Raw genomic sequence first — 72089 nt, forward strand, 5'->3', positions numbered from 1 at the left:
CTCAAAATCTCTTAAAGCCGGATTTATAGACCTAATAATTAGGACCTATACATCATATACAAATATAATACAATAACATTAGTGTATTGTCTCTGACATGACGGACAGCTATAATGATACCTTGAATTTGGTTCTTTGACAACAGACTTATCTGCTAGAAATCTTTAAAAACCCTTTTTATTTCTTTTGTTTTCTTTAAGGCTGCACTCTTACAGATTAACAGTTTTGATAATATTTTATCTTTTGTCCAGGAATGAGCCAATTTTGTGTAAACATCTGAAAACCAGCGATACAAGAATGCTGACAAATTTTTTTATCGCAGTTTTTCATATTTCTGTCGCAAATTAATGTTTTTGAAAAATGCATAAAACATCAATTTTTGAAAATAAATATGAAAACTTGCAATGTGATTTATTTCAGCAGTCTTATATCACTTGTTGCTATGCATTTTCACTTGCAATGTTACATATATACAGTATTCAGTGATGTGGATCATTCCATATATTTGCTGCACATCTTTAATATTATAATTATAGAATGTGCATCAAACTATATGCATGATAAGCTTAAAAGTTTGTATTAAATTGAGATTTGGTAAAAAAAATGCTACAAACTGACTGTAAATACATACATAATGCGCGATTTTCACTTGATTTGCTCTTGTGGTGTATTAACTTTTATCTTGCTTATAAATAACACAAGTAAACCGGAAATATGGAAATTTAGTTACCCATCCAGAAACCTGCAGTTCTGTGAAACAATCCGTCCCGCCTAGTTACCAGCATCTTGGATCCATGTCAAGATCTGAAATAAAAAATGAATAATCTATTTATTTATAAACAGGCTGTTTTCTTTCTGAAGCTTAAAATATGGTTGACATTTTTCTTTAAATGCAAGGTGGTTTCTGTTTTAATAAAGCCATTGCTTGAGCTCAAGTATTCATCAGTCGTGGGGTTCAAGATCTGAACCTGTCCCGCTTTTGCACCCAGGTTTACCGTACTAATATTATACGGTTCATGAGTGTGTCCCAGTACTAACCCACACAGGTCAGATTGTTTGCAAATTAAGTTATCAGGAACAGTTTGTAGAGCTGGGTGAACAATTCAACTGCAAGCTTTAAGTTATTTTAAGTTCTAAGGGCATTGAGCCAAGTTGATAGAGCACAAACTTGCACTGTTTTCAGAACCGCAAGAAAATTGAAAAAAATGTAGTTTGGGACAAACAAGTCTCCCAACTTTGACCAACAGAGCTTATGCTTACCTTCTGGCTGCTCTGGATATTTTAAAAATACTTTTTGACTAGCTACAATAATGAGCAACCAACGATACTTTTTTTTTATTATTTTGACATTTCTTATGTATCCTTGTAACGCTAAAACTCTCTAGCATTTAACACTGAGCGAAAGAATAAATAGTTATATTATGCATCGATGTTGAATAATAATGACAAAGTTGTTCAATATATACCTGACAGTGATCTAAACTGGATTTAATTTGTCATTAGAGTCGTTAATTTCACATAAATATATTCTTGGTCACGAATACCGTTATACATGTACACAACCTGTCAGATTTGTCCCAGATTTACAGATATCGGGACACTTGATAAAAAATCGACACATGTATACCTGAACATGTTTTTTGGCATAGTGACATAAATAAATATGTGTTTAAAAGTAGGCAATAATATTTTCGTAGAAATTTGAATTTATAACGGAGATACTTTCAAAATTGTGGCCGCGAAGATTCTCTGCGCAAGGACCGTTCGGTACTTTTTGTTGGGATGGTGGACGTCACGAATCTGCCATAGTATAACAACATCTTCAAAAGACTCGTTGACGGCCATTTAGGTGGACTAACTTTTTGACCCCCCCTACCCCCCCCCCCCGCATCCCCACCCCAGGCAACTATTAAATTTATAAGCTTCAATGTTGATTTAGAATTTCTGAACACTATTCGAGACATGATAATCTTGTAAATATAAGTCAAAGCAAGTTATAGAAAAATGATAAAAACTTTGACAGATGAAAACACTGTCATTAAATCAGTCTGTTTTTAGCTTGTTTGTTTTACTTAAAACACCGTAAAATTCATATACCATGAGTCTAATGGTTTCAGTCTATATTCCAATGTTTTTATCACAACAGAACTCTTGAAATGCATCGAAATAAGAGCATTTTGTTTTTCAAAACATTTTGACAGTTGGCGCGAGTTTGCGTCCCCTGAAAATTTAGTCAAAACGGGGTCGTAACGATTTGTTAATTTACTCACCGGGTTGCAGATTCCACAGAGTCGTCTTCTGTCTTGAAATTTGGCAGTTGGTTTTGTTAAAATACGCCATAATATAAATGAAAGATCGCCAATATAGAATATTTCTGTTGTTGTGGCGGCCATTTTTTAGTCTACGAAGTTCGTACGCCACCCTAAGAGCTTTCGTAGAAATTTTCGTAGATCGACGAAGAAACAGCTAGGTTCTTGTTCGTACGAAAATCTTAATAAAACGGCTAAACAGCCTGAGATACATATCGTACGAAGTTCGTACGCAAAACAGACTTCGTACGAAGTTTAACAAAACTGGCCCTTATTCTAGTAAAGCTTGGAGTCCGGATTTATTCTAGCAAGTAATTTGGTTGGTGCCAAAAAAAAGGAAAAAGTCCAATGTCATTAAATGTAACGGTCAGCTCGCGCAGGAAAAAATCAAGATAAATAAATCATGCATTCTTAAGTAATGTATTTTAAACATATCCTTTATGCTTTAGAATTATAGATTAATTGCATAATTATTAATGTTCTTGTAAGCTATTGAATATTACTGGTGTTTTAAGCATTGAAAAACCGCACTCTTTCTTCGACCGAGACAGGCGGTAAATCGGTTTGTAACTTTTCAGCCGATTGCCCCTACTATGAACGCTGCCCTGAGCGGGCACCGTCCTAAAACCCGCCTTGCGTGAACGAACTGCTGGTAAAATCCCGGCCAAATGCCTCTCACCCAAGGGACCTTAGGTAAGGCCAATTCCCCCGCTATTATTGGTGCGAAGAGACAAAACCACCGCATTCAGCCGGCACTGCGGGGCCACCTGTAGGATAAAAGCACGGCCCATTTCCCCGGCTATACCCGGACCTTGAGGGTCGAGGTTACAACTGGTGCATTATTACAAACAAATTTTAATGATTGAGCAGGGTCACTGCCACCGGATTTTCAAACTCAATCATTTTTTTAAAAAATCAAAAAAAATCTTACAATTTCTCACTATAAATTATAATACCGAATATGTAAAAAAATATTTTTATTTTTTTTTAAATATGCACTTTGTACTGTATAATATACTAACATGGTATTGAACGTTTCTCTACCCGGGTCACGTAATCATCTTATTACTCAGTTCAAAAGATCTTCTGCAGATTGACAGTCATCGCAATCTAAGGACATGATATCCATCTTCAAAATACTCAACCTTAACCCGCGAAGAAATTCGCCGGTCATACGATTTTTTTGACTTTATTCCCATTTTTCTGTTTTCCTAGATTTTCTACCACCCTTGACTTCCGGTTTGTTGTTGTTTTTCGCTCAGTTTGTAACATGTGATTTGATTGGTCGAATGAAAAGGCGGCGTATTTAAATCTCAAATCGTTAACAAATTGAAACTCTAACATTTTGGCCCTTCTACTCCGTTATCAAGCAAATCATGAATGAAAGTCCACATGAAATATGAATTTGCAATGATTCAATGCAATGGTTATACAGATTAAGGCATATTTACAACAGAAAACAACGGTCACTCTGCACTCAACATAACAATACATTTCTTATTTACGAGTTCACTGTATTGCTAAATTCTTATTGTTCGAAACGAAGGAAAATCGATAAATATAATGAAGAAACTTTGTTGTTCTTGGTATTTGGCTTACTAACCACTAACAGCTATAGGGGAACGCACCTGGCGCACACACCCCCGACCAAAAAAAAAAAAAAAAAAAAAATTAAAAGAAAAATATATATATTATTTTTTTTTAAACTATAATAAATAAAATTAAAATAAATACATATTCCTATAATTTTTCTAGAGATTCATCTTCTGATAACGTTTCCAATGTACTAGTCAAGAAGGGTGAGAGACTGGTTTGCTGGATTAAGATGTCTGCCTCCAATCCAAGAGTTATTTGGTTATATCCAACCTGGTGACAAATGGAACATTGTGATGAGGCTCTTGAATGTACACAGTACTGATTTCCAGGGGCGTATCTAGCCCTCTATTCATGTGCATTCATGATTGTGCTGGGGGGGGGGGGGGGTATGAACATTTTGAAAACAATGGAGCAATCTGGTGTATTCTTGGCGTTCTTAGATGCTTTAGTACATGTAAATTGACAGTTTAAGGATAATAAACCAACAAATTTATTTTATCGGCAGATCTTTTCTACAAAATAGCAAACAAATAAGGTTTGATAATGTGAACAACACTCAGATTGTCTTACAGAAGTCTAATTGTCTGTCCTTTTAGCCATTGAACTGTATAATTACATACTCGATGACAATGTCCATGTGTCTGTTACATCATGTACTCAAAAAAACATAGCGATTCTGTAGCTTTGGCTAAACTGTTTTATTTTTTTTATCAGAATCATGTGGATTCAGCCGTGTATTTCGCTTATAGGCAGCTACGCGCCTGGTTTCTACCTACCAAACAGACTTGGCTGTTAAGTTATCAACTTTCATCACAATCAAGCAATTTATTCTATATATATGTTTTATTAGACAAATCTTGCAATATAAGTTTAAGCAATATTACAACACAACTACATTAACAACAAACATGAAATGGTTATAGTGACTTCTGACTTGGTCACAATTTATAGAGAGAGCAAAATAATTAAATTCCTTATTGATAAATATAGTAAAGTTAGTTTAATATACAGTACAAAGTGCATATTTAAAAAAAATATATATTTTTCAATATTTTTTCACATATTCGGTATTATAATTTTTAGTGAGGAATTATAAGATTTTTTTTTATTTTAAAAAAAATGTTTGAGTTTGAAAATCCGGTGCCAGTGAGCAGGGCGGAGCAATCGAGCCTTTCTACGTCATTACAACTTCCCTCCTACGTCATTACGCCATCTTATGAACGCCCGGATCGTGCGATCGATTTTTCGAATTAACATATCTGGTAAGTTATACCCTCCTTTTAGGAAAGTAAACCTTCAATTGCCAGTTAAAGCAAAGTGGCTCGAATTCCTCGTTGGCTCGAACTGAATGTTAAGGACCGATTTATTTATTCTGAAGCTTTTCATTCACGCTTGGCTCGAATATACGGGGTCGAGGTATTTTTGCCGGTCCCTTTGAGTTCGTGGACTCGACTGTAAATTGTGTCACTCAAGAACTATTATATTGAAAGACTCGATCTTACGAATACTTCGTATTAATTCTATTAAGCTCTTATTGACACTGTTTTAAGTCTTATTTAGAATACAACCTACATTTTCAGGTTAATAAATAAATTAAGTGCTAGACTTAATACTTAAAGCTGCACTCTCACAGATTTGCCGTTTTTGCAACTTTTTTTATTTTTTTGTCTTGGAAAGAGCTTATCTTTGCGTAAATATCTGCAAACCAATGATAAAAGTCTGCTGACAAAAGATCAGATCACAAATGTTCATATTTCCGTTCGAAAATTAATGTATTATGGCTTACTAACGGTTTAAGAAAAATGCATAAAACATCAATTTTCGAAGTTAAATATAAAAATCTGTGATCTATTTTTTTTGTCAGCAGTCTTATATAACTGGTTTCCATGGATTTTCGCAGTTTTGCTCGTTCCAATACAAAAAAATAAAAAAAAGTTGTCAAAACGCTCGATCTGTCGCTCATCCGATACACACTTTTTGTGTCGGATTTTGCATTGACAATGTATCAGCCAACAACAAGGTTGTGTTTTAAGTCAGTTAGATGACTTGAAGTAATAATCTTTATGATTAAGAATGGACTCGTTCCTCATGCTAACTCCGCCGAATCTTAATCATTAAGAATTTACTTCATGTCATTTAACTATTCCTTATCCTCATGTTGTCGTGTATGTATGACCCGAGTGTAACAAGGACGTTTGTACTGCATTGCATTGACTTTAATTGATAACATGGCCGCAAAATGTTCTATCTGACTAAATAAGAGAACGCTTTAAGCCGGCAGGGAACCCAATGATGATATCATGTCTATAAAGTTGCTAAACAGTGTTTTCTTAATGATTAGGTTTTGTACTTGTTGCGGACCGATACACTTGTTCATGCAAGTTCTTATCTTATATGTATTAGGTCGATTTAACAGAACTTTGTTAATAGCATCTTCGTTATTTTTTTAAACATGATTTTTTTATAATGGGTCGATATGAATCCTTTGTCTCAATATTTGTGAAACGTATTTTTGATTTGAAAGAAACACCTAACAACAAGCCCTTTAACCTATTAAATATTACAAAATGTTTCCATTTGCTTACGAAATTCTTGCGGCGTGTGGGCGAAGTTGTTTATCCATTCCAATGTCATCTTGTTTACGTGATGGGGAAACCAAGCGCGGTTGAATAAGTAGTTCGTAACAAATATCAATACAGGTTTTTGACATTTTATTCACAGTTTAATATCATTTGTCATCAATAAATAAAATAAATAATAGAATGTACAAAAATGACATGAGATAATTCAGTTGAATACACGCATTGGAAGTACATTCAAATCGTCACAATTATCACTTGACCACGACAACATACACTATCAATACAACAAAAATGCCCACTGAAATAATACATCCAACAAATTTCTTAAATATATGTGACGTATGTCTATCAAACATTATAATGTATCGTGGTATATATAACGCCGTTCGGTATAATTTAATGACTGACTTAAGTAGCTGGATACCAAGGTCTGCTGTTCCAGTTCAAGGACTACATATTGATTGTCCGTGGTGTACATGCGCGCAGCAGAAGACAAATTACAATCATTCAGCAGACGACAGGCGGTAATGATATATCCATAGAACCTTCGCGAGCCCTCACTCGACTGTACTGGCTTTTACTTAATCAACTCGCTGCACCTAGTTCACATTTATTCTATAGGTCATTTCAATGTTATCTTTCGTAATCAATAATGTTAGATTTCTTCCACCGAATTTAAATGTTTACTTTCATGTTATCGACATCTGTATTGGTCGAGGAGTTCATTGACCCTCCCACATTGCGCGCGCATATTGACGTTAACTTGGTCACCAATCACGCATGAGAACACACTAAACACGGCTATTGCTACAATTCTTGCAACATTTCCTTCAATAAAACCTCCATGTCCGTGTTTATACGTTTACAAAACAAGTTTTCCACCATTTTGCAGTTGATTCCATACAACGATGGCAGAAGCATGAGAATTTTGGAATGTCGCATGACGTCATTAGGTCTCGTGACGCTCACGTGCTGCTGCAGAAGTTGCTGCACGGCGGAGTTCAGTTTCTCCACAAGGTTCATGTCCTCGAGGCCGGGAGTGGCTGAAAACAGAAAACAAGTCAAATTTAATACTTTGTATAATTCATGTTTGCTCTACATATAATTATAGCTCAAGTTGTCCTAAGGTCATTTTAAGAAAACGAGGTTGCATTAACCGCGCCATATTAATACTAAGACTCCCGGGGAAGGCACCCAATTCAATTCATTAACATTTGTACATTGCAAACCAGGTTTGATATTGGCCAAAAAAGGATTTGTTCAGGGTTTCACCGAAAGTTATTGTCATCATCGGGGAATGGGGTTAAGTTAATCTTCTGTATTAAGCTTTAAATATTTGAAACTTTATATATTAAAACACTCCCTTTGTTATACCAACGGAATTTGAAAACGTTAGGGTCGGCGCCTATAACGCAGGCAGGTTCGGGTTATCCAAAAAAAAGTTTTTTTGGGCCCTATCCAAACTAAAGGGTGACCTTTAAGTATTTTCGAGAGAGTCCTTTATGAACAGCCATAAACATATACATATATTGTTATTTAATATAGTGTGGGATGTTCGCTTAGCAGCCGTGGCACAGTGTAGATGAACTCATTCATATAAGATATTGACTTGCGCATTCACGGCCACATCTGCTTCAACTATTGAATATCAAGTATGCCCTTGGTAGAGTATATAGGTAATCAATTTGCTTAGAGAAGCACTCTTACTCCCAAATAAGATGTACCACAGTCAATACTATTGTTTTAATATACCGAAAAGGGTGAATAATTATCAAACAAGTGGTTCTTATGAATGATACTGTGTATAATTTGAAAAAAAAATGAGCAGAAAACATGGTATTTCTACCTTATGAGACCATAGTTGATCACTATAAATCTTAGAGCACTCACCGATTATTTAATATTTGCGCGTTTACAGCTATTAAGTTTATCACTCAAAAGGTATGTTTGTTTTTCATGTGTATGTATTGGATTTAAATAAGAGTGTCACTTTAAATTTCCATATATAGGTTATCTATTTGCTATAAATATATATACTGAAATTTTATTGTTTTAACAACTACTATGAGAGTACGAATTATGTGATAAAAATATATAGCTACATTAACTAGGAAGATCTCGTGACAGCTCGAGGTCGGTCAGTTAACATGTAGATTAAACCATTGTGAATGACTTTTTGATAACCCACGCACGCTCTTGACCAACTGACAAATGTACAATAATTTGACCAACTGACCAATGTCCGCTATGCAACTGACCATCCAGTGGCCTTACATGACATGACCTTCACGTAGGTTCATTCCCGGGCCACGATCGGGTAATCTCAAGCTACAAGAGGCCTTCAACTGACCAGGCTAATTGTTTGACTCATTGACCATCGATGATGACCTTGCGGCCAAGGTGGCTGACCGATCTATCTTAATTTTGAAACAGTGTTTATTATGGTGCCAAGGTTTTGATTTGAGAACATATCAGTGTATTTAAGCTGAAAAACTCTGTTGCCACGTGATGATAAAATCAACCTTGTATATCAATGAAATAATTTACATAGCTAATTTGCTCATCAAACTCACCAGTATTGAACAGAACGGCCATTCTGAGTAGGGCATACTCCTTTTGGTCCATGGCAAGGTTTCTACATTTCCGCATGAAGTTCTGGACTCCATCCACGGATTTCATGGTCGGCTCATCCGGGGATGGCTTTGACGGCGCCGCCCCGGGGTCGCTGTCGGCGCGTAAGGGCGTCACCGCGAACACAGAGTCATTCTCTGCCATCAGGAATAGTAACATGCGCGTCCAAGCGTTAATCAATAAAGTCAATTTGTCGTTTTGTGACATAGTAGCAAATTCCGGTATAGATTTAGAGAATTGAACTATTTTTAAGAGCCAGTCCGAAACTCTTGAGGTAATTGGGTAAACCATTTTCTTAGCGAGAGTCACTCGAGTGGAACCGGTGATTGGCACTTCCGGTTTATAACACTCTGAATCCGGTGTGTCCCGGCCTGAATCCTGTTTATCAAAGGAGGTCATACCACGGGCACCGGGGGTCAATAAATTACGTAAAAGAGATCCTTTAGAAACGTTCATAACTTCCAAAATGCATGGACGCGATTCGCTTGATTGCTTTGCAGGTTTCTTTGAGAGATCAATTGGTTGGTCGGCGGCGTCGGCGTCGTCATGAATTGGCGATGAGATGCTTGTGTCTGAAGAGTGCCGGACGGGGGGCGTCGTCATATCCCTGGGGTTTGAGTATGGCGATCCCTGAGAGTTATGTGGGGAGGGCGTGGCGGCGGCCCTCTGATGGGGCGAGTATGGCGACAATGAGTGTCTCTGGTAAAGGTACGGGGATCCGCTCTCCCGTCCCGATCCGTACCCGCTGTTGGGGGAGTTGGGGTCGTAGTATGGCGATGGGTGGTGACCAATGAAGGGCGATCCGGATTCCTGGAATGGTGAGTATCTACTCTCTAACACTGGAGATTCACGCTCCATTGGGTATGCGTCAACTTCGTAGGATTGCGGTGACATGTGACTGTATATACTGGTGTTAGCGGCTTGGTTGTGCACCGGTTGTGAGTCAAAACGTCCCGGGTGGGACGGTGCCAGGTCGTTGACCTGACCGCGCTGGTGCACAGACATTGGCGCGCGATTCGGTGACGAACTCGGGTACGGTCGGAACCCGTTTCCCGACTTGATATAAGAGTGTCTGACCACACGATTCCCAGCGGTCACATTGTCCGAGTTCCGGTAGTAACACACGTTAGCAGGAACGGCAAGATGCATGTAAGCCGTTGGAACCTCCCCGCGTAGTACACTCTGTAATGTCTTGGCAGTTTTAACGTCACTTCGTTCTGTACGTTCCACGTTCGCGTTGTTAGCATTCATTGTCTGGATGTATTCGTACGCTCTTTCACTCATGTGACTGTCTCCATTCATTGCAGTCATATTCTGCGTTGGAGCCATTTAAAAATCCGAGCTTCTTTGAATAATAGTCTTTTGTTTAACGTCCTTGAAATTATTCTAGATCAGCAGCACATCTCGTTTATGATATCTGAAATCAGACAAAAATGAAAATTATTATTCACCTACTGAACGAGTTACGTAAGGCCGAACACAGCCAATCGCTGGTGGTTTTCCGATATTATAGAACGGTCACTATGTAGAACAGCGACTCCTAGTTCACGCACTAGGCAAAAGTACAGAGGCGTTCCGTGTATATTGATGGCAGACGAACATATTTGCGAACTAGGTCACTGGAGTAAGCATCGACCTTCAGCTATTAATAGTTTCATGTACAATTCGGTGACCTAGTGGCGGTGTAATTCATGTTACGCAAGATTACCACCTCCATATCGCGTGGTACGGTAATGCATAATGACTTTTTGTGTTTCACAAATTCCGAAAAAGTTTTTCAATACCTGAAGCAGAAATATTCCCTCACCCAACAAATAGCGACTGTGTATCGAGAGACCAAAATCAGTAAAAAATGTTCTCGAATAAAATGCTATAATTTTAGTTACTATAATACCTTAGTAATTTCTTTTTCGAAAAAGGGACACCAATTTATTAAAATAAAACACGCTTAATGATATCATTATTAACATAAAGGTGGAAGTATCGTTCGTTTAAATGTTATGATTGTGTATAGTTGTATAATTTATGTTTGTTTCCGAACAGTCACTTATGATGACGGATCGAGTGGCTTCTAGCTAATCGAAATAATTAATTAAGCGTGTAATTTTCTTTTCTTTAAGTTTAATATATTTCAAAATAATCAAATTATAAAATACCGTTTAATTTAAACATCTGCAATGATAATAATATAATAATAATAATAATAATAATAATAATAATAATAATAATAATAATAATAATAAAAAATAGTAATAATTAAAATTAAAAATAATAAAAGTAATAATAATGAATAAAAAATAATATAAAAAATAAATAAAAATAGTAATTATAACAACAACAATATTACAAAAAAAAATAATAATATAATAATAAAATTTTAACACTAATAAAAATACAAAATAATAAATATTTAAAAAAAACTATTAAATTAGATAATCATTTGAATTCATTTAAATAAACATAAATATTATATTTAATATCAAAATTACGGATGATGCGCTGGTTAAAATAAATATATATGAAAAGAGTATATAGCTTAACATTTAGAATTGTTTATTATGAAAAGAGTATTCCCAATAAGTTTATACTTAAATGTTAATTCAATGAACTTTTGATTAAACACTTCAACTCACCATTTATCACAATGTATATATTCCAAATATTTCTTTATTTCGATATCATGTGTTCACTATTGAATATCTCGATCACTTATGAAACAGAGTTAACATAGTGAGTAAAGATGTGACCTTACAAACAGTTTTTGGCCAATCAGATAGCGCGTTACAAAATGAATGAAACATTGCTTCGCATGACCTGCTGCAAAATACCACGTGCCTTCGCAAAATGGATAATCTCTAAACCCAATCGTGAATCTTTTAGTTTCCTTTTTACCAATATTTTCCTGAAATGATAAAATTCATGAATTAAACAAGGCCAGAAACTCACCATTGAATATTTTAAGACCAAATTTTAACCAATATACCCTCATTTGTTAAAGAAATTAAGGAAATATCGAAGCGTTTCCTTTGTTTACAAGGTCGATTTGATATAATACCACCGTGACTAAAAATAGATGGAAGCATTGACGTCACTGATTATAGTACGTGCGACCTTGAACAGTACAGCCACAGTTTAATGCGTAGATGTGTACTTCTCCGACGGTATATGATAGTTTTCATTCAATTCATGAATGTTCGTGAACGACCTATTAGACTGTCAAGGTTTTATTCAAATAGTTTGCGTAAAACAATAGGATGTTGTTGGCTAATTTCATTTGTTGGTCCTGATGGTCATTGAACTATATATACTAGTGGATAATGATGGTATTTTTTAGTAAAAAGTTTACTGACCACTTCACTTTTTCGATTATTGACTTAAATTCCCCATTAACCATTTAATAAACTGATTTATTTATGTGATGTGATATGCAATGGCGGTTCTAGCGGGTGGACACAAGGGCGCGTACCCCAACCCATCCAGTTAGTCGACAAAGTACGCTTAACCTTAAATCGATACCTTTAAACTAAAATGCTGATATAGATAAACATAGGTATTTTCCATAAGTATGTTCATTAAATGATAAGATGTATATGTGTTGTTGAATCATGGACTTTATCATCTATTTTGTACGTACATGTATAAGTTCAATACCTCGGTGAATTAAAAACGTTTTGAGAGGGATTGACGTTTCACCCCCCCCCCCACCCCACCCCATTTCTGTATCCTTGAACCGCCACTGATATGCCTCGTATAAAAAGGAATCACCATAATGTCCTTGAACAGCTAGCGAAATGTAGATCATTTTCAAGTGAAGACATTCGGTCGAATTCCGATATTTGCGACGCATGCGAAGTATTAAGTCGGTGACTGAACGTAAACACTTCTGCCGAGAAAACAACGGAAAATGCTCGTGTGGTTTTTCTGTTTACAAAAACCGAGTTCATGTACGTCAAGGCTAGAAGTGTATATACAAGGGCGTTCAGAGTGGGGAGCAACTGAGGGGCGCACCCATTTGAATGTTCAACGCCTCCCGAGAATATATATGAAAACGGTTTGAATGTGGTTAAAGGGAATTGTAATGGTGTAATATATACATATTAATTTCCGAAAATTTCATGTTAAAGTAAACTTCCCCCCGGTCACGCACAGGCTGTCTTGATACGCATATAGTTAACTTGCTTCCCCCCGAGTACAAAATCCACACTTCAAATGTCTTGTTTTCAGGGGCTAGACCCAGACTTTGTCCGGGTTTATTATTAAATGCCTTATCATTTAACATAACTAACTGTTTTGCTTAATACTCTATGTGCAAGGCTTATTCGGTGAGTCTGTCGGGGCACATTTATGGCCAACTTTTGTTATCTTGTAAACTTTAATGTGCCCGTATTTTGTTGACAATAGCGCCGTATAGAATGTTAGTAATCGGGGCATCGAGTACAGTGAGAGAGATATAGTCAGATGTTAACAAGTGCATAGAGAGCATTTAGACTAAAAGTGCACTTATTTGGCCTCTACTTAATAAAAGAAAACTAGATTCATGTTTCATCCCATTTTAGTATGTTTCAAGTTCGAGTATCTATATCAAGTAAAAGTTAGATGACATGAATTAAAATCTCAATGATTAAAAATGGGCGGAATGAGCGAAACGGCCAAGCCCTTCTTAATCATTAAGATTTTAATTCATGTCATCTTACTGACTTTAAATATAACTTCATTGGCTAACACACTGTCAACGCAAAATCTGACGCAGTTGTATCGAAGGGGTAGCAGTAGGCGGACGTTTAAACTCCCGCGGATGTTGAAATTCTTAATGATAAAGATACATGTACAGTAGTACTTAATAATTGCCATTTCATTGGCTGTAAATGAAGGTTGTATTGTAGGAGTTATTTAGAAACAATCGAAAAAAGGACAATAATACACGTTAAAATAATATACAAATATCACGTAAAGCGTACTTCATTCTTCGGCTTTAAGCCATATCGACTGATAAAGTTCAATCGATTACGAGCGGGTAGAAATGACGATGTCCAGTATGACTGACTATATACGGCATTGGCAGGTCAAACTTGTGTATTGAATCGCCGTCAGCGGACACGAAGAACCATATATAAACAAGTTTGACCGCCGGTCAAGGTGACGCGATTGTTTACCTAAATACTTTCATTACAACAGGATTAGAGTCTAGAGGTCAAATATTTTATCGGTTAGGCTTTGATGGCCTTGAATCGATCCGGAATCAAAATGTAGAAGTATCCACTATCGGTTTAAAATGTCAAACACGTGTCGACGCTGAACTATACTTAGATGCTACGGCCACGCACTAAGTTAACTAGGTAATAATAAAAAAAACTACTAATAAAAAAAAATAATGTAAAAATGTATCACAGAACCCTATGTTAATTCCAAATCTTGTTTGGTTTCCAAATAAAATGAATATTTACGTAGGATGAGCAATATTTTAATTTTTTTGTAAAGACACAAGATCGTGTATGTTATTTTTGTAATATTTTGTAGTGGTAAACAACCTGAGGGACAGATTAAATACTTAAAAATATTTGTTGATCGTATTTTATTTGTAGACATACGTAATAGATCTGTAGGTGTTGTTTTTTTTTGTTGTTTTTTTTTGCTTCTATATAAAGGGAAACAACTTCAATTTGAAAAACACTCTTTTTGTTTTAAGACTTATCTTTCTTTCAATTCTGAAAAAGGTTACATACTACTTATTGTTTTTTGTAAATATTTGCTGTCAAAAATGTTTAAGTACTTGTTGAACAAAATGAGTATTTGTTTTCTTTTATTTAAGCGATCTGTGTTGTCTGTTTATTTTTTTTCATCAGATACTGGAGTCTTTGTGAAAGATAAGAAAACAATGTTCGAACATATAACAGTTATGGTTTTGAGAAGTACAGAATTACCATTCTTCAATCACTTATTTTATTATGTTAATTCTGATAAATAGCAGGCATTTGATAAGCAAGTAATGTTTAAAAAAATTGGTCACAAAATGACCGTATAGTTATGAATTTTGCAAAGCTAAATATCAATAGTTCAATTTCAATTAACTCTGTTTCAATATCTTAAAGATTCTCTCTTACTCCCAAATAAGATTGACCACTATTTATAAGACAATTGCTTTAATTTATCAAAAAGGATGAATAAATGTCGAAAACAATGTAGCTTATGAAGGATACCGAGTTTAATTTGAAAAAAAAGTGCAGAAAACAAAGTATTTCTACTTTTATGAGACGATAGTAGATCACAGTAAATCTTTTAGCACTCACCAATCATTTAACATTTTTGCGTTTTCAGCTATTAAGTAAACGGTTACAATCTTGTTATCATTATTTAATATTTTCCATAAATGCATTATTTAGTTAGTAGTTAAAGGTTTTATCACTCAAAATGTATGTGTGTTATACATGTGTATGTAATGATTGTAAATAAGTGTTTCACTTTAAAAATAAATGTAGGCAATGAGTTATTGTTTCTGTATAACTCTGAGGTTTTCATTACCAAATATTGATGATTCAAATTTAATTTAATTCCTTTCCAACACATAAAGTTCTGAAAAGAAGTGCTGATACAAATGACCATACATCTTATAATATTCAGTTTTGAAATAAATTTAGTTTACCCCTAACAGAGCATATAAACGATGAAAAACACACAATTACATGTTAACAGACGGGCGAACGGACATACAGAAGTGCCCCTCATAAATGTTTAATTAAAATCTTAAAAGATTATCACGTTTTGAATAAAGACAACCCTGTCATCTAAAAGAGGGGAGTTGAAAGAAGATATTTGAACGTATGTCCTAAAAACAAAGTTTCTATTTCTGTTTCTCTGTTACATTTTCTTTGCATTGCCTTTACGTATACCTTCGCATATTGGTTAGACCGCGTGCATATTAATCCTTGTGCGGTTAGCGGAAAATACATAATTATTAATGATAAAAAAAACACTCTTACCTGCCAATCAACTCTAAAATGTCGTTTAATATCTCACTGTTTGCACACACAGCGACGTTATAGATGGGCATACACTAAATGCGAATATAGAAATGGTCAGTCTTCGGTGAGGTTGGCGCTAAATAGCCACAAGAACGCCGCCCCATGCCAACGCAGGCGCAAGTTTGTTGCTTCCCTGACAACCGTTGAAGCCAGTTTGGACTGGTTTAGAACCTACGAGACTGAAAATTCTACGGAATGCTAAGAAACTGTTGTCGGTGTATTAACATGATCATGATCTATTTCTACAACTATGAAATATGTGAAAAAAACAGCCTTCGAATGGAAATTTCGAGATATAGTCAACAATTCTGTCTTTGTTTCACTGAATTAGGAGAATGACATTAAGAACTCCTCGGCCATTTTTAACGAAAACAACCTCGGACGTATGTAGTCGGTTTACAATGTTAGACATCGGTACACTTTAACTACGCTACAAATAGATCGCGTAGTAATTTCAATTGAGCAGTAAAACTGAATGACTTAACTCTTGGGAATCTTAATTATGTTTGCAATAAAACACTTCACTGGCAACCAATTTAAACTAATTTCTACAGATACAAGCTTAAACAATACATTTAATTAATAATATAATTCAAAATTTTACGGACTACTTCTACTGATGTACCGGCATACATCCGAGGTTGTTTTCGATAAAAATGGCCGTGGAGCTCCGAATGAGGAGACAGAGTTTTAAGATTAAATCGTCATTGTTTCAGGAGCTTTATGGAAACACTTGTTATCTGCAGTATTCCTAACAAGAGAATATACAACTGTATCAGATGTATTAAATACATGAGCATATTATTAAACAGTTAACAAAGATGTCGTTAATCACAGTGCAAACATTGTTGCTTCACCGTTTAGCCGCTGGAACTATTTTACTGAGATTGTAAAGTTTAAGTTTATTTTTTCAGTTTTTCATTTATGACTCAGGGGTTTATGGGGCGTCCGGATAAACAAGTCACGTAGTTCAGAATCCGCTATAAAACGGGCGGGTACATACCAACAACATGGGTTCGACGATAACTTATGACCTTAACGCTATTGTTCCCCACGGTGTTGATGTTGAAATATTGTTAGCGGATGAACGCATATAACACACTGCATTAGTAACTAAAATATGGCGTTAATTGATATCTCAGCACTACACTTGGTCCTTGGCATACGAGACAAGCTGTTGTCAAAAAGAGTCAAGTTTTTAATATACTCTTTACGCAACTGATCATCAACATAGCATGAGTAAGTAAACAGGGATAACTGTGATACAAAGTATCACAGCGGGTCCACAAACAGATCTACCATGTAAATATTTTGAAGTTGGTGATGGCTGATGTCGAGTCAAGGCTATGGAGGAATTAAAAGAGACCTATTTTGGTTAAACATTAGTCTATGCACAACTACAGTTTATATTAAACACTCCTTCCAGGTTTCAGTACAACTATAAGTTTTACAGGGGACAAAGTTCTGTGACAGACAGACAGCACTAAATCAATATGTCTCTTGCTTACTCGGGAAAAGACATAAATAAGGCAAACCAAAGTTACAGTTCTTGCACAAGCACAGCTGTAACAATACTTTTTTTTTATTTTGGTACCCATTTTTATATTCAGTAACAATTCTCGGGACATTTAGCTACTTATATTGAAAATAAGTTTCAATAACATATTAGTTAAATCACTATGTAAATTGACACTAACTTTACAATGCATCAGAGTCAAGTTTTCATATATGTTACATTGGTCAGCTGAGGAATTGGTCAGTAACATCAATACGGCAGTATCGAGTTTCCCTAAAGCATACATTGGTCAGCTAAGAAATTGGTCATTAAATTCTGAATGAGGCAGTAATTGGTCATCTATATGCACTGGACCATGAAATGTAATGACCATACAATAATTCAACACCCCGAGGGGCTTTGTGCGAAATGTGACAACACGCCTTTGAGGCTTAATGGACTGTACAAGTTAATGAACAAATAATAAATAAAATGAAAGGATTACACTTATTTCGCCATTAATGATTCATGCTTTATTTTTTACATCATATGAACATTTCATTAGCAACAGTTTGCCTTGTTTTCCACAAAACAACTTCGAAAATACAACAGATTAAAGAGAAATCTGTTTCATTTAAAATGATCAATAATGGATTGGCAAACAACATTCTTTTGATCGTTCTTTGATGTAGTTTTCCACAAGTTGTGAGGCTAACATTTAAAGCTACATTTACAATTAAAATAATTGGTTCAAACAATTGTAAATGAAACACCTAAAAAAGTAATTGACTCCGTGATATCTTCTCATCTTTTCACCAAACCAGCATTTTTTTTAAAATAAGTCAATTCATTTCAATTAACTGCCATTTTCAAGAAAAATACACAATCATTCGTCTTTACGTACACTTTAAGGATTATATAAAATAAATTAAACAAAATAAGTCTTAAAAATCTTTAATTTCATTTTTTTCCTTCTTTGTCTATATGGTCAGCAATTGGTCAGCAACTCTACTCTATTTCTATATCGTCAGCTAACTCGTCAGCACTTTAGTACGTGCCCAGAAACGTTCCGAAAACAAACGTACGAAACACAACTCTGTAAAAAAATAGACTGTGTCTTCATTATTAATGTCAAAAGTAACACCGTTTATTTAATGACGAGACAATCATTATGGTAAGAACAACAACTCATGTAGTCAAGGTAAAAATTGACTGTGTCTACATTTTCAGCTCAAAAGTACTTGAATATTTAAGGAAAAAGAGACGCATATTTTCAACCAAGTTCTTAAGTCTCCATAAACCTTTTACTCACCACGTATTAAATAAAGCGGGCCGCTGCAGCGGCCCGCAATGAGGGATCACGCGTGTTGTTGTTTGTAAGGTGTACATGTTTGTTGAACACACCCCATGTGGGGCGGGCGGCTAAGCATTAAAATTTACACTTTGGGTTAAAAACGTGTAACTTAATAGCACTCACATACACCTACTGATTATTTCAAGATATGGACCCATGTCAGCAGCACTCACTGGTGACCAGGGGACTCATTTTTCAAAATGGCCGCCAAAATGACAGACCATTTCTTCAAATGCTTATATCTTTGTAACTATATGCAAATAGAGTCATATTTTTGGTGTCTAAATATACAGATTTTAAGCCTACGAAGCCATTGGGAAAATAAAAAATTGATATATAGAGTATTTTGTTTTAGAAATATCTTTTATATAATTTAAAATGGCCTTTTTTTGGGACAAACTCACCACCGAATATTAAACGATCATGATGCTGGTATGCTGAAAAGTTCCTAAAATATATAATAAACGGTCTTTTTGTGATAAAATATTATGAGGTTTTTTTTATTTCAAACAGTGAAGGTTTCTACCACAACGCATGAATTCAAGTATGCTTTCTTACTTTAAGATCGACATCCAACATGGGTCAAGAGGCTGCAACGATATTTTCTCATCGAGTCCTGTTTGAAGAATTCAATGCGCCTGTTTCAAGAAAAAACCCATGTCGTATAGCTCTGCCACCACTGTTCTTCGTCATCTTGTTTTGTTCATCTTATATTTTGCTTTCAAGATAGTGTCCAGCTAATGATCTGACCAGATTTAGTTGTTTCTAAATTAAATGGACCAGTCAAGTCGAATAAACCTATTGCAGCAGTTGCAATGTCTGGTTGTAGCAAATGAGGGGACTGCAGACAGGAGCTTACCACGGAATAATTTGTTTCATGGTCTGCATGCCATGCTTCCATAGTATGGAATCCATACAGTTCGGCACTCGTGCCGCTGTTCCTGAAATGCGCACAGTCGGTTACCATGATTAAACACTCAATGAATATAGCTAAGGCTGCATAAAAATACCGCAATCCTGGCCAAATTTAATTTCTTGTAATGGATCAACCACTGTTTGCAGTTGCAAAAAACAAAACAGTGAAACTTCATTGCAACATATGAAGGACATAAATATCTTACCATGGCTGGCGGACAACAGCTTTCCTTGGCGATTGGCTTGATGGAAGTTGTTGGACAACTTAACCAGGTTAAGGCATGCCCAACAATCAATAGCTGCTGCCATCTCCATCCTGCAACATGATGCTTACGACAGATCCAAAGAAACTCTTCTAGCGGGAGAGAATTTATTTATTTTCACAGACTGGTGTGACTGAAGACAGCATAACAACTAACGTTTAAATATTGTTATGTTGTGCTTGAAATGCAACTTTGAATATTTCGGATCATCGAATCAATCAGGACAGGAAACTGTCTGAGCTTCCGATACTCACTTGTATTCGATGGGTATTTAGCTTTGACCATATCAATTCTGCTAGATTGACTAGGTGCATATCAGAGACTTTTACTCTCTGTTAGAAATGCACACTGACATTTACCAAGAGTTTATCACAGGGAGGTTCGTTGCACACAATACAAATCGTCCATTCTCTGCCACGCCACTCGATCAAGCACACGAACAGGCAAATGCCAATGTGAAGGTGACAGTGGATCTTGGGGCATGACTGATAACCCAAATGCGCTACAACGCTGTACGGAAGTGTGCCTCTTGGGGACAGAACATTTGACGACTATTTCAAAAAACGTAGTTATGTCATTAATTGAGCAACAGCTAAAATATGCCGATAGGATTGATACAGTGTGTGATAAAATATGTCAATGAAAACTTGGTTGATAAAACAAAGTCAATTAAAGACCCTATAATGAAGAACAAACTCAGAGGTAGCAACAATGAAGGGAGACTGTTTCCCTTTTTCCAGATTAAACATTGCATGGCAATTCTGGGAAGGAAATCTTGAAGACTTTTTTCACACACGAAACTCAGCCATGGCCTCCAGCACTCTTGATTGGTGGGGCAATGAGGTCTGGAAAACAGGCAGGTTTACATGAAAAAGATTAACATCTGGCGCGATTAGTGGACGCAAACCCATAAGTAACTGCAAAGATACTGGATGGTGCAGTTTTAGTTCAAATTCTGTTCCGAAGAAACTCACAAACATTAAAAAGACTATTCCATAACAGTATTTTCATAAATACTAAAATGAAAAATACAGGCACAACCCTGGTAGTAAAAAATATACCATACATTGGGCATGCCGATATGAATGATACATGGTGTGGGATGTTTACACCTAAGGCTGCCTGGAGGCAGCAACTAGAGAACAGAGAGGTAAGAAGGAAAGTGGAGCTTTCATCAAAGATGCCAAGTAACTGAAAAAGGCTTTTCTTCCTGTTAATGAGGACAAGCCAGATTTCTTACACCTGTTGACAGAGGAGGCTACAGGCAGAAACCTCCAAGGAAAACAAATCTTCAACTTATACGGGGTCAAAGTGCCGTTCAGCAACAAAGTGAGGAGATAAAGTGCCGATTGAACCATGCTCGCATGAAGAAACCGCCAGATTGATACATCATCTTCTTGATGCAGTACATGCTGGCCATGATTAGGTTATGACAAGGACATGCTACACTTGTAGTAGTCGTGATCATTCTGTTCCAACTAGCAAGCATTCCAATGGTACATGAAGTCTGAATATCACAGGTGTAAGGAGGTACCATAGGTACATTACAGCACATGCAATTGCAACTACTTTAGCCTGACCTGAAGCACCAGCATTGGCAAGATTCCATGCGTTGACGTGAGGTGACACAACGTCCTTCTTTGCAGGTTTCGGCAAGAGGACAACATTGAACACGTAATATGTATTTCCGGTTGTCATTTAAGCATTCTCGTTACTCGCTGATGCCACTCCAAGTTTACCTGGCAGCACATTTGAAGTTCTGGGAGAAGTATGTCGTTCTCTTGTACGACAAAACAGGTCAACTGACGTAAAAGAGCAAGGCAGCATCTCTTTACACGTCGACCTTGAGGCTTGAAAAATATTCCTCCAACACAGGCAACTCTGAAACAGCATATACTACGAACAGCCTACCAAGCACAATATGTTTAGGAGCAATCACTACAAAACCCATATTAAGAAGACCTGCAAACTGGGGATAGCGCCAAAGTGATGGTTCATGGAAACCAAAATGGTCCACCATTGGTCAGAAACAAAAAATGTGTTATGAACTGATACACTGTAACTACCACAAGGCATGTAGGGGTGTGTGCAAATGCAGCTAACCTCCAGTGTAGATTTGATAGCAATATGTACCTCAATCCATGACACTTATGTGCGATGTACAATAAGCGACAAATGGCGTGTGTACGAAAAGCCGTAGTATTCTATGTTTTCATACAATTACTTGTAATGTGGCTCGTATTTTGACGTGTATAGTATTAAAGCAACACTGTTATTTGCTTAGGCAATACAGATCCTTTAATAGAGTGTTACTTTTAATTTGTTACATAGCATGCATATGTGGGTTGATTGGTTGATTGGCATAATTCAAACAGTCGTCACTATTTTTACTACTAACAATGATTCACTGGTTTTATATAAATGGCCATTTTAAATGATATAAAAGTTATTTATAAAACATATATCATTTTATGTGTGGCATTCTTGGCCATAATCTGTATTTGTAAACACCAAGAATTTGAGTGTACTACATATAGCTACAAAGATAAAAACATTTGAAGATATTGTCATTTAAAAAAATGGCCGCCACGGTCACTAGGGGACGCTGCTAACTTAGGTCAATATCTAATCATTATACGTAGGGAATGTTTTATATGTGTGCTAAGTGTCATGCTATTAGCCCAAAGTGCACGATTCTACCCCAAATGGCCCTTAACAGCATGGTTTTGTTGATTTATTTCTACGTTGTGAATCTATTGTGATATTTTTGAAATAATATTCAAGATATACCTGGAATAAACATGCGTTCATGGTATGTTTAGTAATAACGGAGACCGATTTTTTACCTTGAAATAGGGTAGGTTTTATTGCAGACCTTATTTCCTACATAAGTTCGTATTTGTTATGTAGTAGAGGGTAATATTAGTCGAGGTGTTTTATTAGGCAGGACAGTCATTGTGATTATCTTTCAGGACAGTTATGGTGGTGTTATTTTAGGCAGGACAGTTATGGTGGTGTAATTTTCAGGCAGAACAGATATGGTAGTGTTTTTAAGGCAGGGCAGTAATGATGGTGTTCTTTCAGACGAGACAGTTATGTTACGATGCTTTCAGGCAGGACAGTAATGGTGGTGTTATTTCAGGCAGGACAGTAATGGTGGTGTTATTTCAGGCAGGACAGTAATGGTGGTGTTATTTCAGGCAGGACAGTAATGGTGGTGTTATTTCTGGCAGGACAGTAATGGTGGTGTTATTTCAGGCAGGACAGTAATGGTGGTGTTATTTCAGGCAGGACAGTTATGATGGTGTTATTTCAGGCAGGACAGTTATGGTGGTGTTCTTTCAGGAAGGACAGTTATGGTGGTGTTATTTCTGGCAGGACAGTTATGGTGGTGTTATTTCAGGCAGGACAGTAATGGTGGTGTTATTTCAGGCAGGACAGATATGGTAGCATGATTTCAGGAAGGATAGGTATAGTTCTCTTCTAGGAAGGACAGGTATAGTGTTCTTTCAGGCAGGGCAGTGATGGCGTTCTCACAGGCTGGACAGGTATAGTGTTCTATCAGGCTGGACAGGTATAGTGTTCTATCAGGCTGGACAGGTATAGTGTTCTTTCAGGCTGGACAGGTATAGTGTTCTTTCAGTCAGAACATTAATAGGGTTCTTTCCGACATGACAGTGATGGTGTTCTTTCCGACAGAACTGTTTTGTGTTCTTTCAGGCTTGACAGTTATGGTGTTCTATCAGGCATGACAGTTATGGTGTTCTTTTTGGCAGGACATGTATGGAGTTCTTTCAGGCAGGACTGATATCGTGTTCTTTCAGGCAGGATAGATATGGTGTTCTTCAGGCAGGACATGTATGGTTTTCTTTCAGGCAGGACATATATGGTGTTATTTCAGGCAGAACATGTATGGTGTTCTTTCAGTCAGGACATTTATGGTGTTATTTCAGTCAGGACAGATATGGTGTTCTTTCAGTCAGAACAGATATGGTGTTCTTAAGGCAGGACATATATGGTGTTCTTTCAGGCAGGGCAGATATGGTGTTATTTCAGGCAGGACATGTATGGTGTTAATTTAGGAAGGACATGTATGGTGTTATTTCAGGCAGGCAGGTCAGGTATGATGTTCTTTCAAGCAGGACATTTATGGTGTTCTTTCAGGCAGGACAGATATGTTGCAATTTCAGGCAGAATATGTATGGTGTTATTTCAGGCAGGACATGAATGGTGTTATTACAGGCAGGCAGGCCAGGTATGATTTTCTTTCAAGCAGGACATTTATGGTGTTCTTTCAGGCAGAACAGTTATGGTGTTCTTTCAGGAAGGACAGTTATGGGGCTCTTTCAGGCAGTACAGTTATGGTGTTCTTTCAGGCATGGTGTACCGCCAGGCAGGCCAGGTATGATGTTCTTTCAGGCAGGACAGTTATGGTGTTCATTCAGGCAGGACAGTTCTGGTAGCATGATTTCAGGAAGGATAGGTATGGTGTTCTTTCAGGCAGGACAGGTATATAGTGTTCTTTCAGGAAGGACAGTGATGGTGTTTTTTTCAGGCAGGAAAGGTATATAGTGCTCTTTCAGGAAGGACAGTGATGGTGTTCTTTCAGGCAGGACAGGTATGGTGTACCGTCAGGCAGGCCAGGTATGGTGTTCTTTCAGGCAGGACAGGTATATAGTGTTTTTTTCAGGAATGACAGTGATGGTGTTCTTTCATGCAGGACAGTGATGGTGTTGATTCAGGCAGGACAGTTCTGGTAGCATGATTTCAGGAAGGATAGGCATGGTGTACCGTCAGGCAGGCCAGGTATGGTGTTTATTTCAGGCAGGACAGGTATAGTGTTCTTTCAGGAATGACAGTGATGGTGTTCTTTCAGGCAAGACAGTGATGGTGTTCTTTCAGGAAGGACAGTGATGGTGTTCTTTCAGACATGACAGTGATGGTGTTCTTTCAGGAAGGACAGGTATAGTGTTATTTCAGTCAGGACAGGTATAGTGTTCTTTCAGGCAGGACAGGTAAAGTGTTCTTTTAGGCAGGCCAGTGATGATGTTCTTTCAGGTTGGACAGGTATAGTGTTCTTTCAGGCAGGATAGATATGGTATTCTTTCAGGAAGGAGAGTGATTGTGTTCTTTCAGGCAGGACAGTAATAGTGTTCTTTCAGGCTGGACAGGTAAAGTGTTATTTCAGACTGGACAGGTATAGTGTTCTTTCAGGCAGAACAGTGATAGTGTTCTTTCCGACATGACAGTGGTGGTGTTCTTTCCGACATGACAGTGGTGGTGTTCTTTCAGGCTTGACAGTGATGGTGTTCTTTCAGGCATGACAGTGATGGTGTTATTTCAGGCATGACAGTGATGGTGTTCTTTCAGGCATGACAGTGATGGTGTTCTTTCAGGCATGACAGTGATAGTGTTTTTTCAGTCAGGACATGTATGGTGTTCTTTCAGGCAGGACATATATGGTGCTATTTCGAACAGGACAGTTATGGTTTATCCTTTAGGTAGGACAGGTATGGATGGTATTATTACCGACAAATTTATAATTGAACCATTTTTTTATACAAATTCTTTTGACAAAATATATGATTTTTAAATGAATCTGTATTTGACATTTTCACTCATTCTGTACATGACTTTTTAAATGAATCTGTATTTGACATTTTCAATCATTCTGTACATGACTTTTTAAATGAATCAGTATTTGACATTTTCAATCATTTTGGATATGAATTTTTCAACAAATATGTACATGACATTCTCAATCAAGTTGTACATGACATCTTCAATCAATCCCTACATGACATTCTCAATCAATTTGTACATGACATTTTCAATCAATCCCTTCATGACATTTTCATTCAATCTGTTTATGACATTTTCAATCAACCCCTATATGACATTTACAATTAATCTGGCTATGACTTTTTCAATCAATCTATATATGACATTTTCATTCAATCTGACTATGACATTTTCATTCAATGTCTATATATGACATTTTCATTCAATCTGACTATGACTTTTTCAATCAATCTTTATATGACATTTTCTATCAATTTGACTATGGCATTTCCAATCAATCTATACATGCCATTTTCCATCTATCAGGATATGACATTTTCAATCAAAACGGATGTGTCATGTTCATTCAATTTGATATAATTTCAATCAAACTGTATATAATACGTTTTTGTCATACTGACTATGACTTTTTCAATCAATCTTGATATGACAACTTCAATCAAACCTGATGTGACCTTTGTCATCAAACCTGATATTACATTTCCAATAAAACTAGATATGACTTCCTTAATAAAACAGGATATGTCATTTTCAATATTACATTTTAAAGCTAACTGGATATTACATTTTTTAATAAAAGTGGATAGACATTTTTAATATGACATTTTCAATCAAACTGGATATGACATTTTGGATTAAATTGATAAAACATTTTCAAATAAACTTGTATGACAAAACTGTATATTATATTTTTAATCATACTTGATTTGAAAGTTCATATGTTATAATTAAGCATGAAATAATGATGGCTTTGTAAGAACGTTGTTGTAAGATTGTAGTAAATTAACTTAAACGGGTATGTCTTTAAATGCTTGTTCTTACACCAATCGTAACAACTCGGCCATCTCCGGCAAGTTTCGGGATAGACTGTTGGATGATAGCCGAAGTGTTCCGACTGGTTCTCACATTTGTTTTAACGCCAATACTCCAACAGATTAACCCCTTTAATAACTTCTTAAATCCTCGACTAGCTTTAAAACATAAATTAGGAAGTAATTAAAACTTAACTATGTATATCTTATCCTAAATACATTTCAATAAACCTTTTCTTTCAACGTTGTTGATTATAATTGTTATTTTGTTGTCGGGATAATGGTATAGTATGAATAAAATTGATTGTTTAAAATGACAATCAGCTCATTGTTTAAAGCCTCGTACGCATTATTTCATTTATTGAATGGTGAATAACTTCGTGCATGATAAAACATGTACCTATTAAGGATTTATTTAAACGGGTAATTTATGGAATAAATAAAATTTGAACGCCTGCTATTAAATAATCGATTATACATTGATGAATCAAATAATAGATCGGTCATAGTGCTTTGAGCATATTACAGATGTTGTATACATGTAACTTTATAGTTCGTTGTTCTATTAAAAGCACCTGCAATAAAGCAGTAACGTTATCTTAACCGTTGATAAAATAATAGGAAGCTTGAAACACAATATGACGCTCAGTGTATTGATTGTTTGATCTTGTTTGTACGCGTATTTAAGAAAAAAGTCGGTTTCAAATAGGAAGTTATAACACTTAAGACATTTATTGAGTAATTCATAATAGCGTGTGGTATGAGAGTGTGTTTGTGATATACTGGAGTAAAGTGTTACAAGAGACAGCGGTGTTCTTGTTTGTCATTACATCGCCGGGATAAACAAATATGGGAGGAGGCGCTTCCAAACCCCCACCCTCGGTAAGTTTCTTTGGATGCCGCTGAGGCAGTGTACATAACTAGTCTTGGGATTTTAATCATACAGGGCCCGTGATACCGAAATCACTTAGTCCATTGTCTAACTTGCGTGAATATCTTTACTTTTTGTCTTTTTTTAATTAAGTTATTTCAAGAATGCACTTTCTCTTTTCCTAATTGTTTTACCTTTTAACAAAATATTCTTGCAGAACATAAAAGTGTGGGTTTTTAATAAGAACCATTTTTATTAATAATGAAATGTCTTTATATGTTTTATGAATATACCGGCGCTGGGCGTATTCTTTTTTGAAAAAGTGTTAATCGATTTTAATATAAAAGTTTAACCACCTCATTGATGTTATGTTTCATGTTACACCGCTAAATTTTATTATTTGCTAAATGTAATTAAAAGCACAATGTGTCTGGTTTACCTGGTATTTTTTAACAAATAAGAGTACACCAAACATGAGATTTCAATTCGATAAGTTACGAAACATACACTGATTTTAATTATGATAATATACAGTGAATAACATTTCACATAATATCGAATTAACCAAACTCCATTTTTCTCAATACATCGTATGTGCCCCTTAATTCGGTTTGAGTAAAAACGAAGCACTTTGGTAAAAGTGCAAGCACAGTCCTATCATCCATGTTAAGAACAGAACAGAATAAAACAGAACAGAACAGAACAATTATTTAACGGATGGTCATAGACCCGTGTGTCCAAATGTCATTAAGTATGTGACATTATATGATAATATGTATCTATTAGGTACGTTTTTCTATCAAATACTTTCTATTTTTATTCCATGCTGTATGTATGTGTAAATTTTATAAATTACTCATTTGTATATGAAGGCAATCTGCACATATATGCCTATTCTTAATTTGTTGTACTATGATAGGGAAACACATTTTGGACATTCTTATTAATGTGAAACAACTGCATTTGAAGAGACAAATTAGCATTATATCCTAATATATCGGTTACATAGAGGTGACGAACGTGTATACTTGTTATCTCGTTAAAACGACTTACGTATCAAATTAAACAACTAAGCGTTAAAACGATATAATTGGCCAATCAGAATCATCAAATAATCGCGCATACATACACATGGATGAAGAACGGCGGATCTAAGGAAAAGTTATATTTTCACCACAGCCGCCAATATGTCATTTAAATGAGATACCAAGTCCTTTCAACGAGTTACACAGATTTTAAACGAGATGCGTAAGTCGCTTTAACGAGATAAATTAAAAATCACACGTATGCCCCATCTATGCCACCGTACACGTGTCGACAGTCCATGACTCGCCAAAATACTGGTCGGTAAGTATTAGCCGTAGATGATCCGTAGCAAATATATGACTTTAGGTGCAAACACTCATCAGAGTTCGATCTAATGGTTTGTGCTTTGTATGAAATCGTCGTAATCATTGATCATTGATTATTACCACGTCGATGATCTTCTCACATTTGCATATTGAATGTATGCGCACGTACCTGTAATGCATTTCTTTATCAAGATCATGACTACAATATACGTTTACCTTAATTGTGATCTTAGAAACTATAACGCCAAACGTATCTATTTATAATTGAATGCAAACACAGGCTTAGATGTTTGGTGTGATATTTAAAACCAATATGCTTAAATTATTTTCATAGCCTAAAATTATTACAGTGATCTTTGATTCCATATAACAATATTTTCTTTTGAATTAACCTTTTTCAATTAAAGGACTGGTAATATTGACATTGTTTGTTTGGTTAATGTTAAGTTAGAGGAGAAAATGTTCATTAAAATAAATCTCTATAAATCTTATTAGTTTTGCGTAGGATTTATTAAATCAATGTTGAGTTCATTTAAAAGACCGTGCGTCATTTAACAAAATGTACAATCGAAAAACAACAAGCTGAGCGTTGAACATGTCACCCTTGACAATACAATGTGATAAGGATGATGATGATTATGATGATGATGATGATGATGATGATGATGTTTTTGTTGTTGTTGTTGTTTTTGTTGTTGATGATGATGATGATGATGATGATGATGATGATGATGATGATGATGATGATGTTTTTGTTGTTGTTGGTGTTGTTGTTGTTGTTGTTGTTGTTGTTGTTGTTGATGATGATGATGATGATGATGATGATGATGATGATGATGATGATGATGATGATGATGATGATGATACTCTTACCATTGCTCCTGATGATTATAATGATGATGACGCAGCCTTTTGTTGCAAAAACGTTATATTTATTGAAAGCAATTCTTTCATAGTAGATAAAGAAAGTGAAAATTCGAATTGTCATCATCTCACTTGTTAAGATCGATGTCTTCACGAAATTTGAAACTTATGAACATAATAACAATACTTGAATGTTTACCTCATTGAAACGAAATATCTATTACGAACTCTCATTGTCAATCTTATTCATTGACACCTGAATGAAATGAATACATGGACCATTTTCCCCTCAAGACCCACGGACAAACAAAACATTTGAATACAATATAAAAAATGCGCTTTTGTCCAAGCTAGGGATTTGAGTATAATTTAATGAATACATGAACACTTTTCTTCCCAATACCATCGGAAAAACAGAACATTTGAATAATATAAAAAGACACTTTTGTTCAGGCATAACTTGCTAGGGTTTGAAAAACAGTTTAGACGTTCACGATCGGACATGATACTTATTGATGTGAAAGTCGTTTATTGTCATATCTATATCTGTTTTTTTTAATAAGAATAACTTGAAGGTCATATTATTATCGTCCAAGCTTGGTTTCATCAGGGGCGTTAAAGCTGCACTCTCACAGATTGATCGTTTTGGCAACTTTTTTTTTCTTTAGTGTACTTGGAATGAGACAATTTTTGCGAAAATGGATGGAAACCAGTGATATAAGACTGTTGGCAAATGTCAGATCGCAGGTTTTCATTATTATGATAAAAAAGGATGTTTTATGCATTTTCTTTAAGCGTTACTAACGCGTTTAGCCTTAAATCATTAATTTTCAAACGTAAATATGAAAAAAAGCGATCTGATATTTTGTCAGTAGTCTTATATCACTGGTTTGCAGATATTTACGCAAAATTGGTTCATTCCAAAAAAAACCCCAACAAAAACGTTTTGTCAAAACGCTTTAACCTCTGAATAAAGATGACACAGGGGACCAGGATGTGTTTTGAAAATGTAATGTATTGTACTTTTAATCATTTTAGTTCAGGGTTTTCTTCAGAAATTCATCACTTAATCAGTTATCACATTTAAGGCAACGACCACTAACGATCCGTATAGCGTGGTAGACAAACCCACAACAGAGCAAAAACCTTCGGACAAAGTGAACACAACAGAAAACAGGACAAAACCCACCAACGCCAACGCTAGCTCTAATAATGTCCAAAGTGGGTCTTCGTCAAATCGTCCAAAATCAAACCAGCCGAAAAGCCGTACCAAGTTAAAAGACGGGGTAATTTTACGGCACTGGTGTACGGGTTTTAAGGGTTTTTTTCATTGCAGTGAGATGGGTTTTTTTTCTCGCTTACCACGGATATGGTGAAAGAGGCACGTTCTTTTGCAATGGATTTTTGAATTAAATTGTTACACCCTACGTTGTGTGTCTGCAGCGTTCATGCGTTCAGCGTTCAAAGCATATTTCTTTCAATGAAAAAGTAACGATTAATGCAAATATCGAACGCTTAGTAAAAATCTTATTTCTGTGACAAAAATAACTTTAAATATCTTAGTGAAAATGTTCGTCTGGCATAGCAATAAATTTACTGTATCATTGTTTTAGCCTTATAAACTAACATTTTAAGATATATGAACTATAATTATCTCTTTCATATGTTGCATTTGTTTACCTATGTCTTAATCTAGATTCGGGTTTTTCACTTTTCGTGCACCTGGTCGCTGGTTAGATAGGGAATAGCTTCAACTGTTTTCTTGATTTATATTTTGACATATAGCAACTATATATCTATAAATATGATTATGAGTTTTTAAGTGTTAAATATTTATAGATAAAGATAAAACACATTTGAACACAAAGAAAAAAAATCAAATTCGTTTTGTTTAAATTCCCGTCCAAGGTTAAATTCGATGATATCATCAAGAAAACGCATGTCATCATAGATAACATATCAATTGAATCAAGCAGAGATATATTTTATGAAAACACTGATTTGTTATGTGTCTTAGGGTAACTAATGCACAATTATGACCACCTAGTGTTGTTATCATTTTAAACGGTTTTAATGTGTAACAAACGGAGATTTAAACCTTTAAACAAACACTTGAAATTAAGATCACAAAAGAGCGATAATGGTCTAGTGGTATAGGTGTCCAACGATGACTCAAGAGGTTGTGGGTGCGATCAGCACCATGGTTCATGTATCATGGCCTCCCTTAATGGACACTAGTACTGATTTCTACCAATTATGAGACGGAATCGAGAACCCACTCAGCTTTCGCCATAAATAGAGCTAAAATATTAGTATAAACAAATATAACTTTAGCTAAAATGTTTCTGGTGCGTGTGGACGTACTTTACATCGGGGGATAGAAAAAAGTGAAATTTATTTAATTTAAAAGGCTGAGAACTGGACATAATGTGTGCAAGTGTTTGTGGATCGTGCATAATATGGAATAATGCATAAATCGAAAAATAAGAAAAGAAAGGAAAGAAATAGTAGTGATAATGATAAATCGTGTAATAAAGTAAGAAAACAAAGAGGCCCGTCCGGGGGTTCGACCAGCGAAACTCAAGTAAGTGACATTCTGAACGTTACGAATTCTGTGCTCTATGGTGATGTTGATAATTTAGACTCTAGTGTATTCGGGAATTTATTCGAGAGCGCCGACATTGATAATACTAAGGCCTGTGCAGCCATGGCGGACACTAACTCAGAACCTACAAACCTAGACTTAATGAACTTGTTAAAGAACATGAGTGGTAGATTAGAAACCGTGGAGAAAAAGTTGGGCGGTATAGAGACCATAGAAAAGAGAATGGTGTCCTTAGAGAAAGACATTAACAAGTTGTGGGGGGCGCTCGATGCCCGAGTGAAAAAGGTGGACGAGCGAGTTATCCGACTAGAGGACAAGGTAGACGGTGCCGACATACACACGGCGGAGCTGGCGGAGAGGACGCGGGTGCTGGAGAAAGAGCGAGATGCCCTACGAGACGACGTCTCGTACCTACAATCGCAGTCCATGCGAAATAATCTGGTCTTCTTTGGGGTACCCGAGGACAACACTAACGGAAGCGAGCCGGCGGAAGCGACGGAACGCAAGCTACGTCTGCATCTCCATGATGCTTTCAAGATCGCCAAGGAGACGGCCGAGAGTATCCGATTCGAGAGGGTGCACCGCTCACCAGGCTCACCGATAACAGGAAAAATAAGAAACATCATCGCAAAATTCACCTACTTTAAAGATAGAGAAATGATACGGAAGTCATGGAAACAGCTTGATGGGTCAACGTTCCGTGTATTCGAGCAGTTCCCACCGGATGTGATCCAGAAGAGGCGGAAGTTGGTGCCACAGTTGAAGGAGGCGAGGCGGCAGAACAAGAAGGCGTATCTGGCCTACGACACCCTCTACATCGATGGGACCGCTGTTCGAGCCTAGGGTCACGACGGCGGTGAGATATCCATTCTGTCGTGGAACTTACATGGTTTTTCCGATTCCAAAAAGAACGATTCCGATTTTATCAACTTGATTACTGAAAATGACATTTGCTTATTATATGAAACTTGGGCCAATTCATCTAGTAATATTAATTTAAATGGTTATATTTCCTACAACTTTTATAGAAAATTCCAAAACAGGAAAGCCCGTAGAAGCAGTGGTGGTATTGCTATTTACTTTAAGGATCATCTAAAAAACGGTATTCAAATTGTTAAAAATCATTACGATAGTCTTATCTGGTTAAAACTAGACCATGATTTTTTTCATACTGAGGAAGATATTTATATATGTGCGTCTTATATATGGGGAGATGGTTCACCTGTCTATAACACATTAAATGTAGATCTTTTTGAACTATTAGAAAACGACATTTCATTTTATTCTGAATTTGGTAAGATATTCGTATCTGGCGATCTAAACAGCAGGGTCGGTCATAAGTGTGATTTTATTGTCCATGACAATATTAATACTGTGTATGACGATACCGACTATGTTCCCGACCATACCTCTGTCAGGGCCTCAGTAGACGCTGTACATAATAGTCACGGGATTAAACTTCTTGATATGTGTAAGTCTACAAATTTGCGCATTTTAAATGGTCGAATAGGTAACAGTCGTAAACACACATTTTATGCTCATAACGGATCATCCGTAATCGACTACTTACTGACTCGTGAATGTAACTTTTCATTGTTATCCAACTTTACGGTTGGCGATTTCAATCAGTGGAGCGATCACGCACCGCTGCATTTTGTATTGTATTGTAACAATTTCACGCCTCAGTATGAAACATACAACGATGTTAAATATAAATGGAACAGTTCGCTACGCGAACAATTTCGCTCAGGTATAATCACAAAACTACCTGTTTTCAATGACATTGTTGAGAATATAGACTGTTTAAATAGAGTATCAATAAATGACACATTAGATAGATTTACCGCTACAATCCGTTGTGTCGCGGATCCGTTGTTTTCAAAGCAATGCAATTACAGTAATAAACCGTGTTTTGAAACGGAAAGTTGCATTAAAAGTGCTGATTGGTTTGATAATGATTGTGTTAATGCAAGGAATTTGTACCAAGAATCTTTATGTAATTTTAATACAAATAAGACTGAGGTAAATAGGTCTGCACTGTGTTCACGAAAGAAATATTACAAAGATTTAATTCGTAAAAAGAAAAGTTGTGCCTTTCGAATCAAAATGAAAGAAATTGAAAACTTAAGAAGAAGTAAGCCTAAAGAATTTTGGAAATTCTTTAAATCAAAAAATAAATTAAATACTTGTAATATTTCTCTGGAAGATTTCAAGATTTTTTTTGAAAATCTTAGTAACAATACGTCTGATTGTAATAATGCTGAGGCTGAACATTTTTGTTCGAATCACGACTTTGACGAAAGTAACTTAACATTTCCAGAGTTAGATGAACCTATTTCAGTCAACGAAGTAAATTGCGCAATTAAACATTTGAAACGTAATAAATCGACTGGTAGCGATTGTATTTTAAATGAGTATTTTATTGAATGTGTTGATATATTATCTAGCCACTGTTGTGACATATTTAATAGCATTTTATCATCGGGTTTCTATCCGGAAAAGTGGACAGAAGGTGTAATCATTCCTTTACATAAAAAAGGATCTATTGATGACGTTAACAATTATAGAGGAATTACACTTGTAAGCTGTTTTTCAAAAGTATTTACAACAATTTTAAACAAACGCATCGAATCATTTTGCGAAGCTAATGCCACTATTTCGGATGCGCAATTCGGATTTCGAAAAGGTTGCTCAACTGTTGATGCTATTTATATTCTTATTTCTATTGTGCAAAAGTATATTAATGAAAATAAACGACTATATGTAATTTATGTTGATTTGCTTAAATGCTTTGATAGTATTTATCGCAATGCATTATGGCTAAAACTATATAATACTGGTATAAAAGGTAAACTACTTAGAGTAGTTAAAGATATGTACGAAAATGTTAAGTCAGGTGTTAAATCATGTGCATCTTACTCTGACTATTTTAGTTACGCTGTAGGCCTGCGTCAAGGGGAGGTTATGTCCCCGATACTTTTTTCTTTGTTCGTGGAGGACCTAGAACTATTCATGCAGGATAACAATAATTCTGGTTTAAATATTGATGATATTGTATTGATTATGTTGCTATTTGCAGATGATATGGCCATTTTAGGCAAGTCTCCACAGGAAGTCCAATCCCATTTAGATAACCTCTATTTGTATTGCAATGCATGGGGTCTAAAAGTAAATACATCTAAGACTAAGATAATGGTTTTTCGTAAACGCGGTGGACTACGTCAAGATGAGAATTGGTTATATAATGGTCATACTATCGAAGTAGTTGATAACTTTAACTATTTAGGAACTGTAATAAATTATACTGGAAGTTATACATTTAACCAAGAGCATTTGGTTGGGAAAGCCCTTAAAGCTATGAATATATTATTACATAAATGCAAAGAATATGACCTAAGTCCTAAACTGTTTTGTCAATTATTTGATGCTTTTGTTGGTTCGATATTGAATTATGCATGTGAAATATGGGGTTATACTAAGTCAAAAGAAATAGAACGTATACATTTAAAATTCTGTAAGCGATTGATGCAAGTTAAAATAAACACATGTAATGCTACAGTATATGGAGAACTCGGGAGATATCCCTTATATATCAATAGGTATGTCAGAATTATAAAATACTTTTTCAAACTTAATCGTAGTACTAATATTATTATCCAATATGTTTACACCCAGGCTATTAATGATTGTAATAAAGGGTGTGTAAACTGGGTCTCTAATGTTAAAAAATTGTTAAACGATTATGGATTTGCATATGTATTTGATAACCCAAGTGCTATATGTGTTAACACATTCATATGCGAATTTAAGTGTAGAGTGATAGATACTTTTAAACAAGAGTGGTACGGAAATATTAGTAAGAGTACTGTTTTAGACATGTATAGACTATTTAAAACCTCTTTCGAGTATGAAAAATATCTAGATTTAGCGCCTAAAAATTTACGTTTATACTTTGTCAAGCTTAGAGTTTCTGTACATCCGTTGAGAATACAAACCGGAAGATATGCACGCAACAATATATCTCGCAATGAACGTTATTGCCTATGTTGTAATGACTTAGATATTGAAGATGAATTTCATTTCATTTGTGTTTGTAGGTGCTATTCGCAAATACGTAAACTTTTTATAAAACCACTGTATTATGTAAATCCATCTGTTTTTAAGTTTCATAAATTACTGACTTCGTATGACAAGACTGAAATTATGAATGTCTGCAAATATATGAAACAAGCATTTGTTATACGCAACTCAATAATTAATAACATGACATAAGTACACTACTAAAGATAATTGTCCTCACTGCCAATGTTATCAAGTAATACATACTATAAGGTTAGTTACTTAGAAATCAATTCTTGACTTTTGCTTGACAACATGCCTTAAATTTGTTAAAAAATCCTCTTAGTTTGTTTAGTTTGTTTAGAGAAATGACATGAACTTATGTATAACTATATGTATTAAGACGATGTACAATTGTATAAGTCTAATAAAATATCTGTTCTGTTCTGTTCTGTTCTGTCATTTGTTTTACATACCACTTGTAGTAACCACCCTTAACAGTAAAAGATACTATATACTGGAATGAAACTTTGTACGTACCATGCCAGAGTATTTACACACATGTTTAGCAAATAATATAACTGTGCATGTGCCATAATATGGGTAAGAAAAGTGAGCAAAAACTTATTTTTTTCCGACCTCAATAATACTTAAAGGGACTCGCTCATTAATTGTATAATGCACTTTTTTTGTATGACGAAATGTTAAAAATAAGATACTGACGGCCGGAACCATTTAACAAATGTTGATGTAAGCTCAAATATTGTCTTTGAAGTCTACGATTTTGAATAGCTTTTAAACTTTTTCTGCAATTTTGGTATTAAAGAGTACACTAGTTATAATAGAAGTGTTTTCAGTGTATGGGGAAAAAGCGAGCCACTTTAAGTTAAAAATTGACGTTATGTGTCGATTTTGAGTACTGTTAGATAATGACTACCTTTCCTGTATCGGATGCGTGGCAAGAGGCGGACTTTATTGCACCCGCGCGGTTGATTATCTAAATGATAAAGCCAGGTACTTAACGATTGCCTATCTGCAGTTCCATTGATTGAAAATGTTGGTTGTTTCCTGAAGTACAGTAAATGGCAACGTTAAACGGAAATTTAATTCTGAAACTTTTTACGTTATAATAACACATTCCTTTGTCTCATTGGGGGGGGGGTGTGGGGGGGGGGGGTCATTGATATGTAAAATGATTCAGTGCATACCTATTGTTATTTCAGCAAATCATTTATGGATTCTTTCGCGTTTTATTTCGCATAGATTAGTAGACTTATTTTTTTCTGATGTTTAGTTGATGTAAACTTAATCTGTTACATATATGCATGCATTATAATGAAAAACGAATAATTTTTATACGACCTTAATATGATTCTTTATTTATATACTAATTTGCGACTACTTAATATGATGTTTACACGTACTAACATATATTTATTATATACACGTGTATATTGTTGACATATAGACTAACTCCAAACATAAACATGTATGTACCATTTCTTTTATAAATAAATGCTTGTAAATTATATGATTAAGCGTTTCTTTCATACTTTTCGATGAAATATGGGGTTTTAACAGTGAAATAACAACAGTGAAAATATCAATATGATATTTTCACTGCAAAATAAGGAGTGGAAATATCAACTTTCAGAACTGCTTTTAAATAACTAAAACTAACTATACTAAATCTATGAACTATAACATTAACCCGCCTCTTTATACCTGTGTTTACATGCAGTTATATTGAGTTTTCACATGCTTTTACTTAAATGTAAACTGTGGTATAATAAAAGAATATTGAGTTGAGTTGAGTTGATCAGACCACTGAGGTAATCCTGATCTTGTTGTGACCGACCAGACAGCCCATACTTCAGTAAATATATATAATCAGCATACAATACTTTTACAAATGTAACAAAACTATGTGGAGTTACCTGGCATCAACATGTGTTGATTTCACCAATACATCAATGAAAAAAACACTATTTATACAAATGATACCTACAAATATCCGAATAACATTTGGAGATATCTGACGCACTGATTACGAACAGTATCAAGTCTGAGATCAGACTCAAGATTCAAAATTGCAAGTCTTCATTGTATTGTAACTGTTCTTCCAGCAAAGCATTAATTGTGAACGTTGCCCTATTATATTACAGTTTGAATGTTCTACTAATAATAACATATTTTTTTGTCAAAGAATTGAAACATTCGTGTTCCTTCATAACAATACTTTCTTGAGACTGAGTTTGAACTCAAACTTGAGAATGTTTGTAATCATGGCTCCAGAACATTATTATAATACAATGAACATTTTACCTGCAGGACGAGCCGCAGGCCTGGGAGCTGCTCACCTATCTGCCGACGTACGGGAAGGAGTTCGAGTTCTCCCACACCCACTATCTGTATTCGAACGACGTCGCGCGACTCGAGGACTTTGCGCCGCCTCACACAGCACCCACGAGAAAACATGAGATCTTCGACCCTGACCAGTACCAGCACGTAGACGAACGCACGGACGCGGTGAGTAGACCCCATTTGTGTAAAGGAACGCTTGAAAAGTTAATCATATTGGCTAGACTTGATCGCCTATAATGTTATAAATACATTTTAGTATTCATAGCCAAAACGAGAATTCAGGCCCTACAATTTTTACAAGAAGTTTAATATTCGTAGCATATAACAATATTTACATAAACAATCATCCAACGCTACTGGCAGTACAAATGTTTTTGTCTAAGCATGATAATACCAGTTTTGTCAAGTATTGTTTATGTAGATGGTTAATAAATACCCTTGGAACAACCTTGCTAGGAATCGTAAAGGCGCTCGTATAGGATTGTTTGATGGGTAATTGTTAGCAATGATTTCCAGATAACGTAAAAGTGATAATTAAACTTATTGCTTCATCCTCAAAGGTGAAGGACTCTGCCCTGGAGAAACCATTGTCCGAGCTCATCCGACTGCTGTGTGGGGACTATGACGACGACATCTCCAAGGTAACCAATATACCCTGTCAAAATATGTAGTTTTTTCTCTCGATGTGAATATTTTAAAGATCTGTCAAAAATGAAAAATTTACGACAGTAATTACATTTTTGCCATAGTGAGAATGCGTAGAGTACCACAACAATAGTTACTTTTTGCTAATCATGAGATTGAGAATGCCTAGAGTACAAGTAGCAGGTGCTTGTGACATCAACAATCAACTTGCATTTTCGGTCTTTTTACAAAGAAATGTTAGTTATTCCAAAGAAAATCATTTTTTTCCATATACATTCAAAGTTCTTCATGCAATACAGAAAACATAAGCAGATGAAATAAACAATGAAAAATAGTTTTTATTTTTAACAACAGTTTAGGAGTTACTTAATGCTAAGAACATATTGTGTAAATATCCCCTACCTTCTTTCGCCATACATTTTATATAATTTATCCCACAGGTGTTAGTCGAAGCAGATTGCATATTGAAAGGTCTCCAAACCAGACTTCATTCTACAATTGAATACTATTTCTATGAATTATTTTAAACATATTTAAGTGTAAGAATATCTCCCACAGGTTCGCGCCCTGTATCGATGGTTTACGTCCCAGCCAGTAGAGACAACGGCCTACAAGAAGGGTAGCAAGCCGAACACCGCCATGTACCAACTCTGGCACCTCAAAAACAAGCGAAACACATACGCTGGCCTCTTCAGTCTCCTTTGCTGGTATGAGTTACGAGCTACGACAATGTTTTGTTGTAACATGGATTTGAATGTTGTAACACTACTAGTCGACCTCGTTGCTGGTTTCTTCTTGGTTTTACCATAAAATTTATTATTTACAAAAACAATAAGAAATTAAAAGAAATGTAATTTGATCTCGTAAAATAACTCTTGAGTTTACACTATACAATGAGGGTAACGGAATGGATAACTGCAAATGTGCACTCTTGGTGTACCAAATCAAATCGAGCCACATATAGTTTAGGGTATGACTAACACAAACGGTATTGTTATGGAAACAAAACATATCGTCTTCTAAAGTACATTAAACAAAACATCATTTTATATAATATTTTTCCTTGTTTTTTTGTTTAACACTGTTGAACTCGCGAAAGTACTTTATAAAATCATAAACATCTTTTGCGTGGTGTTTTTACGAGAGAGTGACCAAAGGTCAAGGATATCAGAGCAGTATACACTATTATGGATGGCGTTTTCAATAAGTTCTTAACCTCCATCCTAATTCTATGTCTTTCGGAACACCTCGGCCATTTTAAATCGAAAACGTCCTCGGATGTAGGCATTACAATACAGTTTAAAACAAACAAGCCATATTTTAAACCACAAACAGTAATGAAACTTATCCTAATATCGATGTTCCGGTTATATATTCACGGAGTGCTGGTGACAGAATTATCCAACAATTAACTTAAACTTGGCATATATCTGGTTTAAGTACCAAAAACTAAGCCACAAGTAAGGAAGTAAAAATATAATTTAGTCATATTCCTTTACTAGCGAGTCAACAAGATTAAAATGTGGATCAAATTCAAGTATATTTTGCAAACTCAAGTCAAACATAATAAACATGTCACTGAATGCGGACTTACGATACGGGGCTATCTCAAGGGGTCCACATATTAAAGTTGACAATGCTTTATATGAATCACATGACCCTCTTACTTTCAGGTACGCTGACTTACCGTGCGCTATCATACGGGGCTATCTGAAGGGGTCCACGTACGAGGTTGGTCAGAAGATTAACAAGAACACGCACCAAGGGGAATGGAACGCTGTACTGGTGGATGGAAACTGGCGTTTCATCAACGCTTTCTGGGGCGCATGCGTGCTGTCGGGTGATGAGGACGAAGACTCGAAAAGTACGAACACTTTGAAGGGGTCGGAGTTGGCTTTAATGTTGGGGGAGGGGAGGGGATTGTGAGGAGCTGCGTTTTTTAAGTGACACATTTGCCCAAACTCACATCAACAAATGCAAACATGTGAACTTTCCTTTTACGTTGTTCCCAATACAGTGACCATAAGTTAGCGTTTGTTAAGCAATAAGAGAGCAAAACATTAATAGGTAATTTTAAAACATTTTTCAATTATTTAAAACTTTCAATATCTTAAAGGTTCTCCGTTCACCATAGCGATGGCAAGTAAATCCATATGTAATTGTTAACATTTGATAACAAACTCCAAACTATCTATAGTCAATAGTTAAAATCCTTCAGATACATTAAACATATAAACACATGTGTGAAAGATAAACGATATATATGTACTTAAATGCGTATTGGTAATTTATAAAGATTCATCAGTGAAATACAAATGATATTTCACTGTTTCAAAACTATCGGCATAAAACAATACACTGTAAAATATTCATGACGTATTGTTAGCAATTTAAATAAAAACAAAATTGGTATAAATGAGATTTCGGAACTCTTGAATACGCTAACACCGTTATATGAGGAAACCAGGCTTCACTTAAATTGAACATAATAGTCGCCGGACGAACCTGGAGACGGACGAGATCGCGGTGCTTTTCACAAGATTCTGCGGCCCGATTGGACGCGTGTCACTTCCATTAAGATTATGAGCTGAAATGCGATGTATCTACTTTATTGTTGTTTAAAAACCTCACTTCAGAATATGAGCTGAACCGCGATACACGTATATCGAGGATGTTTAACCTCGCTTCAAATCGTGACCTCAAAGGCGATGTTATGTACATTGTTATTGATACTAACTGATTAAAGATTTCTGTGAGTTTACACCTAGTTTTCAGTGACCGTACGTTTTCTTAAACAATTACTGATACCGATGGTTTTTTTTGTATTTATTGAATGTACACCATTTGACACTAAATTATTTCATATCTTCAAGGTTTGAAGAGTTCCTGTTCTTGTTATGAGATAAAAAAAAATTGTAAAAACTATATCATATGTCAAAGAACGTGGTATGATAAACACCTTTTTAAAGCTTTCTAGCATGTTTTTATCTTGGTTGAGCTCTGCATCCTGCTTTGAGATGTTTGGTGTCTTCCGTTAAGTGTTTGTTGTCATTGCTGTTTGTGCTTTTAAACCGGGTCTTTGTTGATTTTGTTGTCTTACTGACTACATTGAAGCGTTTGACGTGTAATTCAGACAGCATATGTATTTATACATGTGTGACGAGTTATACAGACTACATTTACACATGGTGTAATATTTCCGACTACATCTTCACATGTTACGTGTATTTCCGACTGTTTGTACACGTTTTACTTGTACGTATGTTTCAGACAACTTTTTCAGACATGTACTAGTGCTACACATATGGCATCTCTTATTCAAACTATATCTACACATATGACAAGTTTTGAAACTAAATCATCACATATGACATGCTTGTAGACTACGTTTACACATAATTATGTCATGTTTGCAGAATTTGTACATACATATGTCATATACAGGTTTTAGGCTATATCTTCACATATGGCATACTTTTCATACCATTTCTACACATATGTTAAGACTACTTCCACACATGTGCATATTCTGAAGACTACATTTACACATATGGCATCATCTTAAGACTAACTATACACATATGACATATGGCTTGATTAATCCATTCCATGTGGCGTATATTTCAGACTACTTCTACACATGTGACGAGAACTTCTTCCTGACGGACCCCCAGCAGCTCATCTACACACACTTCCCCGAGGAGCCTAACTGGCAGCTCATCGACACGAAAAAAACGATAGAGGAGTTCGAAACCATGGTTTGTGGACCGTATTTTGACCTTACATTTTACACCATGATTTAGACATGTTATATACTTTCCTATATACCCATCATAGATCCACATATCGTAAAATACTGTAGTCAATATTCCACTCCAGTGCAATACGGTCGTATTACATTGTGTTGAATGTCACATCATTCGTGATTTTAAAATGGCGTCATTAAACAAAATAGTGCTTCATTCAAATGCCATTCAATAAAAGTACTGCGTTTTTATTCGGAATGTCGCATTCGTCTCTAGTATATGTTTGCAGGTGTGTTCACTTTCACTCGGCGTGCGTTTTGTGATTTCCGAATCTGCAAAAACAAAATGCAGTTAATAGAGCCCTATTATACTTCGGTCAAGTTTCAAATATAAAACTTGTCACACTCGGCATAGCAGTTATATTATATGAAAGGGTTTCACTTTATCGCTTTTCCACGAATATTCTGATAATATCGGCTCGGGCTTAGTCTATTAAATTGTTTTCCAAACCATGACCGATATGATATAAATATCAGCCACAAACGCCCTGCTTAAACACCTTGAACTAGAATAATCGAACATTTTTCGGATGTTCTTTAGACGATATTTATACCATTTTTTTTTTACAGCGCACTATCAAGATATTTTCAATAATCTAATTTCCATATACTAGTATCAATGTACTTTTTCTTGTTGCCTAGGTATTCTTAAAAGACCGGTTTTTTAACCTGGAGATGAGGGTCCTGTCTCATCCATACTGCAACACGGAGGCCAAGGACGGCGAAATAGATATCGTGTTTGGTCTTCACCCAGAGAAATCCAGCAACCACACATTTCTGTGTATCCCAACTTTCTTCGTCGACAAAGACAAACACAGAACCAAACCTGTTGAACTTCCGCAGAAAAACGTCCAGTTGGACTTTATCCACAGATCGAATGAAAATGTTCTGTCAGTGAAAGTGCGGTTTCCAAAAATCGGCACATACAAACTTGAGATAGTCGGAAAGGACTTGGCAGTGAATCAGCCGGACTATGACTATGACTGGGTCGCTATCTACAAGGTGACAGTCAACAGTATTCCGGAGCGGCAGGTGTTTTTCCCTATCCTGGAGGAAGCTGGCTGGGGACCGGGCAAAATCATAGCGGAACTTGGGTTGGAGGCCATCACACACAAAACAGGGGTTATTAAAATGCAGCCAGGCCAGCTGGATGTCAAATTTAAAATCATTGACCACGCAAAATTCAAGGAAGCTAATGTCACATACAAGGTACTTGGGTGTACACTTACCTTAACATTCTGTTATCTATATCATACTAAGTTGAATTTTATTTTTAATCATGGGCCATTTGGTATACACCTTGTGAATCATAATATATACGTAATGTGGATAATAACAAAAACCGGTTTCATAGGTCGCAATATTAAAATAGGGGGTCAATATCATTAAACATATTTCTTACACTTTTTTCCCAAACTAAAACTAGAACATACGTATTTATATTATTCGGATATATGTAGTAATAAGATGGACAATGTCACTTAAATATTGATATCATATAACTGATTACTTGTATATGCTTTTATTAATACTTAAGTTTAAAGGAGATAAGACATAGACGTTTAAATACATATTTTACAATTTATAATTTATGGGATGAATGCATAAACCTAGATGCTTACAATATTCAATGTGTCAATTCTCATAAATTGTTGAATCGACCCCCTTGCACCAACGCCTTCCCACATATTGTTCCCAAAAAATATTCGAGGTTCTCTTTTCTCTTTCCCCGCCAGGTGTCGCCAATCGGAAGTGAGGACGAGGCCCGCCTTGAGAATCACCCCTTCCAGCAGACTGGAGACATCCTTGAAGCCTCATTCAATGTCACAGAAGGCGAATTCAAAATGAAGATATCACACAACCTTGGAGGAGGTAGGATACTTTCTCTTCATTTCCTTGTGAATTTAATTATTTTGAAAATAGATAACCAATTCCTTATGAGTTGCAATTACTACTTCAATTTACGCGTAGTCTAAGTAACGTATTGATGTGCAGTTTAACAAATTCGTTCCCTGTTAATGAATGTGTTGCATTATCCAGATGTTGCTTGTAACACTAGCGGGTCCAAGGGGGGGGGGGGCAACCGGCGCCCCCCCCCCCCCTCTAAAATCGTCAAAGTTCTTTTTTTTGTCAATTTAGGAGAAAAAAAAGTAATAAAATACGCCCAAAATGCACATTTTTGGACTTCAGTCTGTTAAAATGTTCTTAGGGGAATACCACCGCCCCCCCCCCACCCACCCCCCTCCAAACACGTTTAACCAACAAATTTCGGTTCTGAGTGAGGGGCAGAAGTCAAAATGTTTTGCCTCTAAGTAGCTCACCCTCTAACATCGAATCCTGTGGATACGCCCCTGTGTTATAATAAATGATGATGCCGGGTGACAAGATGATTTTACTGAAAGTATTTGGAAAGATTTTCGTTGTTGTTGATCACAAATATTGGACATTAACGTCCAAAAATACATGAAAGGCATTGCCTGTTTTAGTTTTTAAGAATAGGTATATATTTCCGTAAACCAGTGTAAATGGATGCACCAGGTGGCCAAAGGATGTGTGAAATATGCGATAACTTTAACATCCTTATAGTAACATTCATAAAAAATAACAACATGTTTTAATTTTCGGGTGCAAACCGATGAATGTGTAGGACGGTGATACAGCATAATATGAGCCCATCGTGACTGTAACCTTGTGTTGCTATCGAAACATCGCACAAACTGCCAAGCCGAAGTTTTCTTATAGTAATCGCGGTTTTTCATATTACGATGTTATTACTATAAGCGTGTCTACTTGTGTTATAAACTGAGTTGAGTTTTACACAGAACCAAATACAACATTTTCGTTCTCTACGGTTATGCAGCAGTCAGTTGTAACCACGGCCCCCAGGTCCGAGGGTATACAGGGGATAGAGGGGGAAATGTGCCGTGTTGTTACCTTCAAGGTGGCCCCGCAGTGCCGAATGAATGCGATGGTTTTGTATTCGCGTCGAAAATAGCGGGGAATGGGCCTTACCTAGGATACCCCCGGGGTGCGGGGGCATTTGGGGGGATTTTGCCAGCAGTTTGTGCCCACAGGGCGGAGATTTTACCCGGAATTGGCTGGACCGAAAGTCGAAGTTCCCGCTATTCCCCGGACCTGGCGGGAGGGGGGGGGGGGGTACAATTAACTGGTGCATTATGCACTTTCGGTGAATTAGCCATGTTTGGATATCCTAGCTCGCACACATTCTACCTGAGGGCAGATTTGTCGATCTGAACCTGAAAAACATGATATATATTATTAATAAAAAATAAGTTTGAACCAATTTTCGAAACCGTGAACAAGAAAACATCATCAGATACAATAAAGTCGCTTTTTCATGTATATTGCAGGTAACGAGCGGAATATCTGTAACTACCACATTATAAGCGCTGTACCACCGGTCGTCGTACAGCAGGTCGGAAGCGAGAAAGCACCGGAACCGGAACACGATGAGCTAGGAGAACTTAGAGACAGTAGGAGATTGTCCATGCTTTATGATAATTTCATTATTTTGAATGTGTTAGTTATGTGCAATTTTCCGTAGCTTATATCTTTAGAAGGACTAAGAGACTAAACTTAGTATATCTAAATAATATTATCAAGCCACTAAGATTTATCATACACACATGAACATATTTACATGCGTGTCCGCAGAGTTGTCGTCTGCGATTGACAGTCAGAACCTCGAGGACTTAGAGCGTGCAGTGGATCTAGTGGAGAGCAAGGGTTATGCCACCAAGCTGCACAACGAGCTGAGAGAAGCTAAGGACCTTATTGCCCGTCTGAAGAGGCTCCAAAAGTTGATACATGAGGTAATGTATTAATAGAAATAACAATGGAATAAGTAAGTGTTTAGTCACCAGGCTTCGTAAAGGCCCATATTGGTCGCTCTAAAGGCCTAGTTTAAGCCTTCTATAAGTGACCCCCCCCCCAAAAAAAAAAACGTGTGTAGTAAACAACCTCTGTGTATTAATCTTAATCTAATTGCCTAATTGTCTTATCAGATCTCCAATCTGAGTATCATGCAGTGCAGTTTCTGAGGTTTCATTATAAAAATGGACCCTAAATGGCCCTGAGCCAATAAACGAATACACAGGAAATTGGCCTCTACTGTGACACCAGTGCAATTAGCAGGAGATGCACAGCAGGGGATTATCATGCCAAACATTCCTTAAACTAGGCCTTTAAACTAGGCCTTTAAGAGGATTTAAACACTGGTACAAGTAATGACCACATTGTCCTTCATCGTCACACTAGACCTAAATGTGTTATCCGTCCGTCGTTATTACACTAGACCTGTGACCTCAATATCAATACGATAAGGGGTGTATAGTGTATGTCAACAACGTGTGCTCCCGGTTGCGAGAGGCTAAGATCCTTATTATTTGACTTGCATAATTTCCTTGCCTCGTCACACTAATTTGGCATGCGTTTTCAATTAGAAAACTGCGAACTGCCACCTAAGGACACTCCGAGTTTCATGTGGCTATGTGCTAGACTGCCCGATTGAAAACGCTTGAATCTAAGTTGATTATCTAACCATTGAGTTCCTTCAATGTCACGCTAGATATGTACGAGTTATCATTTAGATAAAGTTGAAAAGGGTTTCAAATCATTTCCCTCGTCTGAACATTGCCAGTGTAGTAAGCACCTCGATATTTGTCTTACGACACAATACGATAAGTTTATTTGTTTGCTTATGAAAGTCGCTGTTTTCTCTTCCCCAGTGTAGAAAAGATGTAAACGATATTGTTCTAGTCCTTTATGCGCGAGTAAATACGCCTGGACTGTAACGCCGCATAACAGCATCGCCGCATAAACGTGTTTTTTCTTTTATGCGGTTTTTCAACGCATAAACAGGGCGACCACGTTTATGCGGCGACGCTCAGCGCATAAACCAGAAATTGCTTATATGGGGCGCAACTGTGCCTTTGTGCCACATAAAGAAGATTAACTTAACCATATATTATAAAGCTAAAAATAGAGTTCTAATATTTCAACAAAAACGATGGTGATGACGTTGATGATGATGATGATGTGATGTCCGTCCGTCCGTCCCGATATCTTGTGACATGGGAGTCTCCAGAGTCACTTACATTTATTCATTGGCTTATGAAGCTGTGTACCTGTGTACCTGCTTTAATTATTTTTATTATTTATTTATTTATATTGTTCCAGTAACGAAATATGTTCCTTGATTTAGTCAAAATTAAGATTCAGAATAATATTCAAAAGGGATTGGTTCAAAAGCCCCAATATTCCCCGGGGTGTGGGCAGTTGTTACAAATCGCATGTGCATAAGTAATATCTATTGCAATGGACATTGGAACAAGTAAAGTTTGAAAAATATTTTTATCAGTCGGGCCAAACGTCATTTCAAACGTTTTCGCAGAAAGATCAATTGGTTTGGTTCATATTTAAACCGATCTTACTAAATCTTTGTTAGAATTTACGCCTCTAAAAGTTTAGTTCAAAGTCCGATATTGATGAAACGTTATCAACCACTTTTGTTATAGTATGTGTTTTAATTGTTTTTATGCAATAAAGTGTGCCTTTTTGCCACATAGGAAAGTCCTGTTAATGCGTTGAAAATCACCGCATAAACGTGGTCAATTTTGTTTATGCGGCGATGCTGTTATGCGGCGTTACACTGGACCAGTATTCAATACAGTTTTTATCATTTTCCTTAGTCACGCCTCAGTGATTCAATTCAGTCTATTGGCCAGTTATTTTTACAGTCCATTAAAACACTCAGATTCTACTCTTAAATTTAAATTAGATCTAAGTTGGTTATTGAATAAGGACCCTGATCGAATCTTGAATCAAACATCCCTTTAGTCGTTGACAGTGTAGTCGCCGCCATTGATTTTGCCCCAATCCTCGACTTTATCACCTAGGCATTGACCAAGTCCATGTGTAAATTTGCTACATCTATAACGCCCATATAAAATAAAGGTGGTAATCTAGTCCAAGCCTAAACGTTTTTCGATGAAAACTCCCTGTTAGGATATATTTCATTGTTATATCTAGATTTTCGTTGCGCATTCATAGTTCCAACTTATTTATTTTACAACGCTTGTGAAATAAAAAATTTCAACACAATATTAATAACTATCGTTGGCATGATGTTACGCGAGAATGTGTTTTTTTTTTTGTGGAGAAAACCGGTGTACACTTGTCCGGCTTTGTGACCACAAACCAAACTCACAGGCCGGGAATCGTATTTATCGTGAAAGCATTGTCTTTAACATATAAGCACAGCCTGCGTCTATGTGTAAATTTGTTACATCTATAACGCCCATATCAAATCCAAGCGATAATCTAGTCTGAACCAAAACACGGTTCTGTCAACACTCTCTGTTAGGTCCATTTTGGTCTTGTTCCTAGAATTGTCCATTGACTCTCTCCTGACCGTGTGTTGTGTTATCGCAAATCCTTTGCATCTACTCAATTTGACAGCAATCATTTAACCTTTCCCTGAATAGCATGTAAATCATTACTTGTGTACATGTATAACGATCTGCATCACATTGTACATGTCCTCATGTGGTTATTTGAAACATCGACTGAACCAAACAGTATGTCTGGTTATATCGTTGTTATAATAGCATAGTAAAGCCCTTTAATACTGCTCTTTTTGTAATACCATAAAACGGAGTTCATGCTAAGCTTTTTAAAAGTAATCGTACATGTTCACGTAGATGGTTATTATATTATGTTATAAAGCTTACGGTCTCTGCATAATGGTCAGCAATACTGTACCCGATAACCAATAATAAACATATGTTTTACATATATTCTATTCATGTTGTTGCATATCTTGTAACCAGAATTAGTAATAAAACTTGTTTCAGTTAAGTCACGATGTATAATGTTCATGTCACTTATTAAGAACATACATTCTTTGTTATTAGGTGATGACCTTAAACCAGAGAACGATATCTGAGATCCGCTCGTACGCACATCCCATTGCAGAGATACACACGGTGATGCGGGCCACTCTATTGTTGCTAGGCAACCCAGAGGAGGAGACAAAGGTTGGTACCAAATGATGAGTACCAATGATTATGGGTACCAGTTTGAGTTTCTGGTACACTGTATCCCGGCTCGACCGAAGGTGCCAGAATCAGTCATAGAGGGTAAACATTTATTTTGGATAAAGCTGCTGCTCAAACACATCTACTACTTAGGTTAAACTTAATTTAGTAGCACAATGATAGTGTAGATAGTTATATAAACGTTTAGTAAATCACTAACGTTGGTGAGAGTGTGGTCTTGTGTTTGCTTGGAAACCGGAGATTCTAAATATCTCGTCTGTTCAGTTTTGATGAGGGCCAATACCTGCAACTTTGTTTGTTACTAAACCAAAAAGTCTTGATTTTTAATATGAGGAGTACATGTGCATGTTTTGCCAGAAAAAGACGCTTTCCCGCCAAGGTGCCAACAACATTTAACATCGAACCCAATGAACTGTAGAATAATAGCACGTTTTAAACAACAGTTTTAAACCGGTCCCAATGAACTGTAGAAGGATTGACTCGTAAACAAATACTGTTCACACCCGCCCAAGTGTTTTGTTGTTTGTTTCTGAACGATAGACGGGCTTTTCCGGCTGTGTGTTCAAACTCCAATAATATACTTATCTAATCTGTCTGATCAATTCCCTGATCCAATTTGTTGTTATCTTTAAATGGAGTTAATGGGCTTCTAACTATCTTGTGGAAAACAACGACTTCACAGACTTAATGAAGGGGTCAATCATTTGAAGAGAATAAAGTGACATAATTGGCAGGCCTTGCACGACATGACAGAAAATAACAATGTAACATTATACTTTATCATAGTATAATCTTACGACTGGAAGAAATTACTGGCGGTGGTCGTAGACGGGGGTTATGCTACATCATTTTATGTTCTTTTTTTTTTCATTTTAGAGTTGAAATAACGTGCAGGCTATGAACAGTAAAGAGTACGCTGCTTTATCGCACACTATTTTATCTTATTCTGTATTATCTTAGGACTGGAAGAACGTGCAGGCTGTGATAGGAAAGACGGGGAAGATGTCGCTGAAGAGGAGGATCCAGGAGCTGGACGTGAACAAGCTGAAGGCAGAGACAGTGATGAGGACCAAAGCCCTGCTAAGGGACATCAAGCTCGAAGACATCGTCATTATCAGCGCTGGGGCCGCTACCTTCTATAACTGGGTGAGTAGAGAAAATTGCTACTGTGAAACATTTAGCAACCTTTCTATTCAAATGTTATTAGTGGATTATTTAGAGAAAAACAATTTCCGCTTTATAGTTCGGATTTCCTTATGTATTTGGACTGTGGAAGAATGATTCAGTAAAGTGCTTGCTTTGTGGTTCAAAAACACATTTAGCAGGATGCTGAGTTCGACCGAGATAGAAACATGCTAATATTTAAAAAAAAAATGTTTATCATACCAAGTGCTTTGACGCATGATTTAGTTTTTTTTTACATTTTGCTCCGCATAACAGAAACAAAAAATCTTCAAATCTCGAACATTAAATGGTGTACGTTAGAAATCAGTATTAAGATTAATAAAACGAATTTTCAGTTGTATCAAACGAAAATAGTTAATAACATATATGTTTTTATAAATACCGATTGAATCGCATAATTATATAGGATAAAAGAGTATCCAACTTTATCGTTCTAATTGATCACAGTACAATGTGACTAAATATTTTACTATACATTCAATATAGGGTCTGGTACGTTTTTTTTCCTGAAACTGAGAATATAGCAGTTGTATGTAGTTTCCAAATCGCAACCTGCCTCTTTCTTTACTGTACGTTATGTTTATCTTGTTTATTTTTCAGTCGAACGGAATGGCAGAAGAGTATGAACAGAGGAAAAGGGAATAACAGTAAACGCTACATAACAGTCATCGTGATGGAGAATCGACCTATTCTAATAAGCGTAATACCATGTGTACATGCGTATTGAGTGTATTCAAACATGTTGTATCTCACACTTTTGACAATATCAAGTTTAAATAATTTAATTCATCATTGATCATATTTGTTACGAACTATTATTCCGTCCAACTTTGTAAAAAGCTATTTTCTGTGATACTATTTTTATATCATATTTGTTGAATTTATCTGTATAACTTTCCCTCTGACATATTGGATATACTGTGCTGGTGTTTTGTGGATATTATGTTAGTTAATTTAGATCTATCCTTCAACGAAAATAAGCTCTTGCAGTGTGTCCTTTGTGACAACCAAACAGGCGCAAAACAGTGCAACTTTATTTGGCAGACTGGTTTACCATACACTGTAACAATTGATCTGTATTACATATAGTGTGATCATGTTTTTCAGAAAAATGGAAACCTTCATTGCAGGTTGTGATTGGACGTATTTTTCTATATTGTCAAATGTACAACTAGCTATTATATAGTTTTGTACACGTTCGATTCATTCTTCCCTGTTTTTTTGTTGATTCTGTATTTGTAAGATTGCGTTGATGTATACAAGCGTCATAGAACTGAATAAATTCCTCTATCAAAGCTGTCGATCATTATATCTTCATGACTACCTATATTTATTTTACAAGTGTGAAGAAAGTTATATATGTTTATGTTAAATTACTCTAGTTAGCACAATATTGTGCGACATAGTGGTGTTGTATTGTTTAGAAATCGGAGTATTCAGGTACCCGGGGAAATCCCACTTGTCCGGCTTGGTGACCACAATCAAAACTCACAGACGTCGGCACGGATTCAAATCCCGGACGTCTTGGTGAGAAACGAGTGCGCTGACCACTGCGATAGCTTAAGGACCTACATTTTTAGCAACCCAGGATTACGTTACCATTCTGCTTGTACTGGGTTGTCGTAAATGTACATACTATGTGTGACATTTAAAGAAAATTAAAATTAAATTTTAAAAGAAATAAGGATGTAACAATGAGTAGGCATTTCCGAATTGATGTATTTGCCCCTAAGTATTCAGATATATATATATTAAATTATGAACGGATTAACATAATAACAACTCAACCGTACCCTACGTTTCGTATCTGTCGAACAAGCTGAAATAGTTACAATTGACCATGGTACGGTAATTGCACTTTTTTAATTCGATTAAGAAGATGAATACACTTAAACCCCGTCTATATTACATGTTTGAGTCTTTTTGTACAATAACGTGCATAATTTAAAATTGGGGCAATAATTTTGTCGAATAGGTTAAGTCTATGCTTTACTGATAGACAGGTGAACTTATAAAGATAATTATTCATTTGGAAAATGGATTTAAGCTCTTGACCTGCTAATGTAGTTTGGACATCCGAAAAAGATCCTCCTTTACTAAACACAACACCAAGATATGAAAACCCATTGGCGATTCCTAATTCCTCGTTATTGTAATAAAACTTTAAATCATTTCTCAATCTCCCTGCTTTACTTAATATCATTTATTTTGTATTAACGGTATTTACAACTAATTTCCATTTATTGCAATATTCAAGCAGAGCATCTAAACTTATCTAAAGCTCAATTGCTTAGTTGGCAAATATAACAATATCATCAGCATATAAAATAAGGAATACCTTAAACATTTCGACATCAATCCCATCTAAACATTTATGTATAAAAATATATTCTATGTCATTCAGAAACATCGAGAAAAGGAAAGGCGACATACTTTCTCCTTGTCTTACACCAAGAGTACAATTAAATCCATCGCCTAATACATTATTATGTTTTACCTTTGATTTGACCACTTCGTACATAGATTTAATTATATTCAACATATTACCCCTAACCCCAAACTTTATCAATTTATACCACAGATTGTCTCTCACTATATAATCAAAGGCTTTTGTATAATCTATAAAAGCACAGTACAAACGTTTGCTTTGATTCAACATATGAGTTATAATGCCACGCCGGACGAAAATATTATCAACAGTTCCCATACGTGATCTAAATCCCGCCTGTGCTTCTATATATACATTATATGTTTCTGCCCAATCAGTCAATTTATTTTTTAATGTTCTCGTAAAATGTTTACCAATAGTACTCAGCAATGTGATTCCTCAAAAGTTATTCTCATCATTGATATTACCCTTTTTATGCAACGGTATAACAAAACCCTCAGACCATGCCGGTGGAAAATACCCTATTTCAAAAAGCTTATTAAACAAAGTAAGAAGATGTGGCAACAAGACGGATTTCCCATGAATAAAAAAATCATTTATATTCATATCTGGGCCCTCACTTTTGTTAGTATTTAATTGTGTTCAAGCATTAAGTAAACAATCAGAGCTGATGGGCGTATTCAATTCTGCAAACATAACATCAAACTCATTTTTCTCATATCTATCTATAAAATCCACAACATCCTCGTCTACGCAGAAAAAAGGATCAGTAGGATTATTCACACTCTTAAAATAGCGTTCAAATGTATCTATTGAAATATTAGTACTCTTCATATTAGCACAACCTTTTAACATATTCCAGTATGTTTTTGCATTTTTAAATCTTGACTCGTTTAATTTCGTTGTTTGTAATTTATCATAATTTAACTTTTTCAGATGAACACATATTTTATATTGAGATTTAGCAATTACCATATTTTTTTCTATTTCCCTTTGATTTATCTAATCTATACAGACTTAACATGCTATACAAACTCCTTCTTTTTATATAACAATCCTCATTAAATCATGGCTTGTCAGAAGTAAAAGTGCTATATTCATTATGACTTGTATCTGAATGCACATTACATTTGTGCTTAAAAGGTTTTGCTGAATCATATCAAATTGACGAAAAGTCAGAAATACATAAATCAATTTCACATGCCGTGTTAGCATCTTGTATCCTTTGATTACACGATTGTAATTTATCTAGTGTTTCCTGGTTTGATAAATTTTGCATAAATGCATCTTTTTTATCACAATCCCAAACGAATTTACTATTAATTGAGCTACGAGTTCTATCTTCAATGATGTTAACTGAGATAAGTTTGTTAATTAACAAAGAAAATTTAACAGCACAATGATCAGAGAGTATATTTGGTGATTCAACTACAAAACTCGATACATGCTTAAATAAATTCTGTGTAGTCAAAACATAGTCTACAACACTTGAACCCCGACTTCCAACGTGCGTAAAATTACCCTCTTTATCTCTATCAAATCGACCATTTATAATACGTAATCCGGTTTCTTTACATAAATCTAACAGCACTAATCCATAATTATTTAGCCTCCCTTTATCTTTTGAACATCGTGTTAACGGTACATCAGTTATATAATTATTTGATAACAACTCATTAAAGTGCATATAACTATCGCCTGTGACAAAATCCGGCCTATCTGAAGTATGAGCATTTAAATCACCACAAAGCACAAAATAAAAAGAGTTGACATTCTTAGCTTCAAGATCCTTTATAAATGAAAGTAACCGATCGAATGTGTGAGTTTCAATTAAACTCTGGCGACTAATATTTTCTGGTACAACATATGATAAACAGAAATACAGATCCTGATCTAAACCCAGCTAGTGTGTCACTACTGATTTTTATACATAAAATATCGTCATTACTCGTAAATATTAATGTTTCATTTTTAACATAAGTGTTTCTCAAATAAACAATTATGCCCCCTGCAGACCGTTTACTATATTGCTTATTTCCATGCCTATTTAAAACATAACATTCAAAATTGTCAATATGTAAATAAGAAAAGTCATTAGTCCAGGTTTCCGTCAAAAGAATTAAATCATTTAATTGAAAAATATTTATTAACTCAGTAGAGTGTAACTTATTCGTTCGTCTGCTAGTGAGACCCTGTACATTTAACAGCGTACATCTCAGCGTGACCTCCTCGTCAGTACACTATGCGGAAATCGGCTGATCACGTTCCGCTGGTTGACCACCGCTGTCAACACCGAGTGTATTTTTAGAAGTGGGTAAAACCTGGCTAATATCATTATCTCGAGTTTTACTGACACCTTGTTGTTTTTTTATAAGGTTTCGCAGATTGAGACCGTTTTTCGGACCTAGCTACAGCACGGGGGGTACGGGATCTGTCCCGTGCAGGGGTGTCTTTGACACTCTTTAATAATGGATTTCCTCGTCACAATGCACAGCTTTTAGTTCAGTTTCACATGTGGATTTCCTTACCGGTGTTGAAATCTGTGGTGCGGCCATGCCATGACTAACAGGCTTTGGGACAACGAACTTAGCTGGTGTGATGACGATCTCCTTGGGTACCCTGAGCTGCTGTCTGGGGGCCACAATCACCTGTGAGCCCGTGGTGATGGCGTCTGTCTGCTGAGAATCGCACGATTGGGAGCTGTCTTGGGCCTAATGATCATGGGTTCGACACTAGAAGGTTCGTGCGTAGATACCGGATGTAGAGACCCAACATGAGCGGGTGAATCACTATCAGCAGGATGGGCCGCAAACGGTCAGTCGGAAGTGTCGTTAAGTGCCGACCGATTTATGCGCGGGTTACTTACAAATATTATATTGTAGATTTGTCAAACATGAAGATAGTGAAAATTGTTTACAATGCCTACTCTTATATATCATGAAACATGCATTGGTCCTGCACTATTGTTTGTATAAACAGTTGATCATTTCCCTTGATACAACCTTGATAGGAATAACACTGGTCCTCGTATGGGATGGTTTGAAGGTATTTTGGTTAAAAATGTGTTTATAATGACGTGAATATGATAACTGTTGTTTAGTGAGTTTGACGATGACATCTCCTAGGTACCAGTGACGTCAATTATTACTTCTTCAGTTAAATATTAAAAACAATCCCCTTAATTTATAATGGTCCATTCGGTAAATAGTTGAATGAATACAATATTAAACATTTCTGAAATACATTTCGGGTACAGAAAAATGGAAATAAAATCAACCGAAAAAAAACGCATTTAGGAAGTAGGTTTAAGTCAACATTGTGCAAAAAGAAAATAGAAATGTTTAATATCTCACGTTTGTAGGTGATGTGAACATACTCAATTTTAGCATAAACATTTAGTAGTTATCGTGAAGTTAGGTTTTTTTCTTTTATAATACTAACTTCCTTTGCTACTACACCGTCCAAAAATCCATTGATGATGGCACAAGCACCTGGTTCTAGTACGCCAGGAATTCTTATGAATGGCGAAAACGCAACATTTGTTAATTCACATTCATTGTCGTAAATGTTTCACGTTTTGTACTAAAACATTTTTAGTGTTGAATTTTTTATCGAGAGAAATACTAAACTACATATTTTGACAATGAAATCAGACTGTCGAACTTTGAGTTTTTGATAAAAGAAATCCGAAATGGTGCATTTTGAGCGTATTATATTATCTTTTCTTCCGATATTAACATACAAAGTAAACTTGGACGAGTTCGCTAGTGTAATCAGCTATATGTTACTTTTTATAAACTCTTTAAAAAAGATAACATGTAAATATACTCGTCGTGATAAATAGGTCAATATAAGCCAAAAGTAAATACTTGCGCGCGAAAGGGAGAAGGGATATTCTTGATGGGTATTAGGCCGATTAAGAGTTGATAAAACAACAATTTGAAAGGTAATAACTATGTGGCAAAACAAACAAAGGGTAGGACTGTAATGCACACGCGTGCATGTCGTTAATGATGGTACTATGGCGCAGTTACCTTGGGTTTTTAGGAAGGCCCAGCTCTGAAAAACGGTATCATTGTATTCGCTACTAAAGTATTGATTAAAAAGGGGCCGCATTTGGGCAGTTGACAATGCAACTTCATGTATTATTGATACCCTTAAGGCACTCTAAATTTAAAAAGGATTTCCCAACAAAATCTGTAGAACCAGACGGCTCGGCCCTCTCTGAATTTTACTCGAAACCAATGAAGATATAACAAAAAACGGCCTTCAAAGCACCACTGAAAAAACTTTGGCGAAGAAAAATCGACTACTCAGGCGGATGTTCCTTGGGCGTTACTTATATCATTTTCATTTTTCTAACAGCGTCATCTCAAGCTATTTTGAATAATTTTATTTCCATAAATCAATGTTAATTTCCTGATTGCTTAGACTGTTTTGTTCAACCTGGATATGACTCACCCGTACTGTATCACGGAAGCCAAGGACGGCGAAATTGATATTGTGTTTGGTCTTCTCCAAGAGAAATTCAGCAACCGCACCTTCCTGTGAGTCCAGAGAAATTCTACCAAAGCGGTCAAACATCAAGTAATGACTTTGACTTGGTTGGTTTCTACAGGGTTACAGTCAACAGTACTCCGGAGCAGCAGGGGATTATCATGGACGAGGCTGGTTGGGACCGAGCAAATCATAAAGGGAGAAGGCGATCAAACAAACACAGGGGTAATTTCAATGTAGCCAGGTTAGCTGGATGTCAATTTTAAAATCATTGACAACGCAAATTTCAAGCAAGGGAATGTCTCTTATGAGATATCTAACCTTCACATTAACTGTCTGTATAATAAAATCAATCTTGTTTTCAATCATGAGTCATGCGTTATACAACATGTGAATCATAATATATCATGTCACTTGCAAATAAATCGATCCAATAACAAGTTTCTGTGAAAATTTTAGTTTATAAGGATAATTGACTACGTGATGTTTATCTTCAGTCAGTTGGTCATGACTAACCACGAAAAAAGACTTCTTTTCTATTTTGAAAAGTCAAAGGAAAAGCACAAATAATGCTTCAGAATTTTATCAATGGTTCGCCAACAACCAACCTTAACAATCACTCCCCCATAAAGTTCCATCACTCTGCATGATAATGACACTAACAAAGAAGATCGTTCAATAAATATTAATGTGTACTTACTCCTCCCGCAAATGCTGAAAATGTGCAGCATTCAACGACCATAGTTAATTCCTTTTCCTAGGCGAATGACAAAATCTCACTTACAACATAAATGAATTTCCCCTTGCCGGTTCTGAACATCCAATACTTTATTCCTTAGTATCAACATGAATTAAATCAATTGAACATCTAGCGATTGTTAGTAAACACTCGTGATTTTGTAGTCTGTGACTTGCGCAATAATTGCAACATGATAAGATAATGTTTTGTGACTGATCCACGTTTATGCACTTTTACAAGTTATTTTATGTTTTGAATTGACATTGACGTATTAAAATGCAATTACTTGGACTTTAAACGTATTGAATAAAATTAAACATTTTTGAGAGCTATTTTTTGGGCACATTTAAACATCGGTACCTAGTGTGCCGAGGTCAACAGGGAAAACAGTTGTCCGCCTTTTTTAAATGGTACTCGATAATTTGAAGGTAGTTTATCGTGTTTAAATAAACAATAAAACAAATTAAATAGAATACTAAGTTAGTGACGTGGATGGAGAATGTTTATAAGTGGGATTATTTCACTTTAATATTGCTATCTTATAAATAAACATATTTATTCAATAAAACTGAAGTATTCATAACATATTTTAAAATGAATGGTATGTGTGCTTAATTTTAGTGGCTTACAAATGTTCAAGGTGTCCGTGTGCATTGTGTGTTGAACCGATAATTTTCACAATTGCTTTGTCCACTCAGTGTTCCAGGTTCTCTACCACAAAGCAGTTTTAATGCTTAATTTTCTCCTTCCCCGCCAGGTGTCGCCAATCGGAACGAGGACGACGCTTACCTTGACAATCATCCCTTCTAGAAGACTGATGTTCTTCAAGGCTCATTCAATGTCAAAGAATGCGAATTCAAAATGCAGATTTCACACAAACTTGTGGGGTGTATGATCCATTCTCGTGTTTTGTTTCTTTTGTAATTATTTTTTGTCTTGTCTTTTTCATGATCATTAAGTATTTAGTGATCCGTGAAACTACATTACGGATTTGCTATGAGTTGCGCTTACTGTTTCGATCTACGAGAAGTCCTAAACATATTGATGTACAATTTAACATATTCGTTCCCTGTACATGAATCATTGGTTTTTATAATCCCGCGGTTGCTTATACATGATGATGCCGTGTAATAATATGGTCTTACTGATATAATTGGGAAAGGTTTTCATTGTTCATTATCACAAATGTATATTATGAATGTCTAATATAACATGATATATGTTCATCTTTGTTTCTAGTTTTGCAATATGGCTCTATATAACTATATACCAATATATTTCGTCTCACTAGGCAACCTAAGGATGGATGGAATACGCGATAAATTAAACAACGAAATAGTAACATGTATGTAAAATAAAAGCAACATGTTTTAATTTTCAATTGGAAACCGATGAATGCGTAGGACAATGGGAAAAACCAAATGCCCTTCGACACTGTATTATGGCCTGTCACGTATAAATAACGTGTATTTGAAACTGAACAAACTGTCAGTCCATGTACACACACAGTGGACGTGGAACGATGTTACTTGATAATTACATACGTTGTAACTATTATCAGCTGTTTATTCGTATTTTGCACCCGGCTGTGGAGACACCAAGAATACACAAACGATTCTTAGTTTAAACAAACCCGCGTTGCAATCACCAAGAAATTCTAAATTTGTAACACATCGCGTTGTCATCTCCAAAATACATCATCAAAACATTCTATGTTTAAACAAAATTGCGTTGGCGTCACCAAAAATACATTTTTGCTCTTACATGTATATTGAAGCTAACGAGTAATAATTGTAAATACCACATCATTAGCTCTGTACCACCGCCCGTCCTGCAACAGGCCGGAAGTGAGAAAGCCGGAACCGGAACACGACGAATTAGGAGAACTCGAATACAGTAGAAGTTCATGCTTTATGTTAATGTCCTTGCTTTCAATGCATTATTTATGTGCAATTTGCCAAACGCATATATTTCTGAGAGATCATAGAGACATTGCGTTTTTAATAAAATTATCAGGACACTACGACTTATCATACACAAGTGTTCATATCTACAAGCGTACGTGCATGCTCAGAGTTGGCGTCCGCAGTTGACAATCAGAACCATAAGGACTTAGCGAGCGCAGTGGAGCTGCATAACGAGCTTAGAGAAGCTAGGAACCGTATTGTCAGGAGGCTCCAAAAGTTGATACATGAGGGAATGACGGCTATGACCCTCATATCAGTTTTATAGATGTACATATATCAATGAAATAAGTAAGTAATAAGTCACCAAGCTGCATATCAAACTCAGAGAAGCTCATTCTTATTCACCAGACGTTTGATAATGGTGTACGAGAGTGAGTGAAGCTAGGCACTTGAGGATTCAAAGACGGGTACAATTTATGACAACATTGTCCTTTATCGTTACACTAGACCTGAATGTGTTATCAATACGGTAAGGGATTTGAGGTTTACGTCGGCAACCTTCTTACCAGTGTTGTAAGGACCTAGGTATTTGTCTTACTATCACACACACGTATTGTTTATGGGTGTCGCCTTGTTCTTCTTACCCAGTGTAGTAAATTTGTTTGAGAGTATTCTAGTTCCGTAAGCCTGATCGAATGCGCCAGATCAAATCTTGAATCAGAATGCACAATGAGTCGTTGACAGTTAAGTCACCACCATTGATTTTGCCACATCCCATCCCCATTCCTTGACTGTATCACCTAGGCATTGACCAAGTATATGTGAAAATTTGCTACATCTATAACGCCCATATACAATTAAAGTGATAATCTAGTCCGAACCTAAACATTTTTTCTATCAAAACTCCCAGTGGTTTGTTTTTCCCCTAGAATTTTGTTATACATTTATAGTGAAAACATTGTCGTTAATATCTATGCTCGGTCTGCTTCTTTGTGTAATTTGGTAACACTTATAACGCCATATAAAATCAAAGAGATAAAATAGTTTGAACCAAAACATTGTTCTTTCAAGACTCTCTGTTAGCTTCAGTTTTGTATTATACCTTGAATTTTCCATTAACTTTCATCTAACCGCTTGTTGTGTTATCTTGAACAAACTGGCTTTAATCCTCTCTATTTACAAAAGTTGGACAGCAATCATATTGATTGTACTTGTATAACATACAAACATGCACATGAGTGTCTGTATATTCCTACAATGTTAAATCGTTTTTATGTCCTCACGGGGTTAATTGAAATATTCACTTTACCAAACACAAGCCTCTGGTATTAAAAACGGTTTTGTACAGCATTAAAGATGTCCTTTGAAACCGCTCCATTTTGAAAACAACATACAGTAACTTAGGCCCTGCTAAGCATTTTAAAACTTAATATACAGATACACAAGTTCAGCCATAGTTGCAAGTACGAGTCAGAGATGGTGAAAATTCATTTTGGATAAAGCTGCTGCTCAGACACACATGCTACGTAGGCTAAACTTCTGTGCTACTGTGATAAGTCCTTCAAATTACGTTATTCTTTAATATACTATATTTTTTATTATGTTTTTTCCCTCTTTCATTTCTCACTTCGCTTGTACATACAAAGATAACGCATGTTGTTTGTTGATTGTATCATAAACTGTAGTGATCAAACTTAAATGTGTAGTTCTTAATACATACAGTTTGTTTTTTTGTTTTTCATAAGTCAAAATTATTCTTACACAGTTAGCCACAAACTTTGTATGTAACACTCAGTTTAAACTTTGTGGTTGTATTAAATAGCAGTAAATCAGTATATATATATAAATAGAAAAACATATCTTTATATCACCAAAATCATTTCTTTTGATCTTTATATATTATACCGAAATATTGACAACTTTCTTGTTATTTTCATACACATTCTCACAATATTTATGTTAAATCTTTATGATTAATCTATTAAATCTAAAATGGCATTATCTATAAATTATGTTATAATTGTCACGTGTCATGTTTTTTGTTTCTATACATATTGTTGTGACGATGAGCCTTTTATGCTTTAAGTGGCACTCTTATTCAAAATCAATACATACACATGTATAACAAATATAAATTTGGAGTGATAAACCTTTAACTACTTACTAAATAATGCATTTATGGAAAAGATTAATTACTGGTAACAAGAATGTAACCGTGTATTTAATAGCTGAAAATGCCAAAATATAAAATGATTGGTGAATGCTGAAAGATTTACTGTGATCTGATATCGTGTCATAAGGTAGAAAACAGTGCTTTCTACACCTTTCTTTCTAATTATACTCGGTATCCTTCCTAAGAACCATTGTTTTCGACATTTAATCATCCTTTTTGGTAAATTAAAACACTTGTATTAATTGTGGTAAATATTATTTGGGAGTAAGAGCGCATCTTTAAGTCGAATAAAGAATTTCTGTTCTGTACTGTTGTCGGGGAATCCTGAGTACCTATTCAACTTTATGAGGATAGTACATGAGATAACACGTGCGTGTTTTTGTCCGAAAATAGCGCCATCCCGCCGTATGTTTGTAGCGATTACATATACATTGTAGTCTTTTTAAAGGAGAAAACGTGCTCTGCAATTTTAACACCGACCCCAATAACCTGGTTGAGGATTGACTCGTTTACAAAAGCCGTCCAGGTATGTTGTTGCCCGTCTCTGAACAAAATAGACGGGGTGTGTATTCATTCCGCAATAAAACTACTTATCTCATCCGTCGAACCAATCCCCTAATCCAACTTTTTCGTTATCTTTAAATGGAGTTTATGGACATTGTATGTAAAATATACCGACTCCCAACACTTTATGTATGGTCATTACCTTTCACGAACAGGAAGTGAATTGCTGGTTAGGCAAACAATAACAAAAACAACAACAAGAACAACAACAAAGTTTTTGACAATTAAAAATGTCTTGCTTTAAGCAACATGATCTTATCTTATACTGTATTATCTTCGGACTGGAAGAACGACAGCATACGACAAGATATCCAAAATAATACAGTTAAGATAATATAACGTTGGATAAAACAAGACTTTGTAGCGTTCGCCAACTTTGTCGTTGTTGTTGTTAATCAACATGCACAATCAATTCAAACACAAAATGGCAATTCAATGCGATATGGAATTTGATGTATATAATTAAGATAATTGTACAATGTATATTCACTATAAATGTCACTTAGATTCTGTCACAATGGTTTGTAATGAATCAAAGCGCTTATAATGCTTGATGTTTACGTATTTTTTTTAACTAAACCGTTTACCACTCTTCATAATTCAACCTTTACTCTTGTCACTCTTGAATAACCCGAGTTACTCAATTCACTTACTCCCTTTGTCACGGGCCAGTTGTGATGATGCATAGACAATCAGTAGCAGTTGCACGACTCGAGGGATGAATGCAAAAAGGTTCTAAGAGACATTTGATAAAGAAGGAGATAGAACCCTTTCGCTTTCACCCTTCGAAGATATCATATTGTATTTTCTCAGGACTAGAAGAACGTGCAGGCTGTGATCGGTAAGACGGGGAATATGTCGCTCAAGCGACGGATCCAGGAGCTTGGCCGTGAACTAGCTAAGGTTGGAACAAAAAATCCTGCTAAAGGACATCAAGTTTGTAGATGTCGTCATTAAGGGACCGCTATCTATTATAACTGGGTGAGCAGAGGAAAATAATTATGTATAGCGAAGATCAACGAGGATCTTAACTCAGTTATTTCCCTTGACATATGTTTTGTTTGGAATGGTCTTTTAAATTAAATGTAATCCACCTCGAAGGCGGTAATATTTTAAGTGTCTCTCAGAAGTGGCGTGACAATCATGAGAATCGTTACAATAGTGATCAATAAATATATGTCATCAATGAAATATTTGATAAACATTTTTTGGGGAATATTTCGAGGTCGATCCAGCCACAATTGAAAACTGGCCCTACAAAGTGACCAACAATAATGCTCCATTATATATCGACAACTGTGTATTATTTACACCATCTTCTGTCCTTATCTATATCATTTTCCCCCTACAATTTCCCCCATTTTTATTTATGAATTCGCTATTGTGGTGTATTTACTTTGCCATTATAAAACCACGTTTCTAAACACGTTTGATTTGTCATTCTAGTAGTTTGGATTTCCTTATATTTACTAGTAGTTGGTGTTCTTTTTTGTTGGCCACCTTTATTTTGTATTCATTCGAAAAGCGTTAAATCGTTATGTTAGTTCGGGCGCAAAACAAACCCGACAGCACCACCAATACTCGACGGTGTCATACCTAGAGCAACAGCGCCACCACTTTTATAAATATGTCTTTATTTTCTATTAAGAAGTGCTTATAGTTTTGTTGTGTTCAGGGAAGTTCTATTTATAACAGTTATATTTGCATGCGCTAGAATGTTCTTACGGTTAGCAGCTCTCAAAATATGCACAAATCCGATTCGATAGAAAAGCTCCTGGCAGTTCGCACAATATTGAAACGAAATCGTAGCCAACCAGGCCTCACGCTACCATATTCTCTGATTGTCGAAATATGTCCGTTTAATGAAATTATCAAATAAAATATAAATCGCACTAACGTGTGTAAAATTCAACACATGCACAGATGCACCGCGGATGTGTCGACAGCTTATTTTCTTTACACCACCGATAAGTAGTGGAGCTAGCGTTTAATGGCGATGTAATGGTAGCTCACGTAGGAAAATTACTTTTGTTTTATATCCCTGTTATCTCTAAGCGCATATGTTTACCATAAAAGCGGAGAACGCACTTGCTCTAATTAGATATCATGATCGAATGGTATATCTAACTTAACTCAAGGCGACCTAATTATCACCCTTGCCCTAATATTCCAATCACTGGGCTGGATCCACATCACCCCTACCCCCATTTTCCAATCACGGGGCTGGATCCACAACACCCCTACCCCATTTTCCAATCACAGGGCGGGCTGGATCCACATCAACCCTACCCCCATTTTCCAATCACGGGGGCTGGGTCCACATTACCCATACCCCCATTTTCCAATCACAGGAGCTGAATCCACATCACCCTCATCCCCATTTTTCAATCACGGGGGCTGGATCCACATCAACCCTACCCCCCTTTTCCAATCACGGGGGCTGGGTACTCATTACCGATACCCCCATTTTCCAATCACAGGGGCTGGATCCACATCACCTTCATCCCCATTTTCCAATCACGGGGGCTGAATCCACATCACCCTCATCCCCATTTTTCAATCACGGTGGCTGGATCCACATCAACCTTAACCCATTTTTAAATCACAGGGGCACGATCCACATCACCTTAACCCCCATTTTCCAATCACGGGGGCAGGATCCACATCACACTCATCCCCATTTTCCAATCACAGAGGCAGGATCCACATCACCCTCATTCCAATTTTCCAACCACAGGGGCTGGATCCACATCACCCTCATTCCCATTTTCCAATCACAAGGGCTGGATCCTCATCACCCTCATCCCCATTTTCCAATCACGAGGGCTGGATCCTCATCACCCTCATTCCCATTTTCCAATCACGAGGGCTGGATCCTCATCACCCTCATTCCCATTTTACAATCATGAGGGCTGGATCCACATCACCCCTACCCCATTTTTCAATCACGGGGGCTGGGACCACATCACCCTCATTCCCATTTTCCAATCACGGGGGCTGGATCCACATCAACCTCCTCCCCATTTTCAAGTCACGGGGGCTGGGACCACATCACCCTCATCCCCATTTTCAAGTCACGGGGGCTGGATCCACATCAACCTCATCCCCATTTTCCAATCACGGGGGCTGGATCCACATCACCCTCATCCCCATTTTCCAATCACGGGGGCTGGAAACACATCAACCTCATCCCCATTTTCCAATCACGGGGGCTGGATCCACATCAACCTCATCCCCATTTTCCAATCACGGGGGCTGGATCCACATCAACCTCATCCCCATTTTCCAATCACGGGGGCTGGGACCACATCAACCTCATCCCCATTTTCCAATCACGAAGGCTGGATCCACATCAACCTAATCCCCATTTTCCAATCACGGGGGCTGGGACCACATCAACCTCATCCCCATTTTCCAATCACGGGGGCTGGATCCACATCAACCTCATCCCCATTTTCCAATCACGGGGGCTGGATCCACATCAACCTCATCCCCATTTTCCAATCACAGGGGGCTGGATCCACCTCAACCTCATCCCCATTTTCCAATCACGGGGGCTGGATCCACATCAACCTCATCCCCATTTTCCAATCACGGGGGCTGGATCCACATCAACCTCATTCCCATTTTCCAATCACGGGGGCTGGATCCACATCAACCTCATCCCCATTTTCCTATCACAGGGGCTGGAAACACATCAACCTCATTCCCATTTTCCAATCACGGGGGCTGGATCCACATCACCCTCATTCCCATTTTCCTATCACGGGGGCTGGATCCACATCAACCTCATCCCCATTTTCCAATCACGGGGGCTGGATCCACATCAACCTCATCCCCATTTTCCAATCACGGGGGCTGGATCCACATCACCCTCATTCCCATTTTTCTATCACGGGGGCTGGATCCACATCACCCTCATTCTCATTTTCCTATCACGGGGGCTGGATCCACATCACCGTCATTCCCATTTTCCTATCACGAGGGCTGTATCCACATCAACCTCATCCCCATTTTCCTATCACGGGGGCTGGATCCACATCACCCTCACCCCAATTTTCCAATCACGGGGGCTGGATCCACATCACCGTCATTCAGATTTTCAAATCACAGGGGTTTGATCCACATCACCCTTTTACCCATTTTCTAATCACGGTGGCTGGATCCACATCACCCCTACCCCATTTTCCAATCACAGGGGCATGATCCACTTAACTCTCACCCCCCTTTTTCCAATCACGGAGGCTGGATCCACATCACCCACATCCCCATTTTCCAATCACGGAGGCTGGATCCACATCACCCTCATTGCCATTTTATATTCACAGGGGCTGGATCCACATCACCCTCATCCCCATTGTCCAATCACATGGGCTGGATTCACATCACCCTCATCCCCATTATCCAATCACATGGGCTGGATCCACATCATCCTCATCCCCATTGTCCAATAACATGGGCTGGATCCACACCACCCTCATCCCCATTGTCCAATCACATGGGCTGGATTCACATCACCCATATTCCCATTTTCCAATCACATAGGCTGGATTCACATCACCCTCATACCCATTGCCCAATCACGCGGGCTGGATTCACATCACCCTCATCCCAATTGTCCAATCACATGGGCTGGATCCACATCACCCTCATCCCCATTGTCCAATCACATGGGCTGGATCCACATCACCCTCATCCCAATTGTCCAATCACAGGGGCTGGATCCACATCACCCTCATACCCATTGCCCAATCACGCGGGATGGATTCACATCACCCTCATCCCAATTGTCCAATCACATAGGCTGGATTCACATCACCCTCATACCCATTGCCCAATCACGCGGGCTGGATCCACATCACCCTCATCCCCATTTTCCAATCACGGGGGCTGGATCCACATCAACCTCATCCCCATTTTCCAATCACGGGGGCTGGGACCACATCAACCTCATCCCCATTTTCCAATCACGAAGGCTGGATCCACATCAACCTAATCCCCATTTTCCAATCACGGGGGCTGGGACCACATCAACCTCATCCCCATTTTCCAATCACGGGGGCTGGATCCACATCAACCTCATCCCCATTTTCCAATCACGGGGGCTGGATCCACATCAACCTCATCCCCATTTTCCAATCACAGGGGGCTGGATCCACCTCAACCTCATCCCCATTTTCCAATCACGGGGGCTGGATCCACATCAACCTCATCCCCATTTTCCAATCACGGGGGCTGGATCCACATCAACCTCATTCCCATTTTCCAATCACGGGGGCTGGATCCACATCAACCTCATCCCCATTTTCCTATCACAGGGGCTGGAAACACATCAACCTCATTCCCATTTTCCAATCACGGGGGCTGGATCCACATCACCCTCATTCCCATTTTCCTATCACGGGGGCTGGATCCACATCAACCTCATCCCCATTTTCCAATCACGGGGGCTGGATCCACATCAACCTCATCCCCATTTTCCAATCACGGGGGCTGGATCCACATCACCCTCATTCCCATTTTTCTATCACGGGGGCTGGATCCACATCACCCTCATTCTCATTTTCCTATCACGGGGGCTGGATCCACATCACCGTCATTCCCATTTTCCTATCACGAGGGCTGTATCCACATCAACCTCATCCCCATTTTCCTATCACGGGGGCTGGATCCACATCACCCTCACCCCAATTTTCCAATCACGGGGGCTGGATCCACATCACCGTCATTCAGATTTTCAAATCACAGGGGTTTGATCCACATCACCCTTTTACCCATTTTCTAATCACGGTGGCTGGATCCACATCACCCCTACCCCATTTTCCAATCACAGGGGCATGATCCACTTAACTCTCACCCCCCTTTTTCCAATCACGGAGGCTGGATCCACATCACCCACATCCCCATTTTCCAATCACGGAGGCTGGATCCACATCACCCTCATTGCCATTTTATATTCACAGGGGCTGGATCCACATCACCCTCATCCCCATTGTCCAATCACATGGGCTGGATTCACATCACCCTCATCCCCATTATCCAATCACATGGGCTGGATCCACATCATCCTCATCCCCATTGTCCAATAACATGGGCTGGATCCACACCACCCTCATCCCCATTGTCCAATCACATGGGCTGGATTCACATCACCCATATTCCCATTTTCCAATCACATAGGCTGGATTCACATCACCCTCATACCCATTGCCCAATCACGCGGGCTGGATTCACATCACCCTCATCCCTATTGTCCAATCACATGGGCTGGATCCACATCACCCTCATCCCCATTGTCCAATCACATGGGCTGGATCCACATCACCCTCATCCCAATTGTCCAATCACAGGGGCTGGATCCACATCACCCTCATACCCATTGCCCAATCACGCGGGATGGATTCACATCACCCTCATCCCAATTGTCCAATCACATAGGCTGGATTCACATCACCCTCATACCCATTGCCCAATCACGCGGGCTGGATCCACATCACCCTCATCCCTATTGTCCAATCACATGGGCTGGATCCACATCACCCTCATCCCCATTGTCCAATCACATGGGCTGGATCCAATTCACCCTCACACCCATTTTCAAATCACGGGGGCTGGATTCACATCACCCTCATTCCCATTTTCAAGTAACTGGCGTTGGATCCTCATCACCCTCATCCCCATTTTTAAATCACGGGGGCTGGATCCACATCACCCTCATTCCCATTTTCAAATAACGGGGACTGGATCCACATCAACCTCATCCCCATTTTCCAATTACGGGGGGCTCGATTCACATCACCCTCACCCCCTTTTTCCAATCACAGGGGCTGGATCCACATCACCCTCATCCCCAATTTCCAATCACAGGGGCTGGATCCACATCACCCTCTCACCCATTTTCAAATCACAGGGGGCTCGATTCACATCACCCTCACCCCCTTTTTCCAGTCTCAGGTGGTGGATCCACATCACCCATACCCCTTTTTCCAATAACGGGGACTGGATCCACATCATCCATACCCCTTTTTCCAATAACGGGGGCTGGATCAACATCACCCATTCCCCTTTTTCCAATAACGGGGACTGTATCCACATCACCCATACCCCTTTTTCCAATAACGGGGGCTGGATCCACATCACCCTCACCCCCATTTTCCAGTCACGGAAGCTGGATCAAGATCACCCATTCCCCTTTTTCCAATAACCGGGGCTGGATCCACATTACCCTCACCCCCATTTTCCAGTCACGGGGGCTGGATCCACATCACCCATACCCCTTTTTCAAATAACGGGGACTGGATCCACATTACCCTAACCCCCATTTTCCAGTCACGGGGGCTGGATCCACATCACCCATACCCCTTTTTCCAATAACCGGGGCTGGATCCACATCACCCTCACCCCCATTTTCCAGTCACGGGGGCTGGATCAACATCACCCATTCCCCTTTTTCCAATAACCGGGGCTGGATCCACATCACCCTCACCCCCATTTTCCAGTCACGGGGGCTGGATCCACATCACCCATACCCCTTTTTCCAATAACGGGGGCTGGATCCACATCACCCATACCCCTTTTTCCAATAACGGGGGCTGGATCAACATCACCCATACCCCTTTTTCCAATAACGGGGGCTGGATCAACATTACCCTCACCCCCATTTTCCAATAACGGGGGCTGGATGCACATCACACTCACCCCCATTTTCCAATCACAGGGGCTGAATCCGTATCACCCCTCCTCCCATCTTCCAATCACGGGGGCTGGATCCACATCAACCCTTCACCCTATTTCCTCTCACGGAGGCTTCATCCGTATAACCCCTCCCCCATCTTCCGATCACGAGGACAGACCATGGTATCATTGCACACCACGAAAACAATGACTTTTCCAGTATCACCAAATTAGCGACTTTTTTCAATATACCACAATGAAATTAACACAACCTTCGAGACCAACTTGGCGTTTCGTAAAGATAGGTACTTGATAACACTCAAAGTGCAGTGTATTACTTCCACACCACGAAAACAATGACTTTTCCAGTATCACCAAATTAGCGACTTTTTTCAATTTACCACAATGAAATTAACACAACCTTCGAGACCAACTTGGCGTTTCGTAAAGATAGGTACTTGATAACACTCAAAGTGCAGTGTATTACTTCCACACCACGAAAACAATGACTTTTCCAGTATCACCAAATTAGCGACTTT

At 37.2% G+C, this 72089-nt stretch overlaps 2 protein-coding genes across 3 annotated transcripts; one reads left to right on the forward strand and one right to left on the reverse strand.

The window, feature by feature from the left end:
• Positions 1-6601: 6601 nt before the first annotated feature.
• On the reverse strand, positions 6602-11906 carry LOC128203228 (uncharacterized). The gene is made up of 3 exons (XM_052904538.1): positions 11752-11906; positions 9061-10535; positions 6602-7530 (listed from the first exon to the last, which is right to left on the reverse strand). Exons 2-3 carry the CDS (start codon positions 10445-10447, stop codon positions 7295-7297), a joined length of 1623 nt encoding a protein of 540 aa, XP_052760498.1. The 5' UTR covers positions 10448-10535; positions 11752-11906; the 3' UTR covers positions 6602-7294.
• Positions 11907-27168: 15262 nt separating this feature from the next.
• On the forward strand, positions 27169-52908 carry LOC128203666 (hillarin-like). 2 transcript variants are annotated; one of them, XM_052905184.1, is made up of 14 exons: positions 27169-27660; positions 30954-31151; positions 38861-39058; positions 39454-39534; positions 40097-40245; positions 41212-41402; positions 43166-43296; positions 43986-44552; positions 45080-45215; positions 46715-46837; positions 47019-47176; positions 50279-50401; positions 51383-51568; positions 52208-52908. In XM_052905184.1, exons 1-14 carry the CDS (start codon positions 27628-27630, stop codon positions 52250-52252), a joined length of 2319 nt encoding a protein of 772 aa, XP_052761144.1. In that variant the 5' UTR covers positions 27169-27627; the 3' UTR covers positions 52253-52908. The 2 variants fall into 2 exon arrangements, with proteins under 2 accessions (XP_052761144.1, XP_052761145.1); XM_052905185.1 differs by lacking the exon at positions 30954-31151 and having other exon boundaries at positions 27175-27660.
• The last annotated feature ends 19181 nt before the right edge of the window (positions 52909-72089 follow it).

This window comes from Mya arenaria, chromosome 9 (genome assembly GCF_026914265.1).
Source record: "Mya arenaria isolate MELC-2E11 chromosome 9, ASM2691426v1".
Classification (NCBI taxonomy): Eukaryota; Metazoa; Mollusca; class Bivalvia; order Myida; family Myidae; genus Mya; species Mya arenaria.

Excerpts from the sequence above, each read along its gene's own strand:
- LOC128203228 (XM_052904538.1), bottom strand. The coding sequence starts at position 10,447 with ATGGCTCCAACGCAGAATATGACTGCAATGAATGGAGACAGTCACATG. Across the intron at positions 7,531-9,060 it reads GGCCGTTCTGTTCAATACTG|CCACTCCCGGCCTCGAGGAC; the intron begins GTGAGTTTGATG and ends TTCTGTTTTCAG.
- LOC128203666 (XM_052905184.1), top strand. The coding sequence starts at position 27,628 with ATGGGAGGAGGCGCTTCCAAACCCCCACCCTCG. Across the intron at positions 45,216-46,714 it reads ATCACACAACCTTGGAGGAG|GTAACGAGCGGAATATCTGT; the intron begins GTAGGATACTTT and ends TGTATATTGCAG. Across the intron at positions 46,838-47,018 it reads GCTAGGAGAACTTAGAGACA|AGTTGTCGTCTGCGATTGAC; the intron begins GTAGGAGATTGT and ends GCGTGTCCGCAG.